Source organism: Rattus norvegicus, chromosome 14, assembly GCF_021556685.1.
Source record: "Rattus norvegicus strain SHRSP/BbbUtx chromosome 14, alternate assembly SHRSP_T2T, whole genome shotgun sequence".
In the NCBI taxonomy this organism is placed as follows: domain Eukaryota; kingdom Metazoa; phylum Chordata; class Mammalia; order Rodentia; family Muridae; genus Rattus; species Rattus norvegicus.
Window position 1 is genome coordinate 29590555 of NC_141547.1, and position 72089 is coordinate 29662643.

A 72089-nucleotide genomic window follows, 5' to 3' on the forward strand; every position below is an offset into this window, starting at 1 on the left:
TGGCAAAAAGTATGAATCATTCTCATGAAATTGTAAATATCTCTCTTCCTGTTCTTACAGAACAAATTTGTTGGTCCACAATATATCTGGTTTATTTTATACTCAAAGGATGAAAATAAGAAGCAAACATGGGAAGGTAACATTTTAATCCACACTCATTGGAGTTATTTACTTTGGCTAGTGTTGGTTGGTTGACTAATGCTTGCCAGTGTTAACTGATAAGAAATATAGGGATAGAAAACAAACGCAAACTGAAACATCCCCCGCATAAACCATGTTTGCTGATTTTGTATATTTTGAACTAAACACCACTGGATAATAAATGGAACGCAACACCTTAAAAGATCTATCACAAAAGTCCATTAATGTGTTGATTAAGCAAAGAATATGGGTTTTCAGAAAACCGAAGGGAAAGTCATTTATTATACTTGGCTAATTTTAGTGGCACAAATTTACTGCCCTTAAACAGCCTCATTTGCAAATTTTCTTCTCAGTGTTCCGAGTATTCTGACTGCCAACATGGGTGCTAATTAGCATCAATTTTACTGGTAATATTTTTCTCTGCTTGGGGAATTGACTACAGCTGTTCAGTGGGAACAGAAATGAGAGAACACCCTTTCCCAAATTTCCATGGACCAGTGGACTGTAGTAATTGATTTCAGTCATAGCTAATCCAAGCTAGTTTAGAACTCCATAACTGACTGTATATCCTATTAGTGGTCCCATTAACCATCATGCTTGCCTAAGGTGACAAGGAAAACAACTCAATAGCCCTAAACTCAGACACTGTGGAAAATAAAGTCACCTAGTGTGGAGTGACAGGACTCACATGGGAGCCAGGCTTCTCTAACCAGATATCTTTTCAAGAATCCCTGTTTAAGTGTTTAATGGAATGAGGTTTGCTTTATGACTTTCATTTAAAAACACATTAGAAAATTCATTTGGTTTGCCTTTGCTGTTGCCAAGTTTTTGGAGACCTGATTACCAGAACCACAACGGACATATAAGTAATCTAACATATCACAAAAATAAATTTTGGGGGCAGTTAATGGCAGCAAGTATCTAGATTTAAAACTTTCTCACAGGGAAAATATGCAATGTTAGCACCTCTGATGACTGCAGGCTGAATCATGGATGTTTACTAACACAGAGTAAGTTTGTTTTGCTTGATCAAACAGAATCTGAACTTTTATGATGGGAATGGATGAATAATTTTGAGAATGATAACATCCATCTACTTTTAAGTATCCTGTAGCGAAGCGCATTGCCATGAGATAAAACAAATTATCTCCTTCATTTTTTATATAAATGATTTCTACAAATCCACAATTTTAATGTAACAGAAACTTGAAAAATCCTCGATTCATATATTTTTGTCTCAAAGTAATTATTTTGTTTTGTTATTTTGCTTTTAATTTTGGAAAGATGGTCTCATATAGGCCTCACTGACTTCCAAATAGCCTCCTTAGCCTCTCTGATGCTGAGTTTGAAGAAGGCGACCACTACTCTGTGATTCCAAACAATATTCTCTATTACTCAACAATAATACATGACTTGAGATCATTCAGTTTATTTCTTTACCCAAGATCCCTTCCTTTTCCATCCAGTTAATAGATGACTGTAGCACTTTGTGATGGGTCCCCTTGTCTTTAGATCACTACTCCCCATTATGGTTTATCTGATAAATTATTAAAATAAAAGATAATATTTTAGAAATGGAAAAAATCATTTCAGGATTTAGGAAGCAATAAATGGTTTGGGGAGAAAAAGAAACACCAAATGGAGTTACATTCAGTTACAAAAAGTAAAATGAGGTACAGTAGTAGCAAGTTACTATTAAGTTTCGATCATATCATGAATGTGTGAGCATGTATATTCATCAGATAGCACATTAAGGTATGAGAGCAAGTCAACTTCCCCTTGGATAAGTTTGAGTAAGTGTAAGCTCTAGTTCTCCAAGTCTTCCCTGTGTCTTCAAACTGTCTACAGTGTGTTGTTACTGCCTGTCTTTTCTGTTTGCTGGTGTCTAATTTGTGTGATTTGTCTGTATGTCTGCTGTGCGTGTTCATGTTCTGTGTCTCTCCCTGTGTTTTATTGGAATTTGTGCCTGTCCTAAAAGGGAGTCATTGCTCCATCTTTATTAAAGAACACAAAAATTACAGTTTAGGGAACAAAGGAACTTTTCAAAGAAATCTTTAATGGAGCTTCACAAGGTAAAAAAAACATTACTACGCTAATCAAAACTGACCCAGAGCAGGAGGCAAAACCACAAACAATGTTAACAACCTATAACTGCTTGTTGCTCACAATATTTATGGGTCAAATTTTTGTTTAGCCTTGCTTTCAACCTGGTCACTGTTTTTAGCAAATGATTACCAAAATCCATGCAATATTCTAGGCCAGGGAATGGAAGTGTTCATAATTTAGGATTAAATCAATACATTAATTTAGGTTTTCAAAAGGTTTCAAAATTCTGGGAATATTAAGGCTCCTTACATTGTTCCTTTACTGTCTGGTTAAACTTAAACAGATGAGCAGTCGGTTGAGTTTATAATCCTGAATGATCTCAAAGTACACTACTAGTATGAGTATCAGGTCAGATAAAAGTTATTTTATTTGATGTCAAGAATTTTTCAGGCTAAAAAGAGTATGTGAAAAGATATAAAAAATAGAACACACCCAGGGTCAGAGGTGAGGAGGCCACAACATCTGCTTTAACACCCAGAGTAACTGGTTCCCCCAGGATCCAGGGATAAAGGAACCCCTGCCAACCCAGAGGCATGGGTCCATCCCATTCTAAATCAGTGCCCTGAGCAGACCTTAGGCGCTGGCTACACAGCCACACCCACAACACTCAGAGGAAGCCCAACTCCCAGGTGCTCTAAAACACCAAGGATCAGAGGTGCTCTGAAATGCCCCGGATCACAGAGGAAGCTTGAGTCCCAGGAAATCAGACACAACCAGGATCTCAGGAACATAGGATCCCAGAATTGTAAGATCACAGAGACAGCTGGACTCTGAGGAGTTCTGACACAACCAGGATCACAGGAGGGACAGGCTACAGTCAGAGACGTCAGGGCAGGTAATACTAGAAATAGCTAGATGGAAAGAGGCAAGAACAAGAACATAAGCAAATAAACCAAGGCTACTTGGCATCACGAGAACTCAGTTCTCCCCCTACACCAAGACCTGGATACCACATAACACCAGAAAAGCAAGATTTGGATTTAAAATCACATCGCATGATGATGATAGAGGATTTTAGGAAGAACATAAATAGCTCCCTTAAAGAAACACAGGCAAACACAGGTAAATGAGTAGAATCCCTAAAAGAAGAAAGACAAAAATCCCTTAAAGAATTACAGGAAAACACATTCAAACAGGTGAAGGAATTGATCAAAACCATCCAGGATCTAAAAATGGAAATAAAAGCAATAAAAAAAAATCACAAAGGGAGACAAATCTGAAGATAGAACACCTAGAAAAAAGATGAGGAGTCATAGATGCAAGCATCACCAACAGAATACAAGAGCCAGAGGAGAGAATGTCAGGTGCAAAACATACCATAGAAAACATTGAAAAATAGTCAAAGAAAATGCAAAATGCAAAAACCTCCTACTCCAAAACATCCAGGAAATCCAGGACACAATGAGAAGATCAAACCTAATGATAATAGAGTAAAGATTTCCAACTTTAAAGGCCAGTAAATATCTTCAACAAAATTATAGAGGAAAACTTTCCTAACCTAAAGAAAGAGATACTGATGAACATACAAGAAGCCTACAGAACTCCAAATACACTGGACCAGAAAAACTCCTTCCATCACATAATAGTCAAAACACTAAATGCACAAAACAAAGAAAGAATCCTAAAAGCAGTAAGGGAAAAATTTCAAGCAACATATAAAAGAAGACCTATCAGAATTACACCAGACTTCTCAACAGAGACAATGAAAGCCAGAAGATCCTGGACAGATGTCATAGAGACCCTAAGAGAACATGAACCAAGATATCCCATGACAAAACAAAACTTATACAATATTCTCACACAAATCCAGCCCTAAGAAAAATAATAGATGGAAAACTCCAATACAAGGAGGACAACTACACCATAATTCCATCTCTAACAACCAAAATGACAGGAAGCAACTATCACTTTTCCTTAATATCTCTTAACATCAATGGACTCAATTCCCAATTAGAAGACATAGACTAACTGACTGGATACTTAAATGGGACCCAGCAGTCTGCTACATACAGGAAATACACCTTAGTGACAAAGACAGACACTACCTCAGAATAAAAGCCTGGAAAATTTTTTTAAGCAAATGGTCAAAGAATCAAGCTGGAGTAGCTATTCTAGTATTGAATAAAATCATCATTCAACCAAAAGATACCAAAATAAAATTTACCAAGATGAACTTCCAATTTTGAACATCCATGCTCCAAATGCAAGAGCACCCAAATTCTTAACAGAAACTTTACTAAAGCTCAAAACACACATAGCCCCTCACACAATAATAGTGAGAGACTTCAACATCCAGCTCTCCTCAATGGACAGATCATGGAAACAGAAACTTAACTGAGACATAGTGACACTAACAGAAGTTATGAACCAAATGGATTTAACAGACATCTTTAGAACATTTCATACCAAAACAAAAGAATATATCTTCTCAACACCTTATGGTACCTTTTCAAAAATTGACCATATAATTGTTCATAAAACAGGCCTCAACAGATAACAAGAATATTGAAAGAAAACCTTGTATTCTATTAGATCACCACAGACTAAGGCTGGTCTTCAATAACCACCAAAACAACAGAAAGCCCACGTACACATGGAAGCTGAACAACACTTCAGTGATAACTTGGTCAAGGAAGAAATAAAATAAAGACTTTTTAGAATTTAATGAAAATGTAGGCACAACATACCAAAATTATGGGACACAAGGAAAGCAATTCAAAGAGAAAAACTCATAGCTCTGAGTGCCTCCAAAAGGAAACTGGGGAGAACTCACACTAGCAGCTTGACAGCCCACATGAAAGTTCTAAAACAAAAAGGCAAATACACCCAAAAGTAGTAGAAAGCAGGAAATAATCAAACTAGGCATGAAATCAACCAAGTGTAAATGAAAAGGACTATACAAAGAGTCAACAAAATGAAGAGATGGTTCTTTGAGAAAATCAACAAGATGGATAAACCCTTAACCCAACTAACCTGAGGGTACAGAGACTGTATCCAAATTAATAAAATCAGAAATGAAAAGGGAGCCATAACAGCCATGAAGCACCTAATGAAATGTTCAACATCATTAGTCATCAGGGAAATGCAAATCAAAACAACCCTGAGATTACACCTCACACCAGTCAAAATGGCTAAGATCAAAAACTCAGGAGACAGTAGATGCTGGCGAGGATGTGGAGAAAGAGGAACACTCCTCCCTTGTTGGTGGGATTGCAAACTGATACAACCATTCTGGAAATCAGTCTAGATGTTGCTTAGAAAATTGGACATAGTACTAACTGAGAACCCAGCTATACCTCTCCTGGGCATACACCCAAAAGATGATCCAACATATAACAAGAAAACATGCTCTACTAGGTTCATAGCAAACTTATTCATAATAGCCAGAAGCTGGAAAGAACCCAGATGTTCTTCAACAGAGGAATGGATACAGAAAATATGGCACATTTACACAATGGAGTACTACTCAGCTATCAAAAACAATGACTTTATGAAATTCATAGGCAATGGATGGAGCTAGAAAATATCCTGAGTGAGGTAACCCAATCATAAAAACCACACATGGTATGAACTCACTGATAAGTGGATATTAGCCAAAAAGCTCGAATTACCCAAGTTACAATCCACAGACCACATGAAGCTCAAGAAGAAGAAAGACCAAAGTGTGGGTGTTTAATTCCTTCTTAGAATGGGGAACAAAATACTCACAGGAGGAAATACCGAGACCAAGTGTGGAGCAGAGACTGAAGGAAAGGCCATTCACAGACCACCATTGCCGCCCTCCCCCCAACAATCATGTTCACTGGGGGTTCAGTCTTAGCAGGACCCAGGGCTTCCCCTTCCACTGGTGCTCTTACTAGGATATTCATTGCTACCTATGAGGTCAGAGTCCAGGGTCAGTCCATGTATAGTCTTTAGGTAGTGGCTTAGTCCCTGGAAGCTCTGGTTGCTTGGCATTGTTGTACATATGGGGTCTCGAGCCCCTTCAAGCTCTTCCAGTTCTTTCTCTGATTCCTTCAACGGGGGTCCTATTCTCAGTTCAGTGGTTTGCTGCTGGCATTCGCCTCTGTATTTGCTGTATTCTGGCTGTGTCTCTCAGGAGAGATCTACATCCGGCTCCTGTCGGTCTGCACTTCTTTGCTTCATCCATCTTGTCTAATTGGGTGGCTGTATATGCATGGGCCACATGTGGGGCAGACTCTGAATGGGTGTTCCTTCAGTCTCTGTTTTAATCTTTGCCTCTCTCTTCCCTGCCAAGGGTATTCTTGTTCCCCTTTTAGAGAAGGAGTGAAGCATTCACATTTTGATCATCCGTCTTGAGTTTCATTTGTTCTAGGCATCTAGGGTAATTCAAGCATTTGGGCTAATAGCCACTTATCAGTGAGTGCATACCATGTATGTCTTTCTGTGTATTTAATCGATTTTTGACAGTCCAGTCATTATCTCCCTTCTGGTCCACCCTCTGACTATTCCTCATTCCATATCTCATCCCCTGTCTCCAAGAGGATGTTCCCATTCTCCATAGCCACCCACCCCATCTCTGTTCTCCGTGGGGACTCAAGTCTCCCCAGGGTTAGGTGCATCTTTTCCCACTGGGGCCAGACCAGGCAGTCCTCTGCTCTATATGTGTCAAAGGCCCCATATCAGCTGGTGTATTTTGTTTGGTTGGTGACTCAGTGTCTGGGAGATCTTGGGGACCAGGTTAGTTGAGACTGGAGGTCTTCCTATAGGCTCACCCTCTTCCTCAGCTTCTTCCAGATTTTCCCTATTTCTACCACAGGGGTCCACAGTTTCTGTCCATTGGCTGACTGTAAATATCTGCATCTGAGTCTTTCAGCTGCTTTTGGGCTTCTTGGCAGACAACATGATAGACTCCTATTTGTCAGCATGCCATAGCATCAGTAATAGTGTCAGACCTTGAGGCCTGCCCTTATGCTGCATTCCAATTTTGGCTGCTCACTGAAACCCCTTTCCATCAGGCCATTCTCCAATTTTCCCAGAAGTTTTTTTAGACATGAACAATTCTGGTTTAGAGTTTTTAGCTACGGGATGGCAACCCCTTTTCTCCACTTGATGACATATCTTTCTACTGGTGGTGGACTCTACAAAAAAATGAGGACAACGTGAATTTTGGAGACAAATGAATGGAACTTGAAAATATCATCCTGAGTGACAATCTCAGACCCAAAATATATGCATCATATTTATTCACTAATACATCAATATTAGTAAAACAAAATATTACAGAATACCCAGGATTCAAGCCTCAGAATTCAACAAGGTTAACAAGCCAAAGGGCCCAAGTGAGGATGCACCAATCCCACTTGGGAGTTAAGAAGAAATTAATCATGGGTGGGCAAAGGGAGGGAAGAAACTGGGTGGGAGATCGGACAAGGAGGGGAAAGGGGAACATGATTAGGTGTTGGGGGTTAGGAAGGGAAACAGGACTGAAGTCCTGAGGGCCAGCAGAAAGATTGGAAACAGGTAGGGGAGGTAGAAGGTGAGGTGACCCTCTAGAAAGTGCCAGAGACCAGGGAGGTGAGCAACTCTCAGGACACAAAGGGACCTTATATGAATTTGTCTACAGTGGGGAGAGGGAACTTGTAGAGCCCTTGTGATGATCTTATCTTTGAAAAAGAGTAAAGCTTTTGCTGTTGTTGTTTCTGTTGTTTTGTTTTTGAGACAAAGTTTCTTTGTATAGCCCTGGCTTTTCTGATACTAACTCAGTAAACCAGGCTGACCTCAAACTCACAGAGATCCATCTGCCTCTGCCTCCTGAGAGCTGAGATTGAAACAGACAGCAATGCTGTCAAGCTGAGCAAACCATTTTTAAATTAATCTCAGTTGCCTGGTAAGTAACAAGAGCTAAGCTGTATTACTTTAACTTTGTAAATGGCAAATATTTCAAAAAATATTGAAAAAACTTCTTTTTACTTTTATCAGAGAAGGTACATACAATAAAAGTTTAAAAATTGAAATTGATATATTTGATTTGAATGGAATCTTTAGCTTGAATTATTAGATATTATTTAATAGATAAAGAAAAGAAAGCCAGCAAGTAGAAGTATCTGCTTTTGAACCTAACATCTGGTTATCCCAAATTTCCTCATGGTAGAAAGAGAGAACTGATTCCTAAAATTTGTCTGACCTCAAAAATGCTTTTCTGAAACACACACACACACACACACACACACACACACACACACACACACACACACACGGAAAGCATATGATTTTTAATGCTTTTCTTACATTTGCTTACTTTTTGAAAACTGAGTGAGAAAAGACATTTATGTATGTCCATAATTTTGAACACAAAATTTTAAACATATTTAGATAATTTACATATTAAAAAAGTGAAGACAATGTAGATTTGTGTAACCAGACATCTATAAGGGGCATTAGACCAAGCTCAGGGACTCTGTGTGCTTGGCAATCACTCTATGAACTATAATGCTTTATAGATAATTACTCTAAGGGTTGTTGTTGTATACTCCTGTGTATACTGTGGTTTATAATTTGTCTACAGTAATTAATTTTTGCAATTAATCCATTGCATTGCCATGTCAGACCTGGAAGCTTTTGTAATACTATTTCTTCAGTTCACCTTACCTCATCTTGAAGACCACTTAGGATGTTTCTGTGACTTCATATCCCTATGCCTTTTTAGCGAGTTCTAAAATGACAATTTGTCACAGGAAACACTTTCCTTTTCTATTGGAAATGGATAGGTTAGTGGTTTCTGGGGAAAAAATGAACTCAGAGATTCCTATATTATTATCTACTCATGAAAGACATTTAACACTGCCATTGCTATTACAGGGAATGACACAGACTGGATACACAGGCATCAGAAGTTCGAGCAGTAGGAATGGAATGAAGAGGTTTTCTGTTGGATCATCTCTGAATATATATGGAGATTGGTGGAAGTACTTTATTGATTTGTGAGACAAATTAAGCACTGAATTCTTTTTGTGTTTAATTCATAAAAGCTTATATATTGATAATTGTAAAAAACTTGTTAGATTTTTATGATTTTATTATATTTTCATTATTTTCAATTTTGTGTATGTGAACACATATGGGTAGAGGGATATGCATTAGAAAGAATGTACACATGGAAGTCAGAGGGTGAGAGCCTCCTGGACATAGAGTTACAGGCATTTATGAATCACCCAACACTAGTTCTTGGCAACAGAAATATGACCATCTGAAAAGTAACACAGGCCCTTAGCTCCTGACCCATCTTACTAGCACTTTTCTTTAACTTCCTTGAGTTATTATAGTTGATCATTCATTCAGCAACGAATCTTCTAAGAACAGCATAGAAAAAACATGGCTTTTATGGTCAATGAATAGAAAAAAGAATAATAAATTTTAATAAATGAAAAATGCATTTCACGCAAGGAGTAACTTTTAAATGACAAATATTTGGATGTAATAAAGAACAATGGCACTTAGTATAATTCAAAATTAAGACTATGACCCATTTAGAAATTTAGAGCTCTGACTGAAAAAAAGATTAATGTAATAATCAAAGCCACTAATATATAGACTTTGTAAGGAAAGATGAGTTACAGAAATATTCAAAAGTAAACTGAGCTGCCCTCCTCTCATGCCTGATGCATCACTCTTTTTAAGAATTCTGACATAGAAATTAAATGGCATTGACATATTGGTAGTTCTGCATTAAGATGCCAAGAAAGGAACTGGTAGAACACTGACTAGACAAAATATTGTTAGTCAACAAATAAAAAGAAAACTTAAGGGACTCTGCTCATTATGAAATCTTCATAGAAGGTGTCTTCTTTCACTTTTCCATCTGCTGTTAGATTTTAGTTAAAATAAAAGTCATGTTGCAGAACTTCAATTAGAAACTACTCTCCTACATGGTGATCTGTAATACTGATCTGTGAGAAGTCATAAAGACTTCCTGATTGTGAGCCTTGTAGACATAATATTTTGTACACTACATGAAGGTTACCCTTGTGTTATTCAAATACTTATTTCTCTGCCCTCATATCTTGTTCCAATCCAGATACAGCATTTCAATGCTTACACTAAGAATCTCCCGTTTCAAGTTTGTGTAAACTATGCTTGTCATTTATTCTCTGCCTTGTCAATAAATGCTGATTGCCCAATGGTTGGGCAGAATAGAGAATAGGGCAGGGAGCCCAGTCAGAAAAAGGAGAGAGGGGCACAGGGAGAGAAGGTGGGGTCAGCTGGGAGGATGGAGGAATTGGAGCCATAGGAAGGGTTACAGAGAGAGATCACAGAAACACACCTGAAGCCTAAAGAGCCAGATTAATAATAGTATACAAGTTTCATGGGCTGAGGCTGGATGTTAGCCAGGGGAGCATAGGAGGTTAAAGTAGATCATTTCATTTCTCAGTTATTGAGGTGGAGTTTTAAATAAATATTGGTTTCTCTGTGGGTTATTGGGGACTACCATAAGGTAAAGAAATACAGCCACATTAATTCACCACTTACATTTATATTAAAGATAATTTATTTATAGAGCCTTGCAGCTAAGTACATTGTTTCGAGAGTAAAATAAATACAACTTTTCATTATATGAATATTTCAACATGACTTCCCATATCCATTCCCAGTATCAGACTATTTTACTTGTTTTTCTAGGCTTTTACTTTTCTTTCTCTTTAACATATTTTAATGGGCTTTTTATTATTTTGTTATGAAATGTACTTTTTGAGCATTTTGCTTGATGATGTTTGAACTCCATTCAGGAACTGATAAAATATACACACTTTAAGGCTGAGTCTATCAATGTACATAATCTTTTATGCAGACTTGCTATTCAATTTCCATATGAAAACCCTTTCATGGCAGTAAGTACGAAGTAAATACTGAAAGATTACATAGCAACACAAACTACTTATAAGTATATCTTTTGGCACAAAACAGAGTAATTATGAAAAGACATAATGATATCCTCAGGATATCAAAGTACTAACCATGCAGCTAGGTTGTTTTGCACAATTAGTATTGATGAAAATTGTTGCATTGTACTAAATACATTTATTTATTTATTTTTGGTTTTGATAATTTCATCCACATACAGATTTCCTAATAACTATTTATTTTCCATCTCCTTGTACTAACTTCATAATTCCCAACCAATAATTCTTATTTGCAAGCCATTTATTTATTCATTCACTCATTCATTCATTCATTATGTGCATGTCTTGTGGAAACATCCATAGTTAATTTACATCCATAAATACAATAGGCACCTCAGCTCCAAAGACAGGATTTTACAGGACTAGCCTCTATTCTCTGGACAGTCCATTAAATTTCTAAAACAATGACTTGTTCTATAAAAATTTAATTCTGTCCTTTATCATAAACTGGAAATATATATTTATATCAATTTGAAAATATCCTTGTTCCACTTTGAAAGTTTTCAGTTAATAGCTAATCAATCCTATCCTTTCAATTTGCTCAGGCGATGCCTGCCTATATGTCAATCACTCTCAGTGTCTCCATCCCAGCCTTAAAATTGTTTCCAATTATATTTGTAGAACTTCAGTAATTGAGAGGAATTCAGTGGGATTAGAACAGAATTCATTTGAAATAAAAAGGGGGAAATATTATAGATTTATTGTTAAAATATATATATACCATAAAATATTGTCTTCAGGTGCTTCTTAAAAACTGACCATTTTTCATACCATGCAGTGTCTAATGCACAGCGTGGTTGAAATGTGGATTAGAAAAGAGAATGAAATATTCTGGTCATGTCTGAAGTCACATAAACCTGCTGCAAATATTTTTTATTGATTTTTATCAAACATCTTTTTAAAGCTAGCCAGGTATAATTAGCTATTAGGGTTCTGTCTGTTTGTTTTAAGACCAAAAATGGAATCACCTTGTTAATGATGAGCTGAGAGGAATTGTATAAAACAGACTCACAATCCAGAATAAAAAAATATCTTCAGTATTTAAATGAAGGCTGTTGAAGAAAAGAAAGCAGTTTGAATATCTGTCTGATGAAGATTTGGCCACAATATTTAAAAAGTCAGAATTCCTTCACTGTTTTCTTTAGATAAAAAACTTCAGAAATTCTGCCTCAACTGCCACACTGATTTTGGACTAGCGATAAATTATTAAACACTGTCAAAAGGACAAAGTGGCCACCAACAGACTGGGAAAAGTCTTTACTAATCCTACATCCGATAGAGGGCTAATATCTAATATATACAAAGAACTCAAGTGTTTAGACTCCAAAGAATCAAATAATCCTATTAAAACTGGGGTATAGAGCTAAATAAAGAATTCTCAACTGAGGAACAGTGAATGACTGAGAAGCACCTAAAGAAATGTTCAACATCTTTAGACCATAGGGAAACGCAAATCAAAACAAACCTGAGATTACACCTCATGCCAGTCAGAATGATTAAGATCAAAAACTCAGGTGACAGTAGATGCTGGAAAGGATGCGGAGAAAGAAGAACACTGCTCCACTGTTGTGATTGCAAGCTGGTATAACCGCTCTCTCTGGAAAACATTCTGATGGTTCCTCAGAAAACTGGACATAGTATTGGACATAGGTATACCTGAGGACCAAGCTATACCACTCCTGGGCATATACCCAAAAGATGCTCCAACATATAACAAGGACACATAGTCCACTATGTTCAAAATAGCTTTATTTATAATAGCCAGAAGCTGAAAAGAACCCAGATATTCTTCAACAGAGGAATGGATACAGAAAATGTGGTATATCTATACAATGGAATAGTATTCACGTATTAAAATCAGTGAGCACATGAAATTCTTAGGCAAATGGATGGAACTAGAAAATATCATCTTGAATGAGGTAACCCAGTTAAAAAATGCAAATGGTATGCACTCATTGATAAGTGGATATTAGCCCAAAGCTTGGAATACCTAAGAAAAAATTCACAGATCATATGAAGCCCAAGAAGAAGGAAGATCAAAATGTGCATGCTTCATATCTTCTTGAAGGGACAACAAAATACTCACTGGAGGAAATACAAAGACTGGAATAGTGACTGAAGAAAAGGTTATCCAGAGACTGCCCCACCTGGGGATCCATCTCATATGCTGCCACCAAACCTAGTCACTATTTCTGATGCCAAAAAGTGCTTGTTGACATTAGCTAGACATGGGTGTCTCCTAAGAGGCTTTACCAGAGTCCTACTGAGACAGATGAGGATGGTTGTAGCCAACCATGGGTCTGAACAAGGGGACCCCAATGGAGTAGATAGAGAAAAGACTGAAGGAGCCAAAGCATTTGGAACAGCATTGGAAGAACAATAATATCAACCAACCAGACACTCCAGAGCTTTCAGGGACTAAACCACCAACCAAAGAATACACATTGACAGACCCATGAGTTCAGCCACATATGTAACAGAGGATGTCATTGTCCAACATTAATAACAGCCATTGGTCCTGTGAAGGTTCATTTCCCCAGTGTACGGTAATGCCAAGGCGTTGAGGTTAGAGTGAGTGGGTGGGAGTGGGAGCATCCTCATAGAAGAAATGGGAGAGTGGAGGTGGTATTGGGGAGGGAGGGAAGGGGATAACATTTGAAATGTAAATACAAAAAATATCCATGAAAAGTAAAATTTAAAAAAGTACCTTCTTTCTCAAGCTTGGTTTCAAAGCTTCTTTTTTAAAAGTCACTCACTTTCAGCCCCATTAAGACAAATTGTGCTCCCTTCTTGTGTGTTTTCTCTTGTTATATACCACAGTTCTAATAATGAATGTTCTTAAAAGTAGTTTATATGAGCAGGAAATGAAAGTCTATAACCTCCTGATTATCACAGATCAACGTTATGTCACAGCTGAAAACAAATTCTTATTGACCTGTAAGTAAGTATAGAAATTTTCCCCAGCTGAGGGTGAAAAGAATGGGAAATCCTCAAGTAAGCAAGTACCCTTAAAATTGGGGTAATTGTAGGTCATACACAATGGCAGTATGTCCACGGACATATACATATTTATTTTCATAATAAATCTTTTATGAAGTAGCATAAATGTAAGGAAAAATTTCAAAATCACTTTTATATACAACTTTACTGTCTATATAAATCTGGTACTAGGAATATCAGGACCACTTCACATATTTTAGAAATATGAATGTACAAGTTCACACACATATCTACATTTATATATATATATATATATATATATATATATAATGTTGCATTAAAGCACCAAACAATAAAGAAAACCTCACACCATTTCACTTATGAATATTGATGCAAAAATACTCAACAAAATTCTTGCAAACTAAATCCAAGAAAGTAAAATCAAAATCATCATTCATCACAATCAAGTAGGCATCATCCCAGGGATGTAAGGTGGGTTCAATATACAAAAAATCCACTAACATAAACCACTATAAACAAGCTAAAAGAAAAAAAAACCACATGATTATCTCCTTAGATGCAGAAAACGCATTTGACAAAACTCAACACCTCTTCATGTTAAAAGTTTTGGAAAGATCAGGAATTCACGACCCATAGTTATACATAATAAGAGCAATTTTCAGCAAACCAACAGCAAATATCAAATTAAATGGATAAATAATTGAAACAATTCCACTAAAATCAAGGACAAGATCAAGACGTCCACTATCCCCATATCTATTCAATATAGTACTCAAAGTTTTAGCTAGAATAGTAAGACAACAAAAGGAAATCAATTTAATGGCAAATTGGCAAAGAAGAAGTCAAAGTATCACTATTTGCAGATGATATGATAGTATACATGAGCAATTCCAAAAATTCTCCCAGAGAACTTCTAAAGCTGATAAATAACATCAACAAAGTGGCTAGGTATAAAATTAACTCAAGTAAACAAGTAGATTCCCTTTAAGTAAATGATAAATAGGCTGAGAACAGACAGTCAAAAATAATGTAAAATATCTTGTGGTGACTCTAACCAAACAAGTGAAAGATCTGTGTGACAATAACTTCATGACTCTCAGAAAAGATATTGAAGATCTCAGAAAATGGAGAGACCTCCCATTCTCATGTATTAGCAGAATTAACATAATAAATATGGCCATACAAAACCAACCTATAGATACATAGATACAGCATTATCCTCATCAAAATCTCAACACAATTCTTCAAAGACATGAAAAGCAATTCTCAAATTCGTCTGGAAAAGCAAAAAAAGAAAAAAAGTAGGGAAAACAATTCTTAATAATAGAAGAACTTCAAGGGGGAATCACCATCCCTGACCTCAAACTGCACTACAGAGTAACAGTACTAAAACCTGCATGGTGGGGTTGGGGATTTAGCTCAGTGGTAGAGTGCTTGCCTAGCAAGCGCAAGTCCCTGGGTTTGGTCCCCAGCTCTGAAAAAAAGAAAAGAAAAAAAACCTGCATGGTATTGGTACAGAGACAGACATATTGATCAATGGAATAGAATTGAAAACCCAGATATAAAACCACACACTTATGAACATGTGATCTTTGACAAAGTAGCCAAAAATAGACAATGGAAAAAAGAAAGCATCTTCAATAAATGGTGCTGGTCTAACTGTCCATCTGTATGTAAAAAGTGAAAATAGACCCATATGTGTCACCTTACACTAATTCAAGTCCAAGTGGATCAAGAACCTCAATTAAAACAAGATACACTGAAACTAATAGAAAAGAAAGTAGGAAAGAGCCTTGAACTCATTGGCACAGTGGGAAATTTCCTTAATAGATCTTCAGTGGCTAAGGCTTTATGATCAAGAATTGATAAATGGGACCTCATGAAATTGGAGAGCTTCTGTAAGGCAAAGGACATATTCAACACGAAAATTGGCACCCAACAGATTGGGAAAACCCAACATTTGATAAAGGGCTAATATCTAAAACTATAAAGAACTCAAGAAGCTAACCAATAAAATAACTAAACAAAACAATCAAAAATAATGGAGAATACAACTAAACAGAGAATTCAAAACAAAGAAATCTCAAGTGGCTGCTAAGTACTTAAAGAACAAAGACTCTGGTGATCAAGGAAATGCAAATCAAAACTACCATGAGATTATACCAATCAAAAAGGCTAAGATCAAAAACTCAGGTAACAGTACATGATGGTAAGGATGTGGAGAGAAAGGAACACTCCTCCATTAGAATTTCATAATGATACAACCACTCTGGAAATCCATCTGGAGGTTCTTCAAAATAATTGGAAATAGATCTACCTAAAGATCCAGCTATACTACTCTAGGGCACGTACACAAAAGATTTGCCATCATTGCACAGGGGTACATATTCCTCTATGTAAATAATAGCCTCATTTGTGATAGCCAGAAGCTGCAAACAACCCAGATGTCCCACAACACAAGAATAGATACAGAAAATGTGGTTCATTTAGACAACGGAATACTACTCAGCTGTTAAGAATGAGGATATCCTGAGATTTGCAGGCAAATGGATGGAACTAGAAAAAAACATCCTGAGTGAGATAACCCAAATTCAAATTTCATACATGGTATTTACTCACCAATAAAGGGATCCTAGCAAAAAAGTACAGAACACCCAGGATACAGTCCACAGAATTCAAGAAGCTTAACAAATTAAAGGGCCCAAGTGAGAATGACTCAATTCTATTTGGGAGGGAGAAGAAACCAATCTCGGTGTTGAGGGATGGAGAGAGGGAGCGACCTAGGTGGGAACAGGGATAGGGAGGGGATGAGGGGAACATGACCACATATTGGGGGAAACGGGACTGAAGACCTGAGGGCCAGCATAAAAAAATGGAAACAGGCAATCTCCGGAGTTAGGAGGTGAGAGGACCCTCTAGAATGTACCAAAGACCTGGAAGGTGAGAGATTCTTAGGAATAAAAGGGAGGGAACTTAGATGAATGCTCTACAGTGGGTAGAGGGAACTTGTGAAGCCCACCTCTGTAGAAAGACAGGCCATCAAGTGGAGGAATTGGACTGCTATCCCACAGGTGAAATCTCTGACCCAGAATTGTTCTGGTCTGAAAAAACCGCAGGGTCAAAAATGAAGAAGAGCCTGAGGGCAATGAGGTCAAGTGACAGGCCCAAATTGGGATCCAAGTCCAGGGGAGGTTCCAAGGCCTGACACTAATACTGATGCTATTTTGTGTTTACAGAAAGGAACCTAGCATGACTGATCTCCAAAAGGCAGAATAGGCAACTTAAAGAGTCAAATGCAGATAGTTAAACCCAACCAATGGACAAGTCCTGGGACCACTGTGGTTGGATAAGAGAAAGGCTGGAAGAAGCTGAGGAGGGAGGCAACCCTGGAAGATCAGGATTCTCAACTAACGCTTACCCCTGAGATATCTCAGACACTAAGCCACTAACAAGGCAGCATATATGTGATAAGAGGTCCCCCAATAATCAGAATGACTAAGATCAAAACCCCAGGAGACAGCACATGTTGGTGAGGATGTGGAGAAAGGAACACCTCTCTGTTGCTTGTGGGATTGCAGACAGTACAATCACTCTGGAAATCAATCTGGAGGTTCTTCAGAAAATTGGAAATAGATCTACCTGAAGCCCCAGCTATGCCATACCTGGGCATCTATGCAAAAGATGCCCCACCATGCCACAGGCGCACATGTTCCACCATGTTCATAGCAGCTTGGTTTGTGATAGCTAGAAGCTGGAAACAGCCCAGATGTTCCACAACAGAAGAATGGATATAGAAAAAGTGTTTCATTTACACATGGAATACCACTTAGCTATTAAGAAAGAGGATATTCTGAGATTTGCCGGCAAATTAATGGAACTAGAAAAATATCATCCTGAGTGAAGTAGTTCAGACTCAAAAGGACATGCATGAATATCAACCAGAAAAGGTACAGAACACCATAGGATACAATCCATTGAACACAAGGAGGTTAAGAAGCCAAAGAGCCCAAGTGAGGATGCTTCAATTCCACTTGGAAGGGAGAAGAAAGCAATCAAAGGGGATGGGAGGAAGGGAGGAACCTGGGTCAGAAAGGGGACAGTGAGTGGAAGGGGGGAACATGATAAGTATTGGGTGTTGGGAACCAGATTGAAGCCCAGAGGGACAGCAGAATGTAAACAGGCATCCTTGGGAGGTAGGAGGTGGGGGACCCTCCAGAATGAACCAGAGACCTGGGAGGCTAGGGACGCTCAAGACTCAAAGGAGGGACTTTATATGAAATGCCCTAGAGTGGCGAAAGGGAACTTAGTGAATCCACCTCCAGCAGAAAGACAGGGCATTAAGTGAAGGATGGGGTTGCTATTCCACAGCCAAAACTCTGACTCATAATTCATCCTGTCTGAAAGAACCGCAGTGATGGAAATCTAAGAGTCTGAGGAAAAACAGCTCCAGAGACAGGCCCAAAGGGGGATAAAGCTCAAGGGGAGGCTGGACACCATTACTGAAGCTATGGAGCACTCACAAACAGGGTCCTATCATGACTGCCCTCCAAGACCCAACAAGCAACTGAAAGAATCAGATTTCGTTATTTGCACTGAACCAATGAACAGAAGCTGCTGACCTCTGTGGTTGAATTAGGGAAAAGCTGGAAGAAGCTGAGGAGAAGGGCGACCCTGTAGGAGGACCAGCAGTCTCAATTAACCTGGAACCCTGAGATCACTCATACACTGGATCACCAACCGGGCAGCATGCACCAGCTGATATGAGGCCCCCAACACATATACAGCAGAGAACTTTCAGGTCTGGACTCAGAGAAGATCCACCTAACCCTCAAGATACTGGAGGACCCAGGGCATAGGGAGGTCTGGTTGGGCCAGGGATGGTAGGGGTGGAGAAATCCTTGTGGATAATTTGGAGATGGGGAGAAGCATGGGATGTGGAACAGTCAGAGGGTGGACCGGGAAGGGGATACTACCTGTCTTGTAAAAAAAGATTAATAAAATTTTAAAAAATCAAGCAGTTAAGTTGTTAATTATAAAAAATGGTGTAATTGTCAAATGATTAATTTATTATTCATTCATTTGTAAGCATAGTTATAGATACTGTATAGATGGTATGGGAGATAATTTTCGACAGAGAATTAATGCCATATTCTGCATAGGAGATTAAATATAGTCTTCAGAGACAGGTTTTTTCTACAATGTAAAGAACCCGGGTTACTCCTTAATTTTAAACAACTTGAAATATTTTATTAGTCTCTTAAAAGTGCTCATAAATTTTTTCTGCTTAAATACAAATATCTTGAACAATATCCACACCATGTTTATTTTTTTTCCGTATAATGATTGTATGTGTCATGGTCCTGGAATTCCACTAAGACTTTTGTGACATGTAAGGTGTTTTACTTTCAAGCTTGATCTGTAGATGAATCGAACACTAATGCTAGCAGTGTGTTGCTAACATTATCTTAATCTTCTAGCATCAATTTACCCCAGTGGAGCTAAGTTATCTGTAGTTTTTGTGCTCTGTAACTTTGTATTACATTCATGTCATCAAAAGAAAAGGTGTGGGAATTATCTAGGGAATTGTTTTTCAGTTGTTACTACCAAGCTCTCATGGTTTCTCTAACTAAACATTGAAAGTGTGAGAACTAGATGCGCTTAAGTCCCCTGGGTAATTAAGCACCTGAAATCTTGAGTTTTCTTTTGATACTTTTAAGTGTTGAAAACTAGCAAATGCAAATATAAAAGTTTCAATTCTTTTTTTTTTAGTGAAAAAAATTGCCATATGACATTTTTCAGATGAAGAAAAAAGACATATGGTGAAGTGTCTCTGTGAGACTCCCAAGTCAGTGTAATATTGCCAGGGATAAGATTTTAAACTTGTACTTTACAACAAGACATCCAAAAGCAGATGTACATAGGACATCGTTTATAATAATTGAAAAAAACACATATATGCTTTATTAACTAATTATCTATTAATTATAGAAAAGTCCATTAATAATGTCAATTTGACTCACTAATGTAATCTGCTACAGAGTAGAATGGTATATTTTAAGTGCATGTAAATATTTTTACACGTAAATTACATAATATATAGGTGCCTTATTATATAGGTGAATTAAGTACTTCCTAAAGACAACTTCGTACATACATGCTGGTGAACACTGATAACTACTTGAAGTGAGATAGTCTGGAGAACACTTTCTCACAGCCACCTGGCACATGGTTTTTAAAATAATCTTAAAAAAATAAGCATTGATAAAATGCTAGTCCTTTGACAGATTCGTTTCTTAATTCAGAAAAAGTATGTTTACAAAGAAAAATATCATTATCAAAAGCCAAATTAGTATGTGTAAAAGATGTACACATACACACTTCTCATTCATGGGAACGTTACTAGTTGATTGGTTGATTTTCTCTACATTTCATATTTCCCTATGCATATTTATGATAGCATAGGAGGGGAGAGTTCTGATAATCAATTATTGGTATTTATTTTGAGGGTTAATGTTATGTAATGAGTTTGATAGTAAATATTTATATTGCTGATACTTCTGCTTTAAATTGACCCTGGCTGTGCATTTTTATTAATATATTTCGTTTGTGTATTTTTTCCATATTTGCTATTATTATCCTGACAAACTTTAGCCAAATTTTCTGGGTCAGATGATCTGACACAGAAGCAACAATGGATAAAAAACAATCTACTTAATGTGACTTTAGTGTGAATCACTTCCACAAAATTCTGCATTAAGATACAGAAATGAAGGACTGTGTTCCCCTTATGATAGTAATAATTCCTCAGTATAAACTTTCAATTCTTTTCTGGAAATTGAAATAAAACTGTGCCTTTCTTAGGGGGTCACTTTTCATGAACCAAAATATGTATTTTAAGTGAGCTGTACTGGTCAAAATTCTTCTTTTTGTTAAAATTTTAATTTTTGTTTGTTTGTTTCTCATTGGGGATAGTGAGGCATTTTCGTAATCCCAGCACTCAGGACACAGAAGCAGGAATTTATCTAATTGAGTTTGAAGAAAATCTACTCTATAAAGACTAGACATAGGTTTCAGGACACCCATAGCTACATAGAGAGACCCTGTTTCAAGAAATAGCTCTTCGCTTTTCAAGAGAAATTTATATTGATTTGAACAGTTAATATTTTGTTAGTCATTATAAAAGAACACACCTGCCTTTTTTCTTTTAAAAATCATTTTACCTGCTCTTTTATGATGAAGCTGTTTACAGATTTTTGTTTTTGTTTGTTTTTTGTCTGTTTTCATTGATTATTTTATTTACATTTCAAATGTCCCTCTTCCACGATTTCCCCTCTGCAACACTCCTAGCCCATCTGCTTCCCCCTGACTCTATGAGGGTGTCCCCCCACCATTCCTGCCTTTCTGCTCTACCATCCCCTCACCTACACTGGGGGCATGGAGCCGTCACAGGGTCAAAGGCTTCCACTCCCATTGATATCAGATAAGGCCACCCTCTGCTACATGTGCAGCTGGAGCCATGGCTGCTTCCATGTGTACTCTTTCGTTGATGGTTTAGTTCCTGGGAGTTCTGGATAGTCTGTTTAGTTGATATTGTTCTTCCTATGAGGTTGCAAACCCCTTAAGCCCCTTCAGACCTTTCCCTAAGTCCACCATTGGGTCCTAGAATTTAGTCTGATTGTTGGCTGTGAACATATGCATCTGTACTGGTTAGCCATTAGTAGAACTGTTCAGGGGAAGTTATACCAGGCTCCTGTCAGCAAGCACTTCTTGGCATCAGCAAAAGTGTCTAGGTTTGGTGTCTACAGATGGGATGGATACCAAAGCAGGGTACATATTAATCTTATGGATTATATTGACATTTTTCTGAACTTTTAACCATTCAAGTTTAAATTTTATTTGATTAGAAAATAACATTAGAAGAAAATCTTGAACTAGAAACCAACATATGAAAAATAAGATTCCTTATTATATACCTTTTAAATTACAGAATCATTTTTCTTGCTATTGATTTATATAACTAGTCTTTTTCCAGAACTCTTTTAAAAATATGGAAAAATATTGGAAGTCTTTAATTTATTTTTATTGATTTGTACAGGCAATATTTTGTTACTCATAAAAAATGAATACATCTGTCTTTTTCTGTCTTAAAATTATTTAAAATATTTTTCAGAATATGAAAATATGTTTCAGAATACTGTTAGAGAAAGCAAAGAAAGAAAAATAAAAAAATGGGCAAAATATAATTGTAAATGTCACTTTTGTTTCCTCAGATGAAGTGAACTGATTAGAGATGTACCCAAGCTGTGTGAATACATGGCTTTGACTGAGATCAGAGATTTCCTTCTCTCTTTTAACTCTTCCTAGCTATAGGCCTGGATGCTTCTAGCTGAAGTACAATTTAATCTTCCAAGCTAACTGATTCAATCTGGCTTCTCTGGGCTTCTGACTTGAATTGACTCTACCTAGACCCATACTAATTTTCTCAATCTGTTTTAATATTCTGGTTCCTTTCCATTTTTTTCCTCACTCGGCCCTTACATGTGTCTAGCTTGTTCACTCTGAAACTTTTTTTTCTGTAAATCTGTCCTGTTACAAATGTCATACACACACACACACTGCACACCACACATTACACACCACATACCTCAAATATAAACTTTTTTCTCTTACATTGCTGTCTCTTCTGTTCTTATGAGAATTGGGCACATCCTGTCTCCAACTCAGTTTGTCAAATCTTACTCGGATTCATCACTTTGTCATCCCCTCAACAGGATATCACTTTCAAACATGGCTGCTTCCTTCCACAAACTAACCTTACTGTGTTTATTAGAGATTAAAGGTGTGTACTAAGGGCATATTTGTATGCCAGCCAGATCATGCTGTAATCCAGTTCATGTCTTTGAATATGATTTCTTGTCAGAGCAGCCATATTGCTGGATTAAAATTCCTCTACACAAAACCAACCTTCCAATAAATAAATACACAACATATTTAGGGCAGAAAATACAGAGATGTATTTAAGAGTAAAACCTAATCATCTTAAGTCTAGTTAATGACTTTCTTGTTATATAAAAATTGTGTCCTAATGTCTCTGAGTGTACTTAATCCAATCTCATAAATGAGTAAATCATACAGCAGTTCATACTTGCATGAAATACATATTTACCTGGGGAATACTGTGTTGGGATTACAAGTATCAGGAAATTATTATTGAGAGGGGGAAAATAAATAGAGGGGCATGATTGCACATACTCTAAGACATGTCTTGGTAAGAGCACCACATCTGTTATAGATAAGTCTTCTGAATGCTTTGCCATGGAATAGATGTTTCCTCGCTATGACTATAATCATTCCTTCTGTTTCCTGGTCTCTTTTCCTGCCTTTGTCTCTGCCTCTCTTTCTCTGTTTCTGTCTCTTGCTCTTTCTAATCTCAATTTCACTCCTTATCTTTCTGTAGGACATAGTCTCATGCAGTTCAGATGTTGTAGCCAACAAAGATATTCTTCTATTCCCAAAATGTTGGCATTACATCCAAGTTCTAATGTCTTATTCTTTTAAGGCTTCAATTTCTCACAGAGGCACACATCGTTTTATGTTGTGAACAAAAAAATATTGTTTTGTTAATTCTTGAGTAAAGGGAATAATATCCCCAAAGTGCTTCTATATCTGGATACATTGGATCTATTCCTTCTGACGGGAACAATTTTTTTGTGTGGCTAATGCTGTTAAAAAGGAAAGAAGAAGACAGATTAATTAATCAATATCTCCTGTGGGTGTTTAACAGAAAGGCCAATGCAAAGGGCAGGCACTGTCATTATCTCTATGTGGTCTGATTACAGTGATTTTGTGATCCAGAATAAAAAAATGTTGAAAAAAAAGAGAAATTTCCATGAGCTTATATTATAAATATAACTTTGGAAAGAAGAAAAAGCTCCTACAGTTACATAAAAAGGTTTAATTCCACTTAACATCTGGCAGTCCCATAGATTGAAATGTGTGATTAAGTTAGATTGTCATAGCCAGAATTATTATTATCTTATGCTGACACTGTATATATATTAACAAGTCTAAGGGCTCTGCTTATCAAATGAAAATTTCAGCAGGAAACAGCACAGTGTCTCTCTGTGTGTAATAAACTTACACAATAGATATACACACTGAATCACACAGGCACACAAACATATACTCCCATACATAGACAGACATGAAAACACACACACACACACACACACACACACATCACATACATGCACATACTCATACCCACACAATACATGCATATACTGTCATGTATTCTCACACTCAAACACAACCCACACACACAAACACACACACTCTCAAACAAGTGATAGTGAGAAATCAATTGCTGGCCAGTATCTTGTTGTTTCGGTAGTACAACTTGACATTGAAGATGGTGATACTGCCAGTAGTTCAGTTTCATTACTCAGGACTATTTGAAGAAAGTGTTTATCAGCTTTAGGAGGTTCATGGTAGAATTTCTACTTTATCAGATAAGATATTAACACAGAAGTTGGCACCAGAAACTGTTACTATGATACACCTGACCATGTGTTTGTTTGGAAAAATATGAAATGTTTTGGAACTTTGGACTAGAGAAGCAATTGGACACTTGAAGCACGACAGAATATGCAATCCTTTAGCAACATTGAAAAAAGGGGGGGTACTCAGAATGATTTGAAGTATAGAGTCCCAGCTCAAGAAGTTTCAGGAGGAAGACTATTAGTATATGACCTAGAAACCATTCTTGTGATATTTTGACAAAGAATGTGGCTGCATTTTGCCCTTCTCCAAAAAAAAAAATCTATTGGAGGCTAAATTGGAGAGTTTTGGATTAATGGCATTGGTAAAGGAGATTACAGGATATGACTCTTTCATAGGAAGCTAAGCAAGAAAAACTAGAATATACACAGTTTTAGTCTAAGAACTCCAGGAAGTGTAAGGAAGCTAAATCATGCTCAGGAGACAAGTTTTAAAAGGCCAAAGCTAATTGGAATGAAAGATGTAGTGGCATCAAAGTAAGACCAAACCCAGGTAAGCTTTTAAATTTTAAAAAGGAATTTAAAATAAAGCTTAAAAAGTGATGCAAACTGAAGCAAACAGGAAACTGATGAATATGTGTTTGAATGAGGTGGTTAATTTCCTGCACCAACAAGCAGCAGAACTTGGCAGCTCCAGTCATGTTATTCTGGCTTTAGAGTCAAGGATACAAGAAAGAGATTATGGAATTTCTCTGCAGCTAAGGAAAGTTGCCGAAGCCAAGCATGTGTCAGGGGTATGTGTTCCTGCATGGAGGAACAGGGAGGCCATTTTGTGAAGCTGTGATAGTAAAAACCTGGAGTTCATTGGAGACACCAAGATGGTGGACATGGTAATATTAGACACCTGCCCAGGGTGACTGCCAAAGAGAATGTGGAAACCAAAAGAGAGAATCGTGTTTTAGTCAACAAAACCGAAAGGAGTTGGGAAACTTGAAGAGCCCCTTGATATCAGACATGGAGATATGTGTTTAGAATTTGCCCTGCTGGTTTTAAGTCTTGCTTTGATCCAGTATTCTCTCACTATGCTTTATTTCCTCCTGTTTAGAATGACAATGTACCATTGTATGTTGGATGTATGGTGGTGCTTTGAATATAAATGACCTACCCAGGCTCCTATATTTAAATGTAGCATGACTTAAGAGGGATTGGAAGGTATGGCTTTGTTGGAAGAAATATGTTCCTGGAGGTTGGATTAGGGGTTTGTTTCAAATATTCAATTCAGACACATTGTCTTTCAGCTGCCTTCAAATTCAGATGTAGAGCTCACAGCTACCATGTCTGTCTGTATGCCCTTATGTATAAAACTATGAAAATAATAGACTAAAACTCTGAAATTTTAAGAAAGTCCCAATTAGATGCATCCTTTTCTTTTTCTTAAAATATATTGTTTTTGTTTGTTTATTTATTTATTTTTCTATTTATTCCTTCATTAATTAATTTATTTGTTTTTTATTCATTTTACATCACGATCACAGGCCCCTACCTCCTCTCTTCCAAGTTGTTCTCTTACTAATCCTTTACCCCATTTCCCCTTGTCTCTCCTCAGAGAAGGAAAGTCCCTTTTGGGTACCATCCCACCCTGGGACATCTAGTCCCAGTAGGTCTAGGAACATCCTTTCCTACCAGGACCTAACATGACAATCCAGTAGGGCTAATGCAGATCCAATGACAGGGAACAGAAACTGACATTCCCTATTCTAGTTGATAGGGGGCCCACATGTAGACTGAGATGCATGTTGGCTACAAATGTGTATGGGCTCAAAATTCAGCTTCTCCATGCTCCCTCATTGCTGGCCCAGGCTCTTTGAGCCTCCATGGTCCCTGCGTAGTTGATTCTGGCTTTTCTTGTGGTGTCTTGTCCCCTCTGATTTGCTCACTGTATCCCCAATTCTTCCACAAGATTCTTCAGGCTCCACTTGATGTTTGACGATGGATCTCTGCATCTGCTTCTACTGCTGTTGGATGAAGTCTGTTGGGAGACAGTTATGCTAGGCTCCTGTCTGCAAGCATAGGAGAGTATCATTTAGGGTTGGCTCCCTCACAGGGAATCGGTCTCAAGTTGGGGCAGTCATTTGTTGGCAATTCACTCAGTCGCTGGTCCATCTTTACCACTGCATATCTTATAAGAAAGATAAATTTTCTTTTGAAGATTTTGTGGGTGGATTGATGTGCCCTTCCCTCCTTTGGGAGTCCTGCCTGGCTACATGAGTAAGTCACTTCAGTCTCTATATCCCTCTCTGGTAGGAATCTCAACTAGTGTCACTCTTATAGACTTCCCATATCCTTTGGTTCCCAGGCTTCCTGCTGGTCCCTAGAGATATCCCCCAAATTTGCATTCTTCCCCCCCATCTGATTGCTATTCCTTGCCAGTTCCCTACCCAGTTCCCTCTCTTCATCCATATCTGATGACGATTTAGTTTTCCCTTAAGAGTAACATTCGGGTATCCTCACTTAGGACCTCATTATTGCCCAATGTCTTTTAGTCTCTGGGTTGTAGCATGATTGTCCTGGACATTTTGAGTAATGTCCACTGATAAGTGAGTACATACCATATCTATCTTTCTGACTCTGAGTTACCTCACTCAGGATGAGATTCTCAAGTTCTACCCATTTGCTTACAAATTTAATATATACACCTTTAATAGCTGAATAGCATTCCATTTTGTAGATGTATCAAGTTTTCTTTATCCATTCTTTTGTTCAGGGACATCTAGGTTGTTTTCAGTTTCTGGTTTTTATAAATGTAGCTACTATGAACATAGTTGAACAAGCCTCTTTGTGCTATAGTAGGGGCTATCTTTTGGGTATATGCCAAGGAGTAGGATATGTGGGTCTTGAGATAGAATTATTCGCAGTTTTCGGAGAAACTACCAAATTGATTTACAAGGTAGTTGAACAAGTTTGCACTCCCACCAGAAATGGAGGAATGTTCCCTTTGCTCTAAATCCTCCCCAGAATGTGCTGTCCCTTGAGATTTTATCTTAACCACTCTGACTATCCATAAGCTGTCTTTATTATGTCCCCAATCTTTACAGGATTTTATCATGAAAAGGTATTGAGTTTTGTCAAAGGTCTTTTATGCATCTAATGAAGTGACCATATGGCTTACAGAAATTCTATAAAGAATTTATAAATAATAACATAACTCACTCCAACTGACTCCAGCTGACCTAGATAGCAAACAGTGTTACAAACATCCCTCACAGTTTATCAAGCAATATCGACATGTAGTGTCCATCTTTCAGAATATCTTCTATTTCTAGCAAATGATTTTCACAATAAAAGCAGATGCATTACGCAAGTCAGGGACAACGGACATAATTAAAGAGGGAGCTTTGCAATGGATGATGTTATAAAAGTGGATTACTTGAGAAATCTAAAACAAAGTATTTTTTATATTATTCTCTTAAAGGCATATTAAACAAATGCATTTATAACACAATAGGATACTAGTTTTAAGGTTTAACTACCTTTATATTATCTACCTTAGCTGTGAAATGCAGCAAATATTCTAGTTTCTTTGAAAATAAAATTTTGTTTATAATAATGTACTGCTGCAATTTCCCTATGAATTTCAAACATCCTGTGAACATCAAACCAAGATGCCTTCTCATGTTCATCACCTATTCACAACCGTCAGGAAATAGAAACAGCCTAGCTGTCAATCAGCAGACACATGGATTATAGAACAATGGCACATTTATTCCATAGAAAATTATTCAACTGCCTAGATATACTAATTATAAAATTTGCAAGATAGAATCTCTAATGCTTCGATGAGAGTACAACTATCGTTAACCCATATCTGAAATCAGCAAGTACGAATACGTTAACCCATCCATAAAAAAGACTACAGTATTCTAATTTTATTACACAGCATGATGACTTTTTGTCACTAATGAGTAGATTAATAAACAAAATGTAAAATATTCTTCCTACTATGAAAAATCACAGTGTATTATAACATTCACAGTTGTTACTTCATAAAACTTTCCCTAATCATTTCATTAGTAGTACCAAGGATATTTTATCAATTTATATTTGTTTTCATTTATATTATTTTATATTTTTATTTATATTCATATCATTGTAATATATGTCAATATATTAAATAGATAGAATGAACTTGTTTTTAATGATTAGTGATTTCTAGCATTAAGAAATCGTAATGTAATATATCACATTTTATTCCTTTGTTGAGTTGAAAAAATATCAAACTTAGTTACCTTTTTATAGAATGATGGCAATATTGAAGTCTGTTCCTGACTATGAAGACCTCATCCCATTTTCTGCCCATCATGTTCTACAATATGTCTTATATCACTGTTAACAGCAAATCCAGTTCTTTATTTTTACTTACTTAACTCACAGAAAAGATTTTATAAAATAAAACAAATTTAAAATTAAATATGAAAATATATAATTATTAATTTATAAAACTACTTATATGTTTGTATAGTCAGCTATAACCAAGTTTAAGAGAATTGAAAGATAACCACAATCTGAATAAAATATTTATACTTATGAAATAAAATACCTATTTGAAAAAAGGATTTTTAATCTTAAGTATAATTTGAACTTTTAAACACATTTGCATAACAAGACATGATAATACCCACATGTGACCCCAGCTCTGGAGGATGAAAGACAGGGACACAGGTATCTTTCTAGTTAGTCAGTTCAGTGAAGATGGCAAGCTTCAGGATCACTAATATAGCCTATCTCAAAAGCTATGGTGGAGAGTGATAGAGGGAGATATGTAATGTGGAATTCTGACTTCCATATGCACACATACAGACTCATGTGTGCACAACACACACACACACGCACACACCACACACACATACACACACACACACACACACATTCCACACACACAGTACATACGCAGTTACCAATATAAAGGTATTGAAATAAAGAAATAGTTAGCTAACCTAAATGACAATGAAATATATGAAAATGTATTTAATATCTTACACCAATACAGATTGTCAAATCTGAACATTAGTGACATATATGTATAGACATATCACAATAGCTAAGTTCTGAACTACCAGTTTCAAATTTTTGTGTTGACAAGACAGTATAGCAACATGATTTCTTGTTTATTGCTGGTGGAGTACAATATGGTACAGCCACTTGGGAAGACAGTTTGGCAGATTCTTTCAAAAGTAAATATTGCATTAAAATAAAATATAGATATGATGCTTTTACACATTTAAACAAATGAATGTGAAATGTATGTCCACCCATAATGTGTTCTCAAATATTTATACCACAGTGATTCAGAATGCTAAAACTTAGAAACAACAACATTCTTGTAGATGACAGTGAATAAAACTGGTGTGATGGCTAATTTTATATGCTAAGCCACAGTGTTTTGGAAAAGAGTAAAACCTAAATTGACCAGCTGTAAACAAATAACAGTATATGTTATTCTGTGTAGAGCTGTCACTCAATTATTTGGGACTTAAGTAAGAAGAAAAATGATGGCATCAAAGGAGAAACACCTTTGGGCTTGATCTATACCATGGGCACTCTTAAATTATGAGCAAGTTTCCCATCTTGTAGATTTTGAATAATAATTAGGTATGTCATAATGAATATTTTTCATATGTTTATGTACTTACTTTATCTTGTTTCTATGACAAAGTGACAAATATACCCTTTCACACCCACAATATCAGCTGTAAATAAAATGTAGAAAGAGCAATCAAACAGCACAAACTTATCAAACTTGTGCTTGTGAATACATTTTAAGTGTATTTTTTCCTATAAAGTAATAATACATTTCTCCCATCATCCACTGTTGAGCATTATTCTCTCTCTTCTGTTCCTTCAGAAACCCTCCATACTTTTTCTAATGCTGAATGAGAATTTTGCCTGCAGAAGTGTGGACTCCAGGTTAAGTTGCTCATCCATGAACCATCCTCAGTCCCTGCTCTTAGCCGATTGACTACCCCCAAAGCTAAGAAGCACTGCTTTGAAGAGTAAAATTAGCACAAATAAGGAATATAAGTGGTAGGACAGATTTTCTGAAAAGCTTTTGAGCACAAACTCTGTGCATCCTGGGGAGCTTAAATGCAGTCTAAAGGAAAGTAAGAAGATGATATGGATTACACTGAATGTTTTGTTTTTTTTGACAAGCACATCTTCCAAATCCATAATTATTTATTTTTGTACTGCAACAAAATACAACAGGCCATGAATTTTATTAATAAGAACTTATTTTTCACAATTTTGAAGATGGAATGTCTAAGACCAAGGAACTGACAGGCCCCATGTATAGTAAATGCTTGCTTTGTTCCTCTGAGGTGTTGCTTTGTGACTCTTACAGCTTAATGCCACAAATGGAGGTTCCGTCTTCATAACTTGATATCTTCATACGTGTTCCACTTCTACATGGTGTCATATCAACTTTGTGTATCATGTCTTGACCATAGGAAGTACCTTTAGTTTTTATCTTGTGAAAAGAGAAGAACCAGAGGAACACCAGAAGGCTTTATACTAGGGTCAAAGATGTAGTCTCCTGGACCTAGAATGTGAGAGATTAAAGCACAGAACAATTGAAAGATATACTAATATAAGAATAATTTAATGATACACTAGATATAAGAAAGGAAAGAACTTTAATGTAATATGATTATTCTTTGAAAAATGGTGTTTATTAAGAAAGCAAAGTACATGATGGCCAAGCAAGGCACAGATCTGTGAGTAGAGCGGAATGCCATTAGGAATAAATTTGCTGTTATATTTCTTTAGAAGATTAGTAGTATTTGGTTTGTTTCAAGCTCCCTATCCTATATAGTCTCATACGGCCTATCCAGTCACCCAACTAACATTGGGTATGATGTCCATTTCATGGAGTGTGCCCTAACTCAAATATGGTATTGGTCAGTTGCTCTGGCAAGTTTTGGACCTCTCTTGAAGCAACGTATCTTGCTAGAAGTACACCTTTGCAGACTGAGACATTTGTAGTTCGGTTGAAGCTTACCTCCCTCTTTTGGTAGCATGCAGAGTGTGTCTAGTAACATGAATAGTAGTCTGTATGGGTGAAGGCATTAGGTAGAAACCAGCTCCACTTCCATGTGTTTAATAAGTTGTTCAGGGCCTGTCTTTAGCAACAGAGCCTTACTCTCTCTGTGTAGAGAGCCATCAACAATGCACAGTAGTGAGTTGTTTGTGGGATTCCAACAGGAGGCTTTAAACTTTCTCCTGCATCAGGTAAAAGCAAACACAGAGAACCACACACAGGCAATGTGTAGAGAGTTAAAGATCTTGGAACACTCAGTACTAACAGGGACCTCTCCATCAAATTCCTCTCTTAGGGCTCAGGACATCGTGTGGAAGAGGAAGAGAAAAGTGTGACTTGAGGACAATGAAACAGGAAGTGTTTGTAGATAAAAAGTCTGGTGAATTTATATACTCACAGAGATCATGGGAGAGTTCACAGGCATCAATGGGCTCATAGTGCTTCAAGATGTGAACACATGCCCATTCATGACCATAAGCTATCTCCAATTGATTGCCAATTGCAAATGAAAGTTAACTTTCTCCAAGGTAGTCTAACTCAAGGAAACAAATCACCTTTAAAGTGTGCCATGCCCTTCAATAGATAGCCATCACAAAACAAACTTAATAGAATTGTCAGAGGCTCTTTGTTTCATAATCATTTTTAGTTTTGTATTATTTTTAATCTTTGCTCTTTTATATATTTATTATTTATTTACATTCCAGATGTTATTCCAAGCTTCTTTTTGGATAATATCCACTTATCAGTGAGTACATGACATGTGTGTTCTTTTGTAACTGGGTTGCCTCACTTAGTGTGATATTTTCAAGTTCCATCCATTTGCATGCGAATTTCATGAAGTCACTGTTTTTGATAGCTGAGTAGTACTCCATGGTGCAGATGTACCACATTTTCTGTATCCATTCCTCTGTTGAGGGATGTCTGGGTTGTTTCTAGCTCCTGGCTATTGTAAATAAAGCTCCTATGAGCATAGCTGAGCAAGTTTCCTTGTTATATATTGGAGCAACTATGCCCTGAAGAGGTATAGTTGAGTCCTCAGGTAGAACTACTTCCAATTTTCTGAGAAACCACCAGACTGATTTCCAGAGTGGTTGTACCAGATTTCAATCCAACCAACAATAGCGGAGTGTTCCTCTTTCTCCACATCCTCCCCAGCATCTGCTGTTACCTGAGTTTTTGATCTTAGCCATCCGGACTGGTGTGAGGTGGAATCTCAGGGTTGTTTTGACTTCCATTTTCCTGATGAATAAGGATGTTGAAAATTTCTTTAGGTGCTTCTCGGCCATTCATTATTTTTCAGTTGAGAATTCTCTTTATACCTCAGTACCTTACTTTTTAATAAGGTTATTTCACTCTCTGGAGTCTAGATTTTTGACTTATTTGTATATTTTGGATATTAGCATTCTATTGGATGTAGAATTGGTAAGGATCTTTTCCTAATCTGTTGGTTGCCGTTTTATCCGATTGACAGTGTCCTTTGCCTTACAGAAGCTTTTCAATTTTATGAGAACCGATTTGTCAATTCTTAATCTCAGAGCATAAGCCATTGACATTTTGTTCAGGAAATTTTCCCCATTGCAGTGTGTTGAAGGTTCTTTCCCACTTTCTCTTCTATTCATTTCTGTGTATCTGGTTTAATGTGGAGTTTCTTGATCCACTTAGACTTGAACTTTGTACAAGAAGATAAGAATGGATCAATTTGTATTCTTCTACATGCTGACCTCCAGTTGAAACAGCACCATTTGTTGAAAATTTAGTCTTGTTTTCCACTGGATGATGTTAATTCCTTTGTCAAATATCAATTGACCATAGGTGTATGGATTCACTTCTTGGTCTTCAATTCTATTTCATTGATCTACTGGTTTGTCTTTGTACCATGTGGTTCTTATCATGGTTGCTCTGTAGTATAGCTTGAGGTCAGGAATGGCGATTCCTCTGAAGTTCTTTTATTGTTGAGAATGATTTTTGATATCCTGGGATTTTTGTTATTTCATATAAATTTGAGAATTGCTTTTTCTATCTCTGTGAAGAGTTGAGTTGGAATTTTGATGAGGATTGCATTGATACATAGATGGGATTTTAGTTCTGCATCTTGCTTTAGAGGTGTGTTAGGGTATCCAGGGATTGGTGTGGTCGGAGAACTGCAATCTGATGTTGTCAAGTAGCATTGGTTTCTGTTGTTTATGTTCTTGTGCTTGCTTCTCGCCATCTGGTCATCTCTAGTGCTACCTGTTCTTACTGTCTGTGACTGGAGCTTGTCCCTCCTGTTATGCAGGTTGTGTAAGAACTCTTCAGCACCCAGCTGTCTCTGTGATCCTATGATTCTGGGATCCTGTGATTCTGAGATCCTGGGTGTGTCAGAGCTCCTGGGAGTCAAGCTTCTTCTATAATCCTGTGATTCTGGGCATCTCACAGTACCTGTGATCCTGGGCGTTTCAGAGACAGGCTCCTTCTGAGTGCTGTATGAGTTGATGCAGAGCCAGTGCCCCACCTCTGCTACAGGTGTAGGCTCAAAACAGAAGGAACTGTTACCACTGGCCGAAAGGGCCTGGGGTGGTTGTTTCCTGAATCCCTGGATCCCCAGGTGTCCCAGATACTCTGGGTGGTGTGGCAGATGCTGGGATCTCACCTGTGATCCTGGGCTTATTATAGCATCTGGGGCTTGAGCTTTCTCTGGGCATTATAGGAGGTGGTGCAGAATCAGCAACCCAAGTGGGTACAGGTTCCTTGTTTCATAATATTATATCAGGGTTTTATTTACTTTTCCCTTATCCTAAGAGATCATTTGCACATAAATTATGGCTTCCATTTGGGGCTTTTAAAGGGATTTGTTTTGTATGTATGAAGGTGTGTATGTTTGTCTTTCCATCTCTAAGTATGTCCTGTCCTTTTACTTTGAGTCTTTTCCTTATTTATTTATTGTTTTTTTTTGTCATATGTTTACTGCTCTAGAGGTAGTAATTGGGAAAGTGAAGCTGATAAATGATGGAGACTAAAGTCTCATTCAATAGTCAACTTTATTCAGAGCATCAGATAATTTCTACTCTAAGTAATGACATGAATACATTAGTAAATCAGAGTCATGAGCGCAAGCCACGTGTGATGGAGAAACCACATGCAGCAAACACGTTTTGTTTTTTTTTAAATAGAGGTATTTAAAAACATAACGACTGCCACTTATAATGAAGAATCTAAAGTAAACTCACTCCTATCTGATATACTTAGAAGATCACAAAAACAAAATCCAGTTTCCAGCTTTTGAAGAAACCGAGGCCACAAGACTCATCTTGTTTCCTTGGAGTTCTCTCACAAGCACTCAGAAATATTGTACAACTCTATTCTTCAACAATGTTCCAACAGTTGTATTCTGGTTATTTTTTTATTTATCTAATTTTACTATATTTCATTTTATTATTATGCCATAAATGCCGGTTTCTTTTTCCCCAAGGAGAGAAAGAAACAGTATGAATCCAGATTGGAAGATAGGTGGGAAGAAGTTAAGAAGAGAAGGGTCATAAGACTACTAACAGTAGGAGCATGTATGTCTCTAGCTACTTGACTTGTTCTTGGGACCCTTTTTCTCCTATTTGGCTATTTTCTCAACTTCTTGTGAGGGCATTTGACTTGTCTTACTGTGTTTTGTTTTGTCCTGTTTGGTTGTTTCTTTGAGGCAGTCTTTTTTCTGAATGGAGGTGTGGATGGCAGAAAGAGGAGATGAGGGATATGAGGAGTGGAGGGAGGGTAACTACAGTGTGGATGTATAAATGAAAGACGAATCTTAGTGCTGAGTGGGATGGGTGAGGGGGGAGAGGGGGGAAGAAAATTGACATAGCTGTTCATACCAGATTAATTGCATTAGGAAAAATAATACCTGGAAATAACTAAATTGGAAATTGGCTACACTTGCACGCCCAAGAGGCTTTGTCCAACAACTGATAAGAACAGAAACAAAGTCCCACCATCAGTCATTAGGTGAGCTCAGGGAATTTCTCAAAAGAGGAGAAAAAAAGGATTGTAGGAGCCTGAGTGGTGAAGAACACAGGAGTCATCTGGTTGCTTTGGAACAAGATGTAGAGCTTTCAGCTCCTCCATCTCCATTCCTGCCTGGATGCTGAAATGTTTTCCACCTTGATGATAATGGACTGAACTTCTGAACCTGTAAGCCAGCCCCAATTAAATGTTGTCCTTTATATGATTTGCCTTGGCCATGGTGTCTCTTCACATCAATGGAAACCCTAACTAAGAAAGAAATTCTATATACACTTAAGTCAATATATTGCTAATTATCAGAGAAAATGTAAGTGGTGATGTCAATGTCTTCACAAGAAAACACTGGTATCTGATATTTACTGCCCTATATAAATTGTGAAATAGTTACATTTAAATAGTTATCATAATAGGTTAGGGTTTTGATTTGTACCAATATCTGTCTCTACTATATTCGTAATATTAGTAATTTTATAGAAAATAGATATTAACAAATAAATAGAAACAAGTTCATCTGCATATAAAACGTGCAAAAATTCTGTTTTTCTCATCTGCTATTCTAAACTATTCATATCTTTATTTTTTCTATTATTAAAAATAATCAGAAGTTTACTTTATATCTATTAGCCACTAAAATTCACAAACTAATCATCGGTGACGATTTACACAATTGTCAAAAATGTAAGAAGAATAAGTACACCCATAATTTTGTTTCTACTGCTTGCAAATATATTTCTGTATTTATGGTTCATGAATGCTGATTACTTACAAGGTGTGTGACAGCAATCTTAAGAGATATAAATCGCAGATCTCTCAAGGGCAGAACCAAAGCTACATTAACAGTAATCTTCAATCAGGCCATATTTTTTCCAATTTGCAAAAGCGGTCTCAAATATGTCAGTATTCTTGTGTTAGTGAAACAACTATATGCATCACATAATAAACATAAAAATGTGTATTTTAAGAAACCTTAGAAACTCATTGGCTAATGTGTTAAATAACATACCCAAGCTGCGTAGATTTTTTTAAAGTAATTTTATTAAGGGAAAAATAAATATTTGCTAATTTTATAGTAATCTTCTACACCCTATTATTAAACTATTCCATTTAAACAACATATTATTTGCATCTCCAACCTGTCTTTTTTTATGTGCATTTTTTCTATAAGATTATTCTCTCCCAAAACCAGAGAATGTATTTAAGTTATTAACATTCTGTATTACATTCTGGATATGCAGGAGGAAAAACAGTTGTCACACTTCTAAGTTCAAATTATTCCTAGTTTTTATCAATGACTGAAATTTTTGTTTTCAATTATTTTTCTTTATGTGTCTGAATGTTTATGGGAGATTATGCCCAGGTATGTAAGTGACACCAGAGAAAACAGGTTGTCAGAATCCAGAATCGGGATCTCAACATTATTCTATGTTGTCTAGATGAATCTTTCAACAGAGGAGAAAGGCCTTTTAGCTGCACAGCAATCTGTCCAGCCCCTTCGAAATGGCTTTGCAAAATCATCAGCTTCTTCAATAACAACTGCGTTTTCAATGCATGGACTCAACCATTATAGAAATCAAGATCAATATGTAACCTATGCATTTGCTTGGAAAGGTCTTTCAGTTGAAATATTCTGTTTGTTACCATCTTAAACTTCATTTCTGAAGGGGAAATGAACTTTCACATTGTGCTTTAATCTTCACCGAAATAGCCTACTTAATATAATCAAATGGTATATAAGTCTAGAAAAATACATGAAAATATATACATATTAAGAGCAGTCATCATAAGTAGTGACTGCAGAGATGACAAAGTACCTGAAGCTAGGTAATTTATGTTGAAAAGAAGTAATTGCCCTGAAGCTCATGTAGTTAAAAACAAACAAACTAGCAACAACAGCAACAACAACAACAACAACAACACACACACACACACACACACACACACACACACACACACACACACACACAAACTAATCTGGCAGGTTTGGAGTCTTGGAGTCTGAGGAAGGCTTCCTTTTTTCCCCCTTCTGGGTGACATAGACTAAATTTCTTCCAATGATGAAAGGCACAAAAGAAAATGGGAGCAATGTTTTGTAGTCACTTGACAGACAAGCACAGGTGAGTAGAGGACCTACAGTAGTCTCCTCAACTCATTTTGCCAGGTCCTAATGAGTTTATGAGATATTTGCCTCCATGATTTAATAGTGTCACCACAGACTTAACCATTGATGTCCATATGGAGACCAAATTTGAAACTGAAATTTAGGAGATATACTACCATTAGTTCTATGCACCTCACCTTAAAAATTCATCTTCTTCTCACATGTAAGATAGGCTCCCTCCATTGCAGCAAGTGAAGAAATTTTCATGTACGCTATCATCTACTTGAATATCTGAGTCAGAGATGCAAGCGATTGGGGGGAGAGTTCACCATAAGTATTTGTTTCCAGCTATTCATATGTTAGGTTAAACACATTATGTCTTACTAAAATATTACTTGTGGGTCAGGATTAGGGAGTATTTCTATTTGAAAATCAGAAAAAAACAAACAAGCAACCAAACAAACAGAAGTCTCGAAAATTCTAGAAAACATCCCAAACCCAGCAAGGCCAAAACTAATGCACCTTGTATAAGAGCAGTCTTCTGCTTTGTGGCCTTCTGAAAACAAGGGGGACTATGGTGTGTCTTCAAGTGTTGGGAGATTCTGAAGCAAAGCACTGTTTGGAGCTCCCTATGCTCTATATCATGTGTCATTCACCACCAGTAACTCTACATAGTTGGGTTTATACCTTGATAATTAATGTGTTTGTGTGGAGCACTGCCCTCAAATTACTCCTAAGCATTGCTCCATGGTTCATGTTTTTTGAACTCTGTTCCCAGTGGTCCTACTGAATCTTGCTCTCAGAATGGGCCTAGCCCTGGGTCAGTTCTCTCTCTGCTGGGCATTCTGAAATGCAGGTAGCTTTATGTATCCATAATACCTATGCTATAGAGAACACAGAAGGATAAGAGTTTGCTACTTGTGCTTTCTAGAAAGGATATCCAAACTGCTCCTGTATCAAAATAGCACTATCTGCATGGAAAAGGTGTGTGACAGAACAATGCAAGAAACAGAAAGCCCTTGTTTTGTTTTGTTTTGCTTTGTTTTGTTTTTCTTCTAGGCCTGATAGTCTACAGATGATGCTTATCTAACTATACACTGTATTTAACTCATTATGCAATTCTACTTGGAATATAAGAGGGAGAAGGAGGAGAAAAAGGAGCAAGCATGACAGGAACAAAAGCTTTCTGTCCCTTTCGGATTTAAAATGAATATGGTAGACATTGTTTCTTTGTACAGTTTCATATTCTTGCATGATTTGAAAGTAATTTAAATCAATGCTAAGCAGTAAAATGCACGGAAACTACATGTGCAGTAGGCAGGCAAGTAATTTTGTACAACACTAAGCATAGCAGATGTCTAAGGAGAAAATTATGTAACTTCATATTAAGTTCTATGAACGGCATCGTTCAGGAAACTTAGACAATGTCTGTTTTCTATTTGTTGAATTTTAGGGTAGACATGATAAAAAAATGAAAACTTTGTTAAGTTGAAATTAACACCAATTCTGGATTATTGAAGATAAATTTTATGCATGTGCCTTTTAGCAGGGAATTTACATTCCAATTCTCGTTATAAATCAAAAGGAGAACAGCCCAATAATAGACTTCATACATTTAAAGTGGTTAAAATAATTCTTATGCATTGTAAATCCTATGTAATGACGTTTGTTCAAACACAGCCTTTAAGCAATACAGAATTTCATCATGAAAACAAGGCATAGGGATAAAAGAAAAAAACAAATCCATTATTAATATCTCAGTAAAAGAATTAAATAATGCTGTATAAGCACTATGGTATAAAATGTTATTTAGAATATTTTTTCTGAAGGCAGACTTATACTCTTTCAACTTATACAGTGTGTGTGTGTGTGTGTGTGTGTGTGTGTGTGTGTGTGTGTGTGACACATGTACATGGGTACCTACAGAGACAGGAAGGGGACATAAGAACTCCTGAGGTTGTAGATATAGTTGATTGCTATCTTTCTGATATTAATGATGGTAACAAAATGTAGGGAATCTTGAAGAGACTCAATTGTTCTTAACTCCTCACCATCTCTCTGGTCTACTATGTTGTTTTCATCTTTGTACATGCACAGCATATATTTACGTATTTGTTCCTGAATGTATCTGCACCTGAAATTTATAACAAACATAAGTATGTGGATGAATGGTATATTGAGGGAAGGAAGTTTGGATGTTGACATGTTTTTCCCAGTGCTCTTTCACAATAGAAAATGATATTTTCTTAACTGCTAGGAGCACTGTTAAAATAACATCCAGCTTTGGTCTTCCTGTGTGACTTTCTGGGATGCAGATGGTAATTTTCCCAAGCCAGAACCCTTCTTACCACAACCTAAAGTCTGTGACTGAAGGACAAGAGTATTTGTTATCCTGTTCTTTCCTAAACAAGGGCCCAGGCACATAGAACTACCTCTCTGTGTTGATTAAACGTTTTCACAGGGTATTAAATCCATTCCAATTTCCTGTTCTACTGCGTCCTTTTACTTCAAAAAAGTTGCACAAAGGAGCTATCTCTATCCAATATCTGCAAATTCTTTTTTGTTGTAAATTCTGATTCTTAGGAAATCTAAGCTGGCATGATATGAAATAGTTTTCAGTGGTACGTCAGAGAGCCTTTCACACAGTAGATATGGAAGATGAAAAATTAAGAGGTGCCTAGATCACAAAATTCTAGATGTGTCCAGCATGTGAAATGGGCTGCAGCTGGATATATTTCACTTTTGATATAAAGGGAAAAAGTTAGGAGAATTGCTTTTGTCAGTGGTGAGCATGAAAAACATCATATCAGAAGGACAGGTTAGAAATGTTAGTCAGTAAGAGAAGAAAAGGATATACAAGAACACTGAAACAATGCTTCACTCTCCTGGAGTTTGGAATAATTATAAAGCTGAAATTTTATGCAAAACAGACAAAGGGTTAATTATATACAATGGATTCTCACTAGCAATATTAATCACACTTAAGTGGCTTCTAGTTCAGTGCTACATAGAAGAAACTCAGTGGTATTTTTATTAACATTTTTTCTTATATTGCTTGTTTGGCCTGTTTGTCTCAAAGTGTTTTGCTAATATGTTATGTTTTCTGATTTTTTTGTTTTTATGGCCATTTGCTTGTGGTTTTTTGTTTGTTTTTAATTATGATTTGCAGCTTTGTGCAGTGGCAGTATCGTAGCCAATAAGGTTTATCCAAGGCACGATTATTGCTAATTGAAAACTTTTCCCAATTATGATTTGCTTGGTTTTTGTTGTTGTTGTTGTTTGTTTGTTTTGTTGCATGTGTTTGCCTGTTTGAGTCTAAAGAGAGACAAAGGGTATGGAGTTGAGTTGGTGCGGATCTGGAAGGAGCTGGGGGAGGGGAAACCATGATTAAAATATAGTATATGCATCTCCAAGACACTGAACCCTGTAGAAAAAGATCAAGAAAGAAAGCAGAAAATATATGTCTATATGCTTGACTCACAGTGAATAATGTCTTTCTTGAGTAACAGGATTGAGATAGCTTGTGTGCTCTGGATGGACCCTTCAAAATCACAACTTCTTATAATGACAATGACTGTCTGCCATTTACAATCTCTGTTGTCAGCTTATGGGAAGGAAGCAACAGATTTCCCATTAACTTTCAAGGTAGAGAGTCAAAAGTTAAAACACACAAAATACATAAATGAGACCAGTTTTCATTATGCTAATAGTCATGTATGTGGGTATCATTAAAAGAAATAGCTACTTACTCTAATTTTATTTCACCTTAGGGGCCTGAGTCTACACAAATGTAAAACAAGATTTAATATGGTTTCTGTTAAGTGAATAGATAAATGAATTAATCTTTAAGTTTCAAAACCAATTTTGTCTTTATTGCCTACCTCTTAGGTCTTACTAATTAACATACACTTTTTGAAACTCCCTGTTTCTTAAAATATGTGGGTAAAAAGGATATCAGTTTACTTGAGATTTTTATGCTGAAGACTATAAAGATATTATCCACAAAAAGGTTTTGCTCATGTAGGGGTAAACTTATATTTAATTCTTTTTCATTATATTTATACTCTTTGGTTGTTTTTCTTTCTTGAATTTGTCAGATAAAATAAATTTGACCTAGTAGAAAGTAAATAGAATGGTTTATTAATGTCTCATGGCTTGAAATCTGTTCTTTGAATGCAGACGTGCTTGAGAGGAACTATACCATGTCCTTTATTACTTAGCAAAGTGATTGAGAAAACACAGGGTACATGATTACATTAATAAGGATTTATTTCTTGAAATTTTTACTCAAAATTATTAATATGGAAGAACTTTACTGCAGACTCTATAAGTACAAATATTATAATCTTCAATATCATTAAAAATGCATATAAAAACCATTTTGAGATTATATCTCAATCCAGTGTTTATCAAAAAAACAAATTATAAAAAATGTTGGTGATGTTGCAAAGAAAAAAACTGTTATTTGAACAAAGGCTTCATCATTCATATGTCCCCATAACGTCACATAATGAGCAATTACAATAGAGTCTACAAACAATATGAAACCTATGTAAGTATAATTGGCTAAAACAAGGTAGAGAAATCAAGTTAGCCACATAGAGAATTATAATTCAAGAAATATTCCTGAGTGTTCACTTAAATTAAAACTAAGTCATTAATCAACTTTATAATCCATGACATGTACTGAAGCTAGAATGAGATGGATTTAATAAAGCCAGCTATAATGTATGGTTTGTGCTTCATTGTCTGAACAATTTTATTTATGCTTCTGAATAATGAATAAAATCTAAATAATAAAGCATGACTTTTATTAATAGTTACCGTGTGGCGAGTTCTACATATATGTCGCTTTTGAGATTACAATGGGTGAGATATACTTGAAGGAAAGATTCCTCTAGGACCTGCACAATTCAAAACAATGATTTTTAAACTTCACCATAGCTCAAAATCATCATACTTGATTGTTAAACAAGAAACTTAACTTCACCCCAAGATGTCTAACGGATATAATATTAATTCCCAAATTGGTGTTTGTAACATGTTGCAAGGAAGGGTATGCTGATACAGTTCCACAGACACACTGTAGAAAACACTTGTTTAAAATGAGTTTTAGCCTGGTATTGGTGGCACACACCTTTAATCTCAACATGCTAGAGGCAGAGGCAGGTGGATCTCTTGTGTTTGAGGCCAGCCTGGTCTACAGAGTATGACACGAGACAGTTATGGCTAAACGGAGAAATCTGATCTCAAAATCTACCCTCCGAATTTTAAAACGAGTCAATACACATTGTACACATTGGTTCATCAGAGGTTCCAAGAAGCGTTTAACACACGCTTAAATGGTATTAGACACCATTTGAGAATTCCTGTATCCTCATATCCAGAATGCCTTCACATGGAGTTGTTTTAATAGGAATTCTACATTTCTCTGATGCACTATGGCGTTTGGATCTACATTCCTTTTTATTTGTTTTTTTTTTGAACTTCCATGTCCTAATACAAGTCTGTATAATGTTTATGGTTCCCTCCTATATGATTCTTATAGTTCTCATTTGCTTGACATTGTATTGCTTCTTCAAAATCAAACAAATTGCCACTTTTTGTACCATTTCATTGCCTTACTAGGGAGTTTAATTACTACATTTATTTTCACAACAGCCATTACTTTACATCTTTGCTACCAACAAAAGCTAAAATTACAGGAAAAAAAAGAAGAGAAGAAATATTTTCGTCTTCAACGTAAGTTTAGGACGTAATCAGCATTCAGGAATATACTGCTTCAGGCTAAAAACATGGAAGGACACAGATTTGCAAACTGTGCAAACTGGACTATAGTTTTGCAAAGCAGAAAGGCTTCCTTTCTGTATTTAGAATCACTGAATTACAGACACACTTCTGTTGTTGAATGAACACTTGAGAATTTTGTTGTGAGAGAAAACTGTTTTCTGCAAGTAGCTTTTAATGAATTTAGATATGCAACAGACACGCTTCAGTATCTCTTTGACCTTTTCAGAACTTCTAGATAATTTTCAAAGCATTGAATGGTCTATTTAGAGAGTATCTGAGTCTTCGTTTGCCAGTTTTTCCCATTTGTTTAATTGTAGCATCTGTCGTCTCAGAAAACATCTGTTCTCTATTAACTCTTTGGAAAGACACTTTGAAGGGTCATAAGGATCAGAGCTGACATATACCTAGAGATATGGCTTGAAAGACTTCCTTATTGGATTCTAGTGTGGTATGTTTCCAAAGATGTTTTAGTTATGAGCATCTATAGCTCAAAGAGCCTATGTGGATTTTAACCAAAGTGCAGCCATGAATATAAAGAAGTAGATATATTTATACAATATTATGCTCTTTCACATTTCATTTCTCATATTATTATAGGGATTCTGACACTTAATAATATTTCTTTACTTTCTTACCTTCCTAATTTTTAATTGAGATGGGAAACAAAACACAGCAGGGAACCACATAAGGACAGGAAGTGTAGAAGGCAATTCTTGATCATAAGAAATGACACACCTAAACCTTTCAAATTAGAAGAAGGTCACTTTGGGCACATATTGGTGCTGCAAATCACTCTTCTTTTTGTGGTTTATAACTATTGTCTATGTAATTTTTCAAATAAAGGTTGACTAATGGAGGGAGACATGAGAAATATACATTAAATAAATCTGATATTCAAAATTAAGAGAAACGATGCACTAAATTGTGTACTAAGTTCTAGACTGGCATATTTAATAGCCTCACACTAGTTATAATGTGTTAGCTTGGAAATCACTGTCCTTTCTGATAAATTGGCACTGAGCTCTGCACTTAGAATTAATTGAGTAAGTTCAAGCTATCCCTTGCACTCAGTCTGTTAAGAGAGATTCTTGTGAGTGTTTCTGAACCAAAGCTGGAGGTCAATATCCTTCAGAATTTAACTCCTAAATCCTAAATGGAAAAGCAAGAAGTATTATTACTGACAAGTCTCAATTTCAAAATAGATCTTAACAGTTAGATGCCCTAAGTCCATTTTGAGTTCTCTATGGCATTGTGGCACAAATATATATATATATATATATATATATATATATATATATATATATATATATATATATATATCAAGGATAGATATGAACCAATGGTAAAGTGGAAATGAGGGCATCTCAAAGAATTAATTCATCTAAACACTTCATGTCCCCACTCAGACACAGCTGAGTAGATTTAAAACATTCATGGTATTCTAAATGGGTTATGGATGTATGCAAATGGTATGTGAAGTAAGTTTTTCAGCACAAACAGGGATGCAGTGTAAATGAGTAAACTGAAAGAGAGAAGGAGTTCCAAACTGGAGACGTGTGTGTTTAAAGTGGGGCATCATCATTTACTGTTTATTGGTATGGTAGGCCAAACATCACAGGTGGGTGCAACGAGCTAATTTTATTTGAGATAATGTACAGTTGTACATCACAGAGCAATCATTTGATAAGTGGAAGATCCATAAAATGCTATGCTCCTGAGAATATTTGGCCTAGTGACATTTTAAACATAAGTGTGTGTTTGCCTGCCATGCTGTCTGATAATGATGCTAATCATTAACAAGAAGATTCTCAGAATATTGTTAAAGACATGCATGGTTATATAATAAAATATTTTAGAAACTATACATAATTAAGTAATTTCCTTATTTAAAATGATTTACTTGAAAATATTAATGTATGTATTTCAGTACAAGAGAGTAGTCCCAAATGAACGTAGAATGTACGATTTCTGGACATGATTAAGCTAGAAGAACACAGTGGTTAAATGAAATGTGGGAATATTTTGGTTTTCAGAGGCCAAAATCTGTTCTCTTTGTATCTTTTCTACTCCACCAACTTTGATAGTGGTTGGAAGAGCATCCCAGACCTCTTTGCTGTTGGCCTTTGTACTGGAAGCTTTCCATGGAGATCTCTGGCCTGGCAGGTTGTGAGGGTTCAGGTAAAGGGGAGAGAACTCAAGCAGGGAGGGGCAATCTCTTCTGCTGCTGCAGCTGCTCGCCTCTGTCTCCACTCCTGCTGCTTCAGTTGCTCTAAGACAGCCAGCAAGAGGCTGGCTAGCCCATGAGGGGTGCGGGGGATCTTCAGCAGCAATTTCAGGAGAGCAGATCTTTTCCTCAGGCAACAGTGTTGTAGCTCTTCTGACAGAAGCTCTCAGACAACAAAGTAGTTCTCTGCAGACTTTTAAGACTTCTACATAGGATTCTTATATACAGTTTTGGGATGAGTCAGGGTCTGACAGTAGGTACTTCCTTTTCCTTGGTCTGAGAGCTTGGGAATACCTCATCTAACTGTGGGAAGGGTTGGTCAGGGTCTGACAGTAGGTACTTCCTATTGGCTTGGTTTGAGAGCTTGGGAATACCTTATCTACACACACACACACACACACACACACACACACACACACACACACACACACACACACACGGGATGGCCACAAGCCTCTCTACAGGGGCTGGGGGGTGTGTCTACTTGAAAGGGACCTGGACTCCTGGGAGTTTAGGGAAATGCATACTGTCCCTTTCAGGGTCATTGGGGTTTTGACCTTTTTTTGACCAGGAACCAGGATACCTTTTACAGTCTACTGCCCCGCACTTTGTTATTCATTAGTGATAGATGTCCCGTAAATGCCTTTGGCATTTTGTTCTTTTCATCAAAATTTGCGTTCTTTCTATTACCTCCATATATCTCACAGGTAAATCCTGAAATGACTCCTTAAGCTGCTAATTGTATAGCATTTCATGCCTTGTCTTCTGTAGTCTTTCAATATCAACTTCTACTAACCCTTCACCAGCAACATTTTGTTGATCCAACCTCTTCACATTGTCTCTGCAAAAGAAACTAGGCTTGCCCCCCCCAAAAAAGATAGCCCTGTGGGTCTTTTAAATAGTTCCCTATTAATAAACAAAAAGTTTGCTTTTTGTGTTCAATTTGAGGAATGGAGATTTATGAAGGAGAAAATGCAGGCATGACCTAGAGGCCAGCCTACCTGCCTCATTGTTCTTCTACTAAGAAAGCAGGGCACACCATACTCCTGGATCTTCCCAGGAGTCACAACACTAAATTCTAAAGTAACTGATAAGCCTGTAGTTGTCTTGCTGAAGAATCTGCACCATCCTTGTCTCCTTTTATGTGCTTCCTCCTTATAGAGACCATAGTAGTATGAATGCCCACTATCTAATTCAAGGTAATGTGCTAACCAATCACAGTTGCTAGGATTCCACTGTATAAGTGATAGCTCGTGTGCAGTAAAGGAGACACTGTCCCCTGAAACCATCCTCTGAATACTTTACTTCCACAGCCTTTACACTTAGGCTTCACTCTGCTGTTTTCTTGGGGGACGCCCTGGAAATGGCATCAAATTTAGAGTTTACGCTAATGACCTGAGAGATTCAATTATTCACGTTGGGCCCTTGAGACAATTTCTCAGTGTGTTTCAGTAAGGGGCCTCATGACAGGATCATAGATCATTTTAGCATGAGATCTGGCCAGAGGAAATGAGTATTTAATTAGAGAGGCAAAGCTTTGAGCCCGATTCTATCATTCCAACCTTTGAGGATGGGAACAATTTGAAGATGGAGTTTACATCTGTGCCCCGTGATGCAACCCAGTCATATCGATGTAATGAGAACCCAGTAACTGCACACATCAGAGGCCAACTGAGCTTCCAGGATAGAGGTTGCATTGGTGTGCAAGGAGTGTGATCCCACTTAGCCCTCCCTAACTCATGGAGGAAGGAAAATGAAGATCTGCCTATGCGGACACTGAAAGACTTTCTCCACTATATCATCTTTGAAAGAGTTCCTGGTCTGTATTTTGGTAACAGACCTTAATATCTATAAGTCTATTGAATGATGTGAGTTGATTGCATAAGCTTAGGAGCCTGGGAGAGAGGGGAAAAAAACCTGGAAAAGATAACCATTCATGATAAAGGGAACAGGCAGAGCAATCCTCAAGCTGTAGATTGTGTCTGAGAAGAAAGGACATCCTATGGGGAGCGGCACTTAACAGGCAAATCAACACTAAACCTAATGATCAGCAGCAGAGGAGCACTGAAAATGGACTGAATGAACAATCTGCATTTAACTTGAATATAGTCTATACAGGTATCCTGTGTGTCACTCTTTGTCAAATCAAGACAATTTTCAATAGCATCTACCAAAACAAACAGACCTCAACCATCTGAAACAAAATGTCAGTGTCAGCGTGAAGTACAAACCAGGATAGTATCTTCTTACACTATATACTTTGGGTCACTAATAGTTATTCATATGGAGTAACTCCACTCCTTTAAATCCTATTATATATCTATCTATCCATCCATCCATCCATCCATCCACATCCATCCATCCATCTCTATCTATCTATCTATCTATCTATCTATCTATCTATCTATCTATCTATCTATCTATCTATCTATCTATTTATCTATCTATCATCTATCTATCATCTATCTATCTATCATCTATCTATCATCTATTTGTATCATATTTATTTTTGAAGTATTAGAGATTGAATTCAAAGCAACAAGGTTTATGTTAGAGCTATGTTCTGAACCCCAAACTAAATCTGTGATTCTCCTATTCTATGCATTTGTATATTTGCCCCTCAGTTTTCGGAGGGCTCTCCTCCAATAAGCCTGTTATATAGCTTTTGCAGCACATAGACATTTCATCAGTATGATCATCTTTAACATAATTTTTACTTTCTGTACATTTGTTATTCAATTTTTTTTGTTCCATTAAGGCATTTTCATACGTACATGAGAATTTTCATCCTACTTACTGTCATTTTCCACACTCTACTTTGCTATGACTTTATGCTATATTGAATATTATTCATTGCAGTTGTGTATTTGGAAATTAACAGTTCTCATATGAGAGAACATTTGTTATCTTTAGCTCCATGCATTTCTATGCAAATGACACTTTTCCATTACTTGACAGCTGTATGACACATCATTCTTGGTCTTTGTAGCACTTTCTATAGCCTGCCATCAATATATGTGACTTGATTTTATGAGCAGTTCTGTAATAGTCATAGTTATAGGTGTTTCTGTAACGTGTGCTAGTTTTATTCCTTCAAATATAAAGTCATGAATGTTGCAAATTGTTAATATCATAGTTCCATTTTTTTTATTTCTTTAGGGAAACTCCATATTTTATCATGGCTGTACTAATATCCTCTCTATGTAAATTAGCCTCCTGTTTTAACCAGATATTTGTATTTTGTCATATTTTACATGTAATATTTTTTGGTTTTGAGATTATACTACAGTTATATCATTTCTGCCAGTCCTTCCTCCCTCCAATCTCTCCAATGTATTCCTTATGCTTTCCAGTTCATGGCTTCCTTTGTTATTAATTTGTAATACATGAATGTGCATAGATACACATATACACATACATACATATATGTGCGTATATATATATACATATATATGCATAATCTTGTTCAGTCTGTATGCTGTTCATATAGGTATTTTCAGGTTGACTATTTGATAATAGATAAACATTTCATGTGCTTTACCTAGAAAATAGTGTTTCTTCCATTCTTAGCATTCAGTTATTGACAGTTCTTTGTGTAAAATTGAGGCTTTATGATTATTTTATGTGATCATCATTTTAACTGGGATGGATAGAATCTCAATCTACTTTTGAATTACACAAAATTAGACTAAACATGTTAAACATATTTTCCCAAGTTTGTCAACTGTTTGAATATTTTAACTTAAATGGCATCCATATGGTAAAAATGGAATCTTTACTTGGACAGCTTATTTGTTGATTGGACATTATGTTCTTTTGATGTTTGCATTTTCTGTTTTATGTTGTGAATATTAATCACCAGTTATATAAATAGCTGGCAAATATTTTCTACCCATATTATGATTTGCTATGTTAATCGTTTTCTTCACTTTTTAAGCATCCTTATTAATAATCATAGTAATAATAAAATCTGATTAATAAAATTAATAATAACCTAATATTTTAATATTTTTAAAATATCATGCTATTAAACATATGATCCAGTCTTATAATTAGTATCTCTTGTTTTTCTGCTCATTTTTATGGTAGGAAATCTAAGGCTACCACAGAATATAAAGTATTATGTAGAAGAACTTTCACCATTCATAATTTCTGTTTCTGAATTTCAAGGTTTCTTCTTCTACAAACTTGATTAAGTTCTTTCCTGTTTTAATAAATAATCCATTAGATAGCTATGGTCTTTCCATTTTTGTCTTTCTTTTGGATGGAAGGATATATTTTGGTAGACAGTGTGAGGTGGTACTATTCATTACAGGCAGAAGGTATTAGAAGCAAGGGCATGATGTCACTTTTAGCGTCTGAAATAGGAGGCAGAAATCAATGAATGTTGAGGCCTCTAGGGTTTCTTTCATTTTTATTTAGTTTACAAACTCAAAACAGGGGAATTGCAGACAATAGTCATGTAGATTCTATGCTCTTAAATGTCTCTAAAAAATGTCATCACAGTCACACATGTAAGAAAGTACCACCAAATATATTGGCTAAAAATTTGTAAAACTGGTTATATTATGTTTGAATGTTTTGAGGTTTACTTGGAATATTTTTAATTTGGAATAGGCTTGCCTAGAATACATTGCTATAGGATCATCTCTGAGTTATTGGCCTTATACACCTCTTGGCTTTGGTCTGTTCTGAGTTTTACTTGGCCTGAACTTTATTTTGAAGCCAGATTGAATGGACTTTCTTCAGAGGTAAAGATACTGATGATATAGACGTAGATAATATTGGGTGTAAAGAAAATGTCAGTTTTCCTAAAACTAAAAAGGAAATATAACTGCTCAAAAGAAAATTGATTTCTACTCAATGTTTTTATACTTAACATAATAGATACCAGTTAGAAATGTTATGTGGCCATAGGCTCATTTCTAAGATATAATAAAACAATGACAGATGATTGCAATGGGGTTAATATTATCTTTCATCAACCTCTAGCCCATAAAATCGGTGATTTTGTTGTAAGATGATTCTTCTATCTTCTTAGTCATAAAAGGCATTACGGAGTTAAGTTCATTTCCAGTGTTTTTGAGGTGACACAGGAGCTAATGTTTCTATGACATAAGTAGTTTGTTACCTCCAAAATCTAGCAAATAGGTTCTATTTCTGATCCTTCCAGTCAACACACATCAAAGCCAGGCCCAGCCAGCCTTTCTGTATATATTCTTTTCCCTGGCTTCTTTTTGGGGATTGACGTATAATGAGAGCATCAGAGGAGGTCATATATTCATGACCTTGTGAAGTATAGCTCATAATGCTGAAATGTCACAGCTGGGTAAAAATGGCAAGCATCATTTTCTCATCCTGACATTTTTCCACATCATAACTCACAGGTACTTCATTAAAGACCAAAAATGAAAGAGAGTAATAAGACTATATTGACAGCCACAGTAAATAAAATTAAGTCTATGTAATATATTTGAGGTTGGATCCTGACATTAAGATTTAGGATTTGACATTTGAATATCTAGATATTAATCATCAAAGTATTTCCAATTATGCAATAACCATACACAGAGAAAGAAAAAAGAAAATAGTTACAATTTGGCCTGTTATTAACCATAGTGGTGTTGGGAAACAGAAAGGACATAAACCTCTTTTATCCAATCTATATTTGTTTAATAGTAAATTATAAATGGTGCATGCATACATGTAAAGAAATATAACCTAAATAAGGAGAAATAAATATTAGAGTTGGAACCAAATTAGGCATCAGACAAAAGATATAATTTCATTATTTATTATTATATTTCTAGCAGTATTTCTGTCACATGTACTATTGTGATTTCTAGTGCTATTTTTGTTCCTTTTATTTCTGATAGAAACCTCCAAATTACATTTGACTGGATATTTCACCATTATTTAACACATTCTTAAAAATTATATACTTTGGTAAAGTTCTCAACTCCACCCTTAGTCTGTAACTCTTCACTCAGTAAAATCAGGGTGACATGAGGCTTACTAGACAGAACCTCATTTTCACAACTCACAGTGACATTTCTTTCTACTGAGCTTCTCTTGAAGGATATGACTTGACAGGAGCAAGTCATAGAAAAGGATTTGGGAATTTTCCTTAAGATTTTATTCACTAAAAAATGAAATTGATGATGTATTTATGTTGACATCATTGAAAGTTAGGATATGGTAGATGTTCTAAAGCTGCCAAAATAGCATTTTCCCCTTGGCACACAGCATACATGCATGTACAAACACACACACGCATACACACACACACACACACACACACACACACACACACACATAATATGTTGCAGTATTTCTATTGAGAGATATAGTCTGATTACTTGAGCAAGAAAAATTCTATATATAAAGATATAAACTAAATAGTGACTCACTGAAAAATAAGACGTGTTCACTCAACAGTATATACTTTCTCATTCCACATGGTAATTCAATGGAGGACTTTTGCTATAGATAACTACTAGAAAGGAATGTTCTTCATATATGTGCTCCAGCCTATTGGCTTTTCTGTTGCCTTCCTAACATTCTTCTCCATCTGCCAAGCTGAGCTACATGATTATGGAAATATTTTTGCTAAGGATGAAGAATAAAAAAGTGTTCTTGGATAGTTGCATTGGTTTTGTGTAATTCCTTACCCCTTTCATTTTCATAGACAAAGTATGTTTATGCAAATAGATTTCATTCATTTTATGTTTGGAATTATAATATAGTTACAGTATTTTTCCCTTCCCTCTTCCCTCCAAGCCTCCCATAAACCCCTTTCTACTTGCCTTCAAACACATGGCCTTTTTATTCTCTTACTTCTGAGCATTTGCTTGGCACATGTTGTCAGAAAATGCTATCAGCCCTCGCATATGGTCTTCAGCTTTTATAAGTCACACAGATATGTGTAAGTCTTTCCTCTTTAATGTATCTTCAACGTTTACAGACAGATTCAAATTGCTAATCAGGGAGTGAATCTTTATGTTTCAACTTACAGTATCGGAGGAATCCCGATTCTTCACATCTGCCCCAACATGCTTCCTCAACTATCCCAAACAGTGCCAGCAGCCAAGATCAAGACTACAAAAAGAAGAGCATATGTGGGAGAATGGCATTTTCACATTCAAGCCCAGGAGGGCTTCGCTTTTAATTTTGTCATAAATTTGCTACTTTCTAGGAAACCTAAAAAGAATCACACTTAAATTTATCAATATATCTCTCATGGTTATGTTCTCTTGATTTTAATTCAATTTAATTTTATTACCTATTTATTTACTTACTTACTTACTTACATTTTAGACTCCAGATAATACACCCCTCACAGTCCACCCTCCGACTGTTCTACATCCTATACCTCTTCCCCTCACCCCATGTCTCCATGAGGATGTCCCCATCCCACCCACCCCAACAGAATTCTTTCTGCTGACCATCAGGACTTCAGTCCTTTTCTCCCACCCAATACCAGATCATGTTTCCCTCTCCACCAAACCCTGTTCCCTTTCCCTCTCAGGTCCCTCCCTCTCCTCCCCCTCGTGGATGCTTTCTTCTGCCTCCCAAGTGGGACTGAGGCATCCGGCTTAGGTCTTTCAGTTTGTTGAACTTTTTGAGCTCTGTAGTCTGTATCTTGGGTACAATATTCTGTACTTATCTTTTTTGTTAATATCCACTTATTAGTGAGTTTATACCATGCATCTCCTTTTGGGTCTGAATTACCTCACTCAGGATGATGTTTTCTAGTTCTACCCCTTTGCCTGCAAAACTCAGGATGTCCTCATTCTTAATATCTGAGTAGCATTCCATTGTGTAAGTAAACCACATTTTGTGTATCCATTCTTCTATCGTGGGTCATCTGGGTTGTTTCCAGCTTCCGGCTATCACAAATAAGAGCACTATGAGTACAATGGAAGAACCCCCTGTGGCATGGTGGGGCATCTTCTGGGCATCTTCCCAAGAGTGGTACTGCTGGGTCTTTAGGTAGATCTATTTCCAATTTTCTGAGGGACCTCTAAATTGTTTTCCAGAGCGGTAGTATCCATTTGCAATCCCACCAGTAATGGAGGAGTACTGCTCTTTCTCCACGTCCTCACCAGCATGTGTCACCTAAGGTTTTGATCTTAGCCATTCTGATTGCTGTAAGGTAGAATCTCAGGGTCGTTTTGATTTGCATTTCTCTGATCACTGAGGACTTTGAACATTCCTTTAGGTGCTTCTCAGCCATTCGAGATTCCTCTGTTGTGAATTCTTGGTTTAGTTCTGTACCCCATATTTTGATTGGGTTGATATTTTTTGGTGGTGAGCTTCTTCAGTTCTTTATATATTTTGGATATCAGCCCTCTATTGGATGTAAGGTTAGTAAAGATTTTTTTTCCCAATCTGTAGTTTGCTGATTTGTCTTATTGACTATGGCTCAGCCATTAAATGCTAGATTTACCACCAAAAATAAGAGTTTGTCTGTTTGTTTATTTATTTACATTCCAGCCATTGTTCCCCTGTTCTGGTTCCCATCCATAGTTCCTCACCCTATTCCCTGTCCCCTGTATCCTCTGCGAATGTGCTCCCCTTGACCCGGCCTCCCTTTCCCTGGGGCCTCAAGTCTCTTGAGGATTAAGCTCCTATTCTCCCACTGAGGCCAACCTAGGCAGTCCTTTGCTATGCATGTATCCAGGCTTCAGACCTGCCCATGAATGCTGCCTGTCTGGCTGCTCAGTCTCTGGGAGCTCCCTGGTCCAGGTTAGTTGAGACTGCTGGTCCTCCTGTGGGGTCGCCCTCCCCTTTAGCTTCTCAATCCTTCTAATTCAACATAGGGGTCCCTGACTTCAGTTCAGTGGTTGGGTGTAGGTATCAGCCTTTGACGCAGTTGGCTGCTGATAGGGCTTCTCAGAGGACAGCCATGCCAGGCCCCTTTTGGAAAGCACATTGCATATTCATTATTTAATTATTAAAATTCTGCCCATAAATTTACTATAAATGCATTGCAATGCTATTTCATATTTTAAAATCTTTGCTATCCTTTGGGTATATGTTTGCCTATTTATATAAATATTGTTGTCCATTTATTGTGCCCTGATTAGCTTGATCATTTTACATGATCATTATTATTTATTTACTTCTGTGTGTGTGTGTAAAGTGCATAAGATCTATGCTTAAGTCTTTTTCTCTTCTATTTTATGTATGTATGTGCATCTTCATGTGAGCACATATGTATGCAAGTACCTGTGCAAACATGTGCACATGTGTATGTTAACAGAAGTCAACCTCGGGTGTTGTTTCGAGGGAGCTGTCTTTCTTCTTTACCTACTAATTTTCAATGGCATTCTATCATTAAGCAAATTAGCATTAATATGCAGATTTTTGGTAGATAAGTTGTTACATTGGCTCAAAGTAAAATAGTTTTCATTCATTTACTCCAAATGCCAGCATCTGCTTTCTGTAATAATATGCTGAATAACTCTTCCCTCTAAAGTGACATTTCACAGAATTTATCTCTCTCCCTTCACCTTTACCTTCTCTTTTACCCTCTACCTTCATTTCTAAGAAAGACATATTTCTTCACTTTCTGGTGTAAACAATTATTAAAAGTAATCAAACTATTATTCCAAAAGGATGGAATTATAATTGTATGTCAACCACTACTTTTGAATATTTCATAGAATGTATTTCAAAGACATCAGATGACTTTGAAAGGATTCTAGCTATTTTTTAAATTTTTCAGTGGAATTGATTCTAGAATTTACATATACCAATGTACTTTATAGTTTGTATTTCTCTGTAGTTTTGCTGTGAAGGATATTGGTTTAAAATTATAATTAAAATCATTGTTTTGTGTTTAAAACACATTTTATATACTTGATTTTATATTATCCTTATAGCATCTAGTGGCTTGGTTTCATTTTAGGGACTTGATTTTATTTTATATTAATTTTCAATATAAATTTATTTAAGAATTTATATTACTTACAAATAACATTGTATTTATAAATATGTATAGTAATATATGTTTAAATAATATTCTTACACAATAAAAACAATTTTAATTTGTTTATTTAGAATTATAAAAACAGGCAATTTAAAGAATAACGATGCCCACATTGAGAGATAAATTGACTATTTTGAATTATTTTTATAACGGAAATCATATTTCATACCTTTTGTTTGCTAAAGCATTAACATTGATGAGTTCTAATTTTCTCTACTGCAAGAAATACAACTATTCTTTGTCATAAATTGAGTGGTAGTTCTCAGACTGTGTCTTCACATACAAATCCCTAGAAATTTAAAATTGACTTTGAGACAGGGTCGTTATTTTTAGGTGATATCCTGAATCAGTGGGTGGGCTATAAAACTAATGTTAGGTGTAAGAGACAACACAGGAAGGAGGCACTGATGTAAAGCAGGAACAGAAGTTTGGTGGTGCTATATAAATCAAAGAACCCAGAAGACTCAAGGCAATAAAGACTTTATTCTCAACAGGAACAAACCCCTGATAAAATTTGATTTCAGACTTCTGGTTTGCAGAACCATAAGTTAATAATTTCTAGTTATTTTAAGTCAGTTAGTTTATGGTAGCTCACAAAACAGCTGGAAGGAATGGTGATAAAGAAATATACATATATTTGTTTATATTACATATGCCTACAGTTTTATATATATACATATATATTAATGTCCTTTTTAATTTATATGGTTATCTCATTTCTAAAGAGTGACAATAATTACTACCATGTACCTCTGATTTGAAGAATGTATGAATGAATTAGGAACATCATGTATCTTAACTGTCTAAAATCTACCCTCCTTATAACATTGTTTGATGATAAAATCACCATGTGGGAATTATCATTGCATACCACAGACTACAGCCGCAGCTCCTTAATAAGAATAGTACATTGCACAGAATTCATGTTTCTTCAATTACCAAGAATGACAGTGTTTGCAGGTGAAAATAAAAAGTACAAGAAAAACAAGGAAATACACCAATTTAGAAAAAGTGGGACATATTCCAAGTGATGGTTCAGGAAAAAAATAAAGCTTCAACAATAAAATGGAATGGAATAAAATTAAGACTCTACTACAAATTAAACGCATTGTGGTAGATTAACGTCCAACCCATTGCAGGAAAGCTACAAAGTTAAGTCTGCTTTAACTGATTTGTGTGAGAGTCAAACAGCATTTACCTGTTCGATATTAAATGTAAGAGAATGAATTATGTTATATGATGCTATTTTTTCTTAAACAAGAGAAAATAACAAGTTATCTATGAAAGGTTAAAATTGGTTTGACTTATCCAAGCAAGTGAAAGATCCTTGTCAAGTTATCAAATCTCGGAAGAAAGAAATCAACATCTCAAAAATGGAAAGATCTCCCATGCTCATGGATTAGCAGGAGTAATATAGTAAAAATAGCCATCTTGCTGAAAGCATTCTACAGATTCAATGCAATTCCCATCAAAATTTCAACTCATTTCTTCATACAAATAGAAAGAGCAATTTGCAAATTCACTTGGAATAACAAAAAGCCCAGGATACAGAAAACTATTCTTAACAATAAAAGAACTTCTGGGGGAATCACCAACCCTGATCTCAAGCAGTATTACAGAGCAACCTTGATAAAAACTGCATGGTATTTGTACAGAGATAGGCAGGTAGATCAGTGGAATAAAATTGAAGACCCACAAATAAACCCACACATATATGGTCACGAGATCTTTGGCAAAGGAGCTAAAACCACCCAGTGCAATAAAGATAACATTTTCAACAAATGATGCTGGTTCAACTGGGGGTCAGTATGTAGAAGAATATAAATTGATCCATTCTTATCTCCTTGTACAAAGCTTAAGTCCAAGTGGATCAAGGACTTCCACATAAAACCAAGTATACTGAAACTAATAAAAGAGAAAGTGGGGAAGAACCTCAAACACATGGGTACAGGGGAAAGTTTCCTGAATAAAACACTGATGGCTTATGTTATAAGATCACCAATAGACCAGTGCAACCACATAAACTTGCAAAGCTGCTGTAAGGACACTGTCAATAGGACAAAACGGCAACCAACTGATTGGGAAAAGATCTTTACTAATCCTTCACCCGATAGAGGGCTAATATCTAATGTATACAAAGACCTCAAGCAATTTTAGTCTAGAGAACCAAAAACCATATTGAAAGATGGGATATGCATGGCTCCAGCTGAATATGTGGCAGAGGATGGCCTTCTTGGGCACCAATTGGAGAAGAAGTCCTTGGACTTGCCAAGACTGGATTCCCCAGTTTAGGGGAATGCCAGGGCAAGAACTGGGGGGGTTGGGGAAACACCATTATAGAAGAAGGGGGAGGGTGATGAGATAGGGGACTTACGGACAGGAAACCCAGAAAGGGAATAACATTTGTAATATAAATAAAAAATTCTAACAAAATAAATAAAAATGGGGTACAGAACTACATAAAGAGTTCTCAAGTGAGGAATATTGAGTGGCTATGAATCATCTAAAGAAAATTTTAACATATTGAGTCATCAGGGAAATGCAAATCAAAACAACCCTAAGATACCACCTCCCACCAGTCAGAATGGCTAAGATCTAAAACTTGGGTGACAACAGATGCTGGCAATGATTTTTAGAAAGAACACTCCTCCATTGTTGGTGGGATTGCAAGCTGGTACAACCACTCTAGAAATCAGTCTGGAAATTGGAAAATTGGACATAGTGCTAAATGAGGACCCAGCTATACCACTCCAGGGCACATACCCAAAAGATGCTCCAACATATAACAAGGACACGTGCTCCACTATGTTCTTTGCAGCCTTATTTATAGTACCCAGGAGCTGGGAAGAAGCCAGATGCTCTACAGAGGAATGAGGTATATCTATACAATGGAGTACTATTCAGGTATTAAAATCAATGAGTACATGAAATCCTTAGGCAATTGAATGGAACTAGAAAAAATCATCCTGAGTGAGGTAACCCAGTCAAAAAAGCACACAAATAATATGTACTCACTGATAAGTGGGTATTAGCCCAAAAGTTTAAAACACCCAAGGTACAATTTCCAGAACCTACGAAGCCTAAGAAGAAGTAAGACCCAAAATGTGGAAGCTTCAGTCCTTCCTAGAATACTCCCAGGAGGTAATATGGAGACAAATTGTGGAGTAGAGACTGAAGAAAAGGCCATGCAGAGACCTCCACCAAACCCAGACACTATTGTGGATGCCAAGAAGTGCTTGCTGGCAGAAGACTGATATGGATTTCTGCTTAGAGGCTCTGCCAGAGCCTGACAAATATTAAGGCGGATGCTTGCTGCCATCCTTTGGATTGAAAATAGAGTTCCCAGAGGAGGAGTTAGAGAAAGGACTGAAGGAGCAGAAGTGGTTTGCAACCCAAAGGAAGAACAACAATATCAACCAACCAGACTCCCCCACCCCAGAGCTCCCAGTGACTACACCACCAACCAAGAGTACGCATGAAGAAACCCATGGCTACAGCAGCATATAGCAGATGATGGCATTATCTGACATGAATAGAAGGAGAAGCCCTTAGTCCTGTGAAGGCCCAATTTCCAAGTGTAGGTGACTGCCAGGGTTTTGAGGTTGGAATGGATGGGTGGGAGGGGAAGCAGACTCATAGAAGAAGTAGGAGGGGTATGGTTAAGAGGAACTAGGAAAGGGGATAACATTGAAATGTAAAATCATAAAATATCCAATAAAATAGTGAATTATGCTAGGTAACTGTTTCCCTATAGAGTGTGGTTAGTTTATTCAGAGAATTATGAAATAGAGTATTTTAAGTGATGCTAAATAATCTTTTTCTTTTATATATCTCTCTTTGGTTAATTCCTAGCTATTGCAGTTCAACTTTAATTTTTGTGTCTCTCTAGAGTTCATATATTTATTTTTAAGTCCCATTGTGATCATAATGGGATTAAATTCTTTAAGAGTTAATCACAAGAAGTTAAGTTATAAGACTTAATAATTATATATAATAATGCATGTACGTGTGTGTGTGTGTGTGTGTGTGTGTGTGTGTTTATTTGACTGACTTCCAAGAGTTCCCATTTGCTCCTCAGGTTCCTCAATGCACAGAAATTACTCACCCCTTATGTTCTAATGTTATTGACTAGACAGATGGAAAACACATTCAATCAATAAATTAATCTAATCCTCAGTCTTGATGATTTTTCATGACTTTATCATGACCTCACATCATTGGTGGCTAAAACTTATTGATTCTTCCTGCAGACAACTGCCAAGTTATTTTGGTTTACACATAGTCACTAACAAATGTGAAGAATTGGCACCTGTCACTGCTAACTGGATTTATTTAAAGTCCAACTGTATATGGCCTGTATTGATTGGTTCTGTATCTTTCAAAGAAAAGAACTAGGAGGCGACAAATAGATGATAGATAAATGAGTTGACAAATTACAGAAATAGATCCCTACCTAGATAGAAAATAGATAGATGATAAACAGACAGACAGATGATAGATAGATAGATAGATAGATAGATAGATAGATAGATAGATAGATAGATAGAAAAATAGGTATAGAAGTACTAAAGGAGACTTATTACTGGGAGTACCTTTTTTATAGAAACTAAGAAATTACAAGGAAATCAGAAGCAGAGTTTAGTTCACATTCAAAATATTCAGAACTAGGAAGCTGAAATAGTGTCTCTCAGTCTCAGGCAAAAGATCAGAAAGATCCAGAGGCTCCCCTGAGAAAATATCAAGCCCAAAGGCAAGAGAGAAGAGGAGGAAAGGAGAAAGATAAAGAAATGGGGGTTGGAGGGATATACAGAGAGACAGACAGAATCAGAGACAGCAGTAGAAAAACCACTTTTCCTCACTGGGTTTCAACTGATCAGAAAATATCTTCCTTCCTTGTATGACAGTTGTGGATCCAGGATGGTAGTCCTATCATACTTGTTGTTCTCTAATTCAAGTGCCACTTTTTTCACATATGTGCTCACAGACAGAAGCAAATGGAACTGTACAAGCTACTTGTATATTTTTTAAAGTAGTTTGCTTGTCGGAAGCTGAGCAGAGCTGGGTTCTTGAGTTCCTATATGCCATATCAGTCAATAATTTTCTTAAAAAATTCTAATGATAATATAGCAAAGAGTCTCCTTTTGGTTATTTTATTTATTTATACTTCAAATGTTGTCCATTTTCTTAATCTCCCCTCCCCAAGCCCCCATCTAATCACCCTCCCCTTTACCTCTAAGAGGGTACTCCCCCATCCATCCACCAATTCCTACCTCCCTGCCCTGGCATTTCCCTACACTGGGGCATAGAGCCTTCCTAGGACCAAGGTCCTCCCTGCCTATTAAAGCCAGATAAGGCAATCCTCTGCTACATATGTAGCTGGAGCCATGGACCCATGCATGTATATCCTTTGGCTGGTAGTTTAGTTCCTGGGAGCTCTGGGGGGATCTGGTTGATTGATATTGGTCTTCCTATGGGATTTCAATCCCCTAACTCTGCCCTTCGAGTCCCGGGTTCAGTCTGATGGAGGAAGACTGAAGTGTGGTTGCTTCAATGCTACTTAGAAGACATAACAAAAGAACAAAGAGGCTTAATCAAAGGAAACATCAGCTCACACTCAGGCTCATTTCCCAGCCACTGTACAAGTGGAATGTACAAAACTAAGGCACCTGGCACTCGATGAACAAACGTAACTGACTAAATAGAGCATGAATAGCAAGAGCCAACATCCCGACAGAAAGCATCTTCGAATATAGAGTTCTATACAACGCATCTGAATTTTTTTTGCCATAAACTTCTTACCATATGATTAAACAAAAAGAGTATAAGAGTTCGAAATGGTGGAAGTTTCACATCAAATATATATATATATATATACATATATATATATGTATATATATATACATACATACGTATATATTTCCAATTAGCACTTTACATGGTTAAAACACAAAAATTTCATTTTCAACTGTGCAGTCAAGAAGGTAAAAAGAACATAGTGGTACTGACTCCCCAACAATAAGTCTCTTCAGTTTCCTCCTTGCTTTAATAAAAGTGGATGAGAAAAGCCTCTGAAAAGGTCTCAACTCAATCCCATTCCCTAGCCCTGAAATAGACGGATCAGACAAGGAGCAATGGGTTGTTTAAAGGTTCGGTCAGCCAGAGCTATCTGCGACCTTCACTGCAGAGAAGGTAGCTATTACTCACAAGACCTGTCAGATAAGTCCATTTTAATTGCCTCTGGTGTCTGAAAACTCACACGTGTATGAATTTTTGCTCTGAGACAGACACCTCAGCTTCTGGGTGTTTGTCTCTCTTCTTCCATTGCTGTGAACACCCACGGGCCTTTATGGATTCATGCACTCAAGATGTTCTTACTTCTCGCTTACATAGATCAGTCTTTCAATTATTTTTGGTATATTTATCCTCTCTTTATACTTCGAATACTGCTTAAGATAATAATCTATTCAGGATTATTTCAGCAACCTGCCAAGTGTATTTGATTTTGTCACTTAAAAGCTTTGTAAAATCTTCCTGATTATTCTACATGTATCTCTCAAATTTGTCCTGAAACTTTGTTTCCACAAACTATTTCTAAGTTTATATATTCCTTCACATTTGAGCCTCATAATTTTTTCTGCTATAAATGAAAAATGGGAGTGCAAAAATAGGCTATTGAATTTTTCTCAATGAAGAGTGATTATAATAAACAAATGCTTTCTACTCTTTGATTAAGCCTGTGTAAGACACAAGGATTAATTTTAGAGCAATTATAATTATTAAAAATTGTTTCCTGGGGTTGGGGATTTAGCTCAGAGGTAGAGCGCTTGCCTAGCAAGCGCAAGGCCCTGAGTTCGGTCCCCAGCTCCGGAAAAAACAAAAAAGGAAAAAAAATTGTTTCCTGTATTTAATGGATTTCTGCTGTTCTTTCAAAATTTTGTATGATTTAAAGTTTTTAATGTCTTTCCTTTTGACCACTGTTAGTTTACCAGGGTAACAGGTAATTTTTAGAAAGTATATATCAGTGAAACTGATACGTATTCCATTCTTACCTCTTCTTAAAACATGAATGAGTTCCATACTTTTCACTTCAAATATTATCATTTTATTTGTATCAATCTGTAAAATGTTCCAGGAGATGTATGGAATCCCATGAATGAAAAACTGATTCAATCTCATGGTACCAAACAAGATTTAGAGTATTTACTGTGATCCCATTACCAAACTTCCCATTTTGATTTATTACATAATCTTATAAATTGTATTTCAAATACTTCAAACACTCAGACATATGTTAATCATTTCTTTCCTTTTAAATGCTATAGATAAGTGAGCTTTTAAAATATGTGTGTTTATTAAAGATAGGAGCTAAATTTTTCTTTATCGCTCTTGGCAAATATTATCTCTTCTACTTATATTTCACTACCAGTATTGGCTCTTTATCTCAGATATAACTTGGTCATATGTCAGTCAAGAGATCCTGCATGGAAGAGGCCTTGAGTGGTGACAGGGTCTGCTAAACCCAACACGGTCAGAAGGAAAAAGAGTACATCCTAGGAGCACTAACCAAGGATCCTGATACTCAAATTGCTAAGGATGCTAGCAGAGTAAACCTTTAAGATAAGTATTTTGAAATTAGTTGAATTTTCTATAAATAAACTCTGGCTTTTTGATTGAATGTGACACACAGAAATTAATAATATAGCAATCTATCTATCTTCAGTAATCACATGAAAATCAATTCGAACATTTCCAAATTGGGTTTAATAATCTCATGTGCTAAAATGTTTTGTTATTTCAAAGTAAAGAACTTCTCTAATTAAATTACATAGTAAGTAGAAAAGTAATATTTAAGTAGAATAAGAATTTTCCTTTTCCATTTGCTTTCTTTAAACAGGCTAAAAGAAATCTCTTGTCTCAATTTCATAGGATAATATTTGGCACATAAAATAACTTAATAAATGCTGTCACTTGCTTTGTGAGATTATTGTTGCAATTTGAAATATGAGAATTTTATGATCCCTTCGCTCCTTTTTAAATGTTAGACCAAAAATGAAGAAGTTGAAACTTCAACTCTTACAGAGAGACTTTAAGATGAGATCTTAATACATGGAAGGCATTTTCTTAATTTGTAACTGCATGAAGCTGTGTCAGAAAATCCTAAGTACTTATTATTATATTCATGCATCCATGAATCTCTGAACCCTCATTAGAACGGTTCCTATTTTCAAGAGATTATGAGTAATAGGGAGCCACACTCAACAAGGGACAGAGAATAGGTGACTTGGAAATGTTCAGCACTCGTTGGAATTTCACACTCTCTTCTCCCAAATTCTATGATTCCTTACCAAAGATACAGCAGGAAAACATGTAATATCTAAAGTTGGTAGGTGATTGCAAGGAAATAATAACTTCTAACACAGCTTGGCTTTTACAAATGAAATTCAGTGGTTATAATGTCACATGCAAGATATGTGCAATTACAATGAAGACCAAAGCCTTCCTGAAAGGGAACGTGGGCAAAATGTCACAGTGCTGGTAGATAAAAAATTAGTAATTGATTGTGCTGGAAAAGAAAATATGGTTTCTTTAAGAAAGTAGACCTGAACTGCACTCACCCAAGATCCTTTTTTCTGCTTTATCCAACCCCTCTGCCTAGCCAGATACTCCACATCGTTTCTCTGGGTCTCGCCAAGTGAGACTTTCTGATTTATCATTTATGAATTCTTTCCAAACCCCCAGATCTACCTTGGTTTGAAACTCCAGTGCCCAACCTAGTTCGTCCACATTAATATAAGCTGTCACATCCTTGTAGGGTTCCACAAGGACCTCCCATAGCTGCCACTACCCATATATACACTCACTGTTACATTCACTCTCTCTACTCAGCTGGATCTCCCACATCCTTCTCCAGCTTCTAGTACACTTAGTGGCCATGACCAGTGTCATACATCCACAGTTTCCAAATCTCCATATCTAGTCTCATTGCTACACCAAGTATTTCTGGAATAATCTGGCTTACTCTGTTTGCTCCATAACCAATCTTTAGGTTTCCTCTAGGAAGCCCCCTACCAACTCCCAAACAAATGACTGTACTTTACACCCACCCATATCTAATGAATACTTCAGGCTTGTACAGGAAGTACATTCTGTTATCTCTACCTGGCTACATAACATTCAAACCATCTCCATCCTCTCAGCTCAACCCACTTGCACTTCTCCTTTTCTCCACAAACCTGCTTTTCCACCTCAGACTTATAACTAACAAAACCAATTCCACATGTCCTGAGGCCTCTGTTCTGGAAATGTTGGTAACAGAAGGTGATATGCAAGTTTACAAAGGAAAGAAGCAACCAAAAATCCCATCCAGTTATGACTATGAATAATACCAATGAGAAGCATGACAGGAGAAGCCTAAGGGTACAGTGGTGGCACACGTACTTGGTGATTACCAACATTTCTCTAATCAGACATAATCCCCACTCAAGAGAGGAATAACAAATATATGGTCCTGGAAGCCTAGCCATCTATACAGGACAAGTGAAGTCATTTATCTTGAACAAGATCCTACAACCACCCCTACTATGCCAGCATCAATACTGGATACTCTGTAAATATATGTCCTTGCACTCATCATATTCCCTATCATTAAATATTTATAAACATTTATCCTTATATCCACACATAAGTATGTTATTTTTTACCTCTTATCAAGGAAACTTCTCTTTGCAACAGACGGAGACCACTTCAGAAAACCATAACCAGGGTTGTGGCATTCAGTCCCAGTGGATATATTTATAAAACACTTACTCTCCTGAGGCTCAGGGAACATTGTGAATACTGGGCAGAAATTTATAAAAGCAAGACGATCAGGAGTTCTCTGTGAGAGTGTATCTCCTAGTAATACAGAAGTTATATCCATAAAGTCTTACCCATATGACTGCTCCAATCTGAGCTGAACAGGCCTTACATGAAAAGCCATACTGAGAGAAGCCTATAAGGCTTCAATCTTATACAAAGAGAATTATAGGCATTTGAGGAAAGCTGGAAATATGAGGCAACCTTTTCCATGGAAGAGCACACCAATTAATTTTCCAATGTCAAAGAGTCAACTCTTGAATCATAAATACAGGTGGTGTACAATGGACTTAATAGTTTATATTTATTATATATATACATATATATAAATATATACATACCTATTTATGTATATATACATATATTCATGTAAAACAGTTAGAGACAAAAAGAGGAGTATAAGGGAGAATTTGAAGGAAGAAAAGTAAAGGGAGAATAAATTATTCTTAAAAAACAAAATAAATATTACAAAACAGAAGTTTCAGAGGTGGATCCCTGTGTGGGACTGAATTTTCCTTTAGTGTAAGGAAGGAAACAGAGGCTCAGTAGGAAAAACTCCAACATTCCTAAATAATACACATACTTGTTTTCTTATTCTTAACAGAGAATATTGTTCTCTGCTGAGGTATGGATTTTAGGATTGTGTTTCTACTATAACTTAAATAACTTTTTACTTTCAAACTGTTTTTAAAGATTGGGAAATATTCTGTTATAGCCCTAAACTAATTAGTCTGGTTTAATGTAGATTTTCAAGTTTCTTTCTGATTCTAGGAATCAGGATACAAACTTTACAAGCAATTCAGAGTGATTAAGATCCTGCACATATCATTGCTTTAAAGAAGGCCTGAGGGCAACAACAGATGAACTTGATCCATCTACACTTTTTCAGAGGTATAGACTGGAGGTTATGCCTAGGGTACCATGAGGTTTTCTTCTAATTATTGTTAGAATCTCCCAGGCTACTTGTCTTGTGTTTTATCATCTCCTCATGCTTAGTACATGATATAAGTGCATCTCTGGCATGTTCTATACATTTATTACTGAGACCCAGTTATTTTTTTCTAGATTTTGCTAATGGGCATCTTCAGCTATGCATCCCTTCTTATCAGATTTTTAACTTGCTATCCTTAAATGGAAACATATAATAAAGAACAACAACTATTACTACCACAATGACAACATCAACAACAATGTTGACGACAACATATCTTTTGAAAAGTGAAAAATTAATCAGGAGACCCAAACTCAGAAGCAAAAATACACCACGTTCTCCTTCCTATGAAGAACTTTGCCTATAATGTATATGCATTCAGGTAGTTGTAAATGTGAAAAAAAACCTAAGCATTTTGAAAGGAGACCAACAGAGCATCACATTAGCTGATGAACATTTGTCAAAATAAAGCATACAACATGATTGAGTACAGGAAACTGGCAGGAGGAGTTATCACTTCAAGAGAGAAATTAGGCTAATAGGGGAGGAAGAATTTGGGAGAAAGAATAGTTACAAAACTGTCAAAGGGATCTCTAATATTTCATGTGTTGATTTAAAAAGAACATGAAAGTTAAAATGTTCTTATTCATATACTTATCTGGTAGCAAGAATTAGAGTTTCATTATTGTAAGACTGATATGAATATTTAAAATATATTACCTGTAGGGTCATTGTTTAAGTTTCAATGAAGGACTGTCTTAGGTGGGGTTTCTATGGTCTTGATAAAGCAACATAAACAAGAGCAACCTGTGGAAGGAAAGCTTTATTTCATCTTGCAAGTATCAGGGCACATTCCATTATTCAGAGCAAGAACTCATGTCAGGAAACCCATCCAGAGGTGTTCTTACTGGCTGGCTTCCACCCCATGGCTTGCTCAGTCTGCTTTGCTTCTGTGTTTGTTTATTCCTTTTACATTCTGATCAAGTCCCTTCATGGCGAATCATATCTCTCCACTGATCTCAAAAAGGCAGTCCAGGTAGGGGAAGGCAATCTAAAGCAGGCAACAGAGTCAGAGACAACCCTCACTCCAACTGTTACCTGCGCCTTAGGTTACTCAACGCCCAACCCTACCTACCCTTGGGAGTTGAAGGTGAGGTGGCACAGAATCAATAACACAGATTCCAAGAGCAGATGCGAAACTCCACAGCAAGCTCTTTGAGCAGTACTGCAAGCTCCCTTAATAGCCTCCACCCATGCCCCATTGGTTCCAAAAAAGCATCTCTTCTAAACAGCAGTTCCCAATTGGCTTACATTGTCTGAAGGAGCAAACCTTGGTCTCTCAGGCCATCCTCAATTCGATCTTCTTGCAGGAGATGCTTCTGTGCCTTCATAGAGGTATTCTACCATTCCTGCTACAGAGCCACATGAAGACCAAGCTGCCTATGTGCAACAAATGTATGAGGGGAGTGTGAGGTCCAGTCCATGCATAGTCTTTGGTTAGTGGTTTAGTCTCTATGAGCCCCCATGTGCACAGACAAATTGACTTTGTAGGTCTTCTTGTGCTGTCATTTACCCCTCAAGCTCCTTCAATCCTTTCATGCACTCTTGCAAAAATCTCTTGGATTTTAGACTAATGTTTGGCTGTGGATCTTTGCATCTGTTTCCATAAGCTGTTACATGAAGCTTCTCAGAATACATTGATACTATGATCCTGTCTGAAAGCACAGCAGAGTATTATTAATAGAATGAAGGGTTGGCTCTCTTCCATTGGGTGGGTCTTAAGTTGGGTCATTCAGTTGGTTGGCCACTCCCTCAGTCTCAGCTCCGTCTTTATCCCTGCACATGTTACAGGCTGAACAAATTTTGGGTTGAAGGTTTTGTGGGTGAATTGGTGTCTGCCTCCCTAAACTGGAAGACCCACTTCACATCACCAACTGCTAGGAGTCTCAGTTTGGGTCACCCTCATAAATTCCTGGAGCTTCCTTGTCCTAAGTCTCCAGCTAGTTCCAGAGATGTCCCCCAACTCCACAGATTTCTCATCTAACCCCAAAGATGCCTCCTACTGCACAGATTTCTATTCTCTTTCCCAGCACGCTCCTGTCCACACCACCCTGTTCATCCCACATCTGATACCCATGCCATTCCCCTCCCTACTTTGCTCCCACTCATCACTCCCTCCACCTACCTCTGATGAGAAAGGGTATTCCACAAATGGTGATGTCCGAATGTAACTAACTACAAGAATGCAAATGGATCCTTATTTATCACCCTTCACAAAATTCAAAACTGACTGTATCAAAGACTTTAACCAGACTAAAACCAGATACACTAAATCTAATAGAATACAATGGGGAACTGTCTTAAACATGTTTGCCAGGAGACAACTTCGTGAACTGAACACCAATAGCACAGATACTAAGATCAGCAACTAATAAACATTGCCTCATAAAACTAAGAGGTTTCTGTAAGACAAAGGATATCATCAAAAGGACAAAATGGTGGCCTTTAACATGGAAAAGATCTTCCTCTCACCAAATGTACTTCTCACAGAGGACTAATATCCAAAACATATAAAGAACTTGAGAAATTAGACATCAGTAAACCAAATAACCCAACCAGAAAATGGGTTACAGAACTAAACAGAGAATTCTCTACAGGGGAATATCTAATGACTGTGAATCACTTAAATCATTTTCAAAGTTCTGAGTTATCAGGGAAATGCAAATCAAAAGGACTCTGAAATTCCATATTGTATCCATGATAATGGCTAAGATCAAAAGCTAAAGTGACAGCACATGCTGGAGAGGATGTGAAGCACATAGAAACAGTCCTCCACTACTGGTGGGAGTCTAAACTTGTATAATCGCTCTGGAAATCAATCTGACAGTTTCTCAGAAAACAAGCAATAGTTCTACCTGAAGACCCAACTATATCACTCCTGGTCATATAACTAGAAAGTGCTCCACCATACCGCAAGGACACTTGCTCAACTATGTTTATATTAGCTTTATTCGTAATAACCAGAAAGTAGAAAGAATGTAGATGTCGCTTATCCAAAGAATGGATGAAGGAAATATGGTACATTTATACAATGGAATACTACTCAGCTATTTTCATTTTATTTTATTTAAAAATTTATTTATTTACATCTCAAATGGCCACCCATCTATTCTGCCTTCACAGGTTTTTGCCTCCCATTACCCCAACCTTTCTCCTCTGAGAAGTTGCACCTTCCCTACCACCCCCTGACCCTGGATTTCCTCTGCTATAGTGTATCAAATCTCTAAAGGATTAGGCACATCCTCTTCCACTGAGGCTAGAAAAGGCAGCCATCTGATACATACGTAGCTCAGCATCTGGAAACTTCTAGGAGTCCATGTTAGTTGACACTGTTGCTTTTCTGGTGGGGTTGCCATCCCGTTCAAGGCCTTTATTCCTTCTCCTAACTCTTCCATAGGAGTCCTGAGCCTCTGTCCCATGTTTGTCTATGAGTATCTTCATCTGTCTCCATCAGCTACTGAGTAGGACAGCTAGGCTAAGCTCCACTGTGAAAACACAACATACATGAATCTCACTAAAAGTGTCACTGACTGTTGCCTACCCACGGTGTGGTTCTCAAGTTGGGCCAGTCACTGGTTGGACATTGCTTCAGTATCTGCTCCAACTTTGTCCCTGCATTTCTTTTAGACCGAACCATTTTGGGTCAAAAGTTTTGTAGATGGGTCCCTCCCCTGGGGGTCCTTCTGGCTGCTGGAGGTGATCTCTTCAGGTCCCATATCTTCAGTTATTAAAAACAAAGACATCATGAATTTGGCAGGCAAATGCATGGGACCAGAACATATCATTCTGATTGAGGTAACCCAGACCCAAAAGACATGCATGGTATGTTCTTACTTATATGTGGTTATTAGCCATAAAGGACAGGATAACTGTGGTACATCTACACAATGGAATATTACTCAGCTATCAAAAACAATGACTTTATGAAATTCGTAGGCAAATGGTTGGAACTGGAAAATATCATCCTGAGTGAGGTAACCCAATCACAGAAAGACACACATGGTATCCACTCATTGATAAGTGGCTATTAGCCCAAATGCTTGAATTACCCTAGACGCCTAGAGCAAATGAAACTCAAGACGGATGATCAAAATGTGAATGCTTCACTCCTTCTTTAAAAGGGCAACAAGAATACCCTTGGCAGGGAAGAGAGAGGCAAAGATTAAAACAGACACAGAAGGAACACCCATTCAGAGCCTGCCCCACATGTGGCCCATACATATACAGCCACCCAATTAGACAAGATGGATGAAGCAAAGAAGTGCAGGCCGACAGGAGCCGGATGTAGATCGCTCCTGAGAGACACAGCCAGAATACAGCAAATACAGAGGCAAATGCCAGCAGCAAACCACTGAACTGAGAATAGGACCCCCGTTGAAGGAATCAGAGAAAGAACTGGAAGAGCTTGAAGGGGCTCGAGACCCCATATGTACAACAATGCCAAGCAACCAGAGCTTCCAGGGACTAAGCCACTACCTAAAGACTATACATGGACTGACCCTGGACTCTGACCTCATAGGTAGCAATGAATATCCTAGTAAGAGCAGCAGTGGAAGGGGAAGCCCTGGGTCCTCTAAGACTGAACAGCCAGTGAACTAGACTGTTGGGGGGAGGGCGGCAATGGGGGGAGGATAGGGAGGGGAACACCCATAGGAAGGCGAGGGGGGAGGGGGATGTTTGCCCGGAAAAAGGGAAAGGGAATAACACTCGAAAGGTATATAAGAAATACTCAAGTTAATAAAAAAAAAAAAAGAAAGAAAGAAATACTCAAGTTAAAAAAAAATCTACAGACCCAAAGAAGCTAAGTAACACGATGGACCCATGGGGGAATGATTGAATAGTCTCAGAAGGGAATATAAAATAGACATCAGAGTTTGCTTTCTAATAGCACCAATGACTGTCAGCCAAAGTGTGGCCTCACTACCAGTGACTCGGACGGTTGAGCAATAATCACTAATCAAGAAAAGTCACTATAGTCTTGACAGCAGTCAATCTGGTGGGACATTTTCTTTCTAGTTGAGGTTCACTCTTCCTAAATGACTCTAGCTTATGCCAAATTGACACAAAATTGGTCATCAGAAAGACAAGTTTTGAGGGAGTTTATGCTTCATCTCCTCTGTTCTTTCCCTGTCAGTGAACTGAGATGTGGAGATAAAATGCTAGGTCGTTGTTGAGGCCTTAGCAAGTACACTGTACATCAGCCTTAGAAATGTGCATTAAGACACATTATGCAAATGCCACTGTTAAGAAAAAGGAAAAAACAATACACAGTTTCTCTTAACTTTTCCTGCAATTTGATATTTAAAACCTAAATGTTTCCCTACTGTGGCTGTCCTTTTATTATTTATCATACCTCAAAAAACAAAAAACACTATGAGGGAAACTATTAGTATTTTTATCATGAGCGTGCTAGTAGTAAGGAGACT

The 72089-nt window shown here is 36.8% G+C and overlaps 1 pseudogene; it reads left to right on the forward strand.

The window, feature by feature from the left end:
• The first annotated feature begins 40976 nt into the window (after positions 1–40976).
• Positions 40977–41058, forward strand: LOC120096857 (U4 spliceosomal RNA; annotated as a pseudogene).
• Positions 41059–72089: the final 31031 nt, after the last annotated feature.